The following is a 72,089-nucleotide window of genomic DNA, read 5'->3' on the forward strand; positions in this document are numbered from 1 at the left end:
CTTTTCTCCTTCCATTCACCAGCTGTGTCCTCCACCTGCTCCGCTCCGCCAGCCGCTCCACTCACACCTCCTGTTCCTTCTCCCATCTCCTCGTCACTCAAGGGGCTTCCTTCTGCCACACACTCACAGCGGGTGGGGCCTTTGTGACACATTCCACAGATCTCCGCCTTGCAGCTCTGAGCGATGTGTCCAGACTCGCCGCAATTATAACAGTACAAGTCTGGACAGCTTCTTACAAGATGGTCATGTCCAAGACAATAATAACAAACCTTCACCTGGTTATCATGCAGTATCATACACTCCTTCCATTGTCTCGAATTCCATGCTGTACAGCAATGATTTCACACCCTCTGGGAAACGCACCTTTCCATAATGGGTTCCATCTGCTACCCGTGTTCCTGGATAGTATCTCCTCTTTATTGCTGAGCAAATTTTAATGTCCCACGACTCCAACTTTTTTATTAGCACATCGTCCTCAATATAAACGGGCAGGTTTAAGAATGAGACCACCACCTCTTCCGAATATAGCAGAGATACCTCCAAGAACTTATCTCCAACTTTCAGACTGAGTAAAAGTCTTTCCACCTCCTCTCGGCCACTGACCGTCACCTCGAACCCAACATTTGGCTTTGGTCGGCAGGCAAAGCAGCTTCCTCACCACAGTCCTCATGTGCTGCTTGGATAATATCCCAAGCTCGTATCTCCTTATCCTCGCACTGAACGACCACCATGTTTTCTTTTCCAAACCTCCTGGGGTCCCGGCCCATATCTTTTGGCCTTTTATTTTCCCTACCCCCAACATTTTTTCCCCTGATTAAATTCATCCCGGGAACAATGTCCTCTCAGGGGCCCAGCACTCTGTGCCCTCAGCGGCCATCTGGCTGCTGCTTATGGACCAAAAAGGCCCTAAAACCTGAAAAAAAAAACCCACCACCAACTTTTTACAAACTCACTCCAACTTCCTGCAGCAATCAAGCACCCAGCGGCACCTGCTCACTCCTAGCCCCTCCCACCGAGAGAGTGCTGCCCACTGAGCCACGGCTGACACACATTGGCAGGATGCTGTTGCAAGCAACACTCAGGAGGAACATCATAGGGGCATTAAAAAATTGTGTTTTCTTTCTTTTTGTCTTTGAACGCTTGTTTATTAGTTATGAAAACATCAAACATGGGGAAAGAAGGCTGTTTGACTGACAATCAATCGGCTAGTGAAGAGTCTATTTGCTTTCCAATTGGCTGTGGGATGGCGGTGCGCCGCGACTATGTCAGGCGACCAATGGCGGGTGTGTGTTGGGGGGTGGGGGCGCGGGGCGCTCGGAGGCAGGAGGTCAGGTGATGACACCTCCGGGAATATGCCCAACCAGAGATGGCAGCCCTATCTTCACCATCAGTTAAAATTTTAAGCTTTAGAGAAAGTGAGCAGCAGTGTCTGCACTCTTTAAAACATCTAAATCAACTGGAAGGATAAGGTTAAGGGGTAAGCCATTTAGGACTGAGATGAGGAGGAATTTCTTCACCCAGAGAGTGGTGAACCTGTGAAATTCTCTACCACAAAAGGCAGTTGAGGCCAATTCATTAAATATATTCAAGAAGGAGTTAGATATATTTCTTAAGACTAAAGGGATCAAGGGATATGGAGGGAAGGCAGGGACAGGGTACTGAATTTGGATGATCAGCCATGATCTCATTGGATGGCGGAGCAGGCTCGAGGGGTCGAATGGCCTACTCCTGCTCCTATCTTCGATGGAAGGTCAGCTGAAGAAAAGTGTCCACAGGCTCCAAGAGATCCCTAGGCACTTTTCAAACCTGTTTTTTTCCCCATCGTACTGAATTTACATGCCGTGAATGTCAAACTGAAGCGCTGCGAGCCTATTCCCCCAATCCCATACGTTGATCCTTTAAGTCTCACGGTTCTGAGCGCCAGGTAATCAAGCTCACAGCAACAGTTTTAGTTTAATAACCTGATTAGCAGGTCCAGTCCTATCAGTTTCCCAGCAGGGCGGGTTAGGTTAAAACGACCCCCATTGTTTCCTTGTCCTACCTCGCAGTCAAAGGCAATCTGTTTAGACGTCCCTCATTTGCTCAGAGCCTCTGGTTTTGGCTGCCACTGCATTTTGTGAGCCGTCTTGTTGTGCCTCAAGCAGCTTTTGTAAAGTGAGAAAAGTCAATTTGAATCATTTGTAAAAGCTAAGAGTTTTGCCCCTAAGTATTGCCTTTAAGTGGCCTCTTCCCTTGAAATTTTATAAGCAGCTCTTTAAACTTGCCATTTGCCACCATTTCCTTTGGCAAGCTTCCAACATCAGATCCCATATGAGCGGGGAGCCATTTCAGGAGCACCAATCTGTCAGAGTCGCTGGGGGCGATTTTCCCAGCCCTGAGGAGGCGGGTTTGGAGGCGGGACTGCTGGGAAAATGGGAAATATTGGGAGCGGGACCCAATTCCGCTCCCAACCCGCCTCCGAACCATCTTTCCGGGAGGCGGGTCCCCGACTCGTGCAGGGACCCGTCTCCCAGCGGCCGGAAGGGGATTAGAGCCAATTAACTGCCTGTTAACAGGTAGTTAACAGGCAGTCAAGAGGCTTTTCCCTATTTTCCGCCTGCTGATGCGGCCTTCCCGATGGCGGGAAACCCCGCCAGGGTCAGCGAGGCGAGCTGTGGGTCTGCTGCAGTGTAAGTGTGCAAATGGCAGCTGCAGAGGTAGTGTGAAGGACGCAATGGTGCAGAGGTAAGCATGACAGGTGAGAGAATGTAGTGAGAAATACTTTTATTCTGCTAATATGCATCTGCAGGTGACAAGATTTGATGTTTCTGTGAAGCCTCATCTGATTGGCAAAATTGACAGATGGCTTCTGCAATCTCACATGCAGCTACCATCTGTTTTCTCCTAAGCAGAGAGTCATTGGTGAGCCTGGGTGCAAGGGCTCACCGTTGGACAGTGTTTGTCAATGTTTGACAGCACCTCAATGTTGTCAAACACTGACAATTCATCTGTCAAAAAATTATGAGGCCTGTCACTTTAAGAAAACCAGCAGATGAAGCGTCATGCACTGACGTCATCTGACACTGGCTTTCCCTTAATTGGCCGGCAAGCCCACAGGGTGGGCTTAACAAGGCCAATCGGGGAAAATAGCGTTGGGTCGTCAGACGTTGCTGGGGGCGGGACTTATTATTATTATCCTGTCCACGGACAGTCTATACATAGCCCAGCCAGAACTGGACACATTTTTGTACCTTGTTGTTGGATTCGGCAAGATCTGCAACAGTGCAGGGTTCCTCTAACGATGGGCATTGCAGGAGATGTTGCATAGTCTGTGCCTCAGTTCCACATTCACAAGTTGTCGGGCTGGTTGAATATCCCCATTTGCCTAGTGACACCTTTGAGCAACCTACACCAGTCCTAAGTCTGTTAAGGCACTTCCAGATTGCCCAGTTGCAATTAGCTCCTGGGGGAAGGCTTTCATCAGGTAAAATTTCCATCGCTGGGGGTTGTTCAAGACTGGCGAGCCGGTCTTTCCACAAGGCGATGCGGGCTTCAGATGAGGTTGATTGTAATGGAACAACACTGTTCATGAAGCTCTTCCTTGACTTTAGGCAGCTGGGTGTAGGTGTATGACAATGCAGAGGGTGCCTTTCATCTGATGTTTGATGGAGTCGCTCTTTCTTGCTGGCTACCGTTCTTCTTATATCAGGGGGAGCAATACCCGCCAGGATATATAGGCTGTTGGTGTTTGTTGGTTTTAAGCAACCTGTGATAAATCGGCAGCTTGCATTCAGAATGGCATCCATCTTCTTGGCATGAGTAGACCTTTCCCATGCAGGGCAGGCATATTCGGCAGTGGAATAGCAAAGAGCAAGTGCACTGGTTCGCAATGTTTTCGGGCTTGCTCCCCATCTTGTGTTAGTGAGCTTATTCAGGATGTTGTTTCGTGCGCAACAAGGTCAATCAAGGGAAAATAGCGTGGATTGGCCACAAATCGATGGAGGCGGGACTACAACCCAAAAAGTGGGAGTCCTGCCTCCATCACATCCCCATTGACAAAATCTAGCCCTGAGTGTCTCCGCTTCCACCACTTCCGTCGGCAGCGAGTTCCAGGTCCTCACCACTCGCTGCGTAAAAAAGCTGTTCCGAACCCTTCTGTGGCCATGCACCAGTAAGAGGGAGTCCGTTGGCTTATGGGAGGGTTAGAGGATGGGTGTTCTTGCTCCACAAAATAATAGGATTCACGACATCGAATGTCAAGTGTTCACAGATTTATTAATTAAACATACATTGAACAGCAGCACTTGCAACAGAAACCCTGTGACTTTAGCCAAAGAATTCAAACACGTTACAGTTCTGAGTTCGATGTACTTGCTTAATCCAACCTTAATTGAATCCCAAGGTATCTGTTCCAAAACCCACTTTTTATACCTTTTTTTCACCCTCCCTACATGACAAACCATATGTTTTTGCATTACCTAATACCACTCCATAACTTTAATGAGCTTGTCCCTTTTTCCGTAGATTGGTACAACCCCCCTAACTTTCTTACTCAGGCTGGTGCTTATCTTCAAAGGCTCACAGTCTCCCTCCTTATGAATGAACAAAGGGAGCTTTCCTGCCTGTATGTAATCCCTTCTGCAGAACTTGCTATCAACTATCAGCACTGGAATATCTTTTAATTAGGTTTATTGTCTACTATCTGGAGTGCCCGGCGGTGCCGAGGCTTTTTTGAGGGCATGTTGTTGTTGGAAGAGAGAGAGAGAGAGCGACTGGGGGGAAGAGAGAGAGCGACTGGGGGGAAGAGAGAGAGCAACTGGTGGGAAGAGAGAGAGCGACTGGGGGGAAGAGAGAGAGCGACTGGAGGGAAGAGAGAGAGAGCGACTGGGGGGAAGAGAGAGAGCGACTGGGGGAAGAGAGAGAGCGACTGGGGGGAAGAGAGAGAGCGACTGGGGGGAAGAGAGAGAGCAACTGGTGGGAAGAGAGAGAGAGCGACTGGGGGGAAGAGAGAGAGCGACTGGGGGAAGAGAGAGAGTGACTGGGGGGAAGAGGGAGAGAGACTGGGGGAGTGAGAGAGAGAGACTGGGGGGAGAGAGAGAGAGAGAGAGACTGGGGGAGAGAGAGAGAGAGAGACTGGGGGAGAGAGAGAGAGAGAGACTGGGGAGAGAGAGAGAGTCTGAGGGGAGAGAGAGACTGGGGGGAGAGAGAGACTGGGGGAGAGAGAGACGGGGGAGAGAGAGGGGGTAAGAGAGAGAGGGGGGAGAGAGAGAGAGGGGGAGGGAGGGGGCAGAGAGAGAGGGGGAGGGAGGGGGCAGAGAGAGGGGGGAGGGAGGGAGGGGGTGAGGGAGGGGGGAGCGAGGGGGGAGGGAGGGGAGGGGGGAGGAAGGGAGGGAGGGAGGGGGAGGGAGGGGGCAGAGAGAGGGGGAGAGAGAGGGGGAGAGAGGGGGGAGAGAGGGGGAGGGAGGGGGCAGAGAGAGAGGGGGAGGGAGGGGGGAGAGAGAGAGGGGGAGGGAGGGGGGAGAGAGAGATGGGGAGGGAGGGGGGAGAGAGAGAGGGGGAGGGAGGGGGGAGAGAGAGAGGGGGAGGGAGTGGGGAGAGAGAGAGGGGGAGGGAGGGGGCAGAGAGAGAGGGGGAGAGAGAGAGAGTGAGGCGGGGGGAGAGAGAGGGGGAGAGAGGATGAGGCAGGAGGGAGAGAGAGGGGGAGAGGGGAGGGGGGAGGGGGGAGAGGGGGGAGAGGGGGGAGGGAGGGGGGAGAGGGAGGGGGGAGGGGGGAGAGGGGATGGGGGAGAGGGGAGGGGGGAGGAGAGAGAGACAGAGGGAAGGAGAGAGAGAGGGTGAGTGGCCCACGGCCGCAAATGGAGCCAAGCCCCGGGAACGGGCGTGAGCCGGCTTGAGGCTGTGAGAGAGGGCCGGGCCCGGTTGCCGGGGTAACCCTTCCCCCCCTTCCCGCCCTCCCAAGCCCCGCCCCCCGCCCGAGCCGGCTTCAAGACCGCCGATTCGCTCGTGCTCCGGGCCGACGTTGATGCGCGCGCTGACTCCCGCCCCGCCCACCTTTACTAAGATGGCGGTGATGGCTACGCTCGCCTCAGTCCTGCGCCGCCAGCCTTTAGAAAGATGGCGGTGATCACGGGCCGCTTGTTGAGCGGGGTGGGAGGTGCATAGCTCGGGCGTGGCTGGGCTACAGAGGCCCAGGCTTCGAGGCCTGAAAAAACGGTGAAAGGTAGGAAAATTATAGAGGTTAGAGAAAAGATTTACAAATTAATTAACTTTTTTAAAAAACAATTTGTGTTTTAAAAGCAACTTTTTTTTTGTTGGAAATCTAGATTTGAAAAGAAACACGCAGAAAGTGGGAAAAAGAAATGAAGAGTTTGGAATCAAGATGGCGGCAATCACCTCAACTCAGGAGCATTAGGCCCGCCCACACACGCACCGATTGGTCAACCGTCAGGTCACTGAACTGTAGGATTGGTCAATCGTCACGTCACTCGACTCTAGGATGGCCCGCCTGCACACACAATGAACCCGCCCCCATGACACAGCGATTGGTCGACCGTCGGGTCGCTCGACTGTACGGTTGGTCAACCTTCACGTCACTCGATGCTAATGAGTGGATAATGATCGGAATTTTGAACGTCTTTTGGATACCGTCGGCACAATTTTTGTCCGACCAAAAAGTAAATATGCCTATGAGAGTCCCCTAATGATACGCTTTCTTTTGATATAACATATGTGTAGGTACGCTCTATAACTTTTGATTGTATAGCCGGACAGACAGACAGAGAGACAGACAGACAGACAGAGAGACAGACAGAGAGACATACCGGTTTATATATATAGATACTGACCATTGCTTTAAGGTCAGCTTTAATTCAACACCTCAGTGGTCACTCCATCTATTTTAAACATGGATGCATATGAAATCAAGCAAGTCTGTCTTATAATTATAGCATTAACAGATTTCAAGACAGCCTCATTAACCCTTTCCTTACTGCAACAACTCGCATTTATATAGCAGCTTTAACATAGTTTAACGTCCCAAGATGCTTCACAGGAGCGATTATCAAACAAAATTTGACACCGAGCCACAGAAGGAGATAGTAGGAGAGGTGACCAAAAGCTTGGTCAAAGAGGTAAGGTTTGAACGCCCACATCCCAAGAATGAATTTTTAAAAATGATTACGAATTTGGAAATTTCCGTTAATCTAAGGGAGGAGCTATTCTAAATCATACAAATCAATGACTGTAAAAAAACCAGAAAATGCTGGAAACACTCAGCAGGTCAGGCAGCATCTGTGGAGAGAGAAACAGAGTTAACGTTTCAGGTCGATGACCTTTCATCAGTGACTGTAAACTGTTGGAAGGAGATCGGTGTCTGTCAAACTGTGAAGGTCTGTACCATCCTCGACTGTTTGTATATTCCCTGAGTCACGTCTGATTTCATAACTTATGAAAAACACGAATGTAAATAGAACCAGTCACAGGACAATTATGATATTTGGCTCTTTGCTCTAAGGAAAACATTTAAGCAAACTTTTTTTCCATCCTGGGGCTGTGGGCTGACTAGACTGTTAAAAACAGAAGAGTTAGAAATTTCCTGTTGGTTTCTTTGAGCAAATTTATAGACTTTATTTTAATCCTCTTGGAAGTAGAAGGTAAAATGATTTCATTCAGCAATAATCTTGCTTAACTAGTTCCACAAACTTGTCAAAAACAAGACTAAATGGAACGCTTTGATTAATGTGTATGCTTAATTTTTTTCCCCAGAAACCTGTTTGACCAAGCACACTTTAGTGAATCTCAGAATCCTTGGTTTATGCTTATTTTAAAATGGGCACAGCAATCGCACTTTCTTTCTCTGCATATGGCTCTCATATACTCTCTCGCAGCAAGTCCCTTTTCCAGTCTCCTCTCAAGTATGTCTCTCACGCACCCTCCATACATTTGCCTCTCCTTCTCTTCCCATGGAAACCTAGTGCCAGACCTTAGGCTTTGAACCCTTCATTGTGGCCACAAAGGAGGGACTGAAATCGGGAGTGAGGATCACCGCTAAAAAAAAGAGCTGGGACAGGTTACGCAGCGAGTTGCTGTGGTCTGGAATGCGCTGCCTGAAAGGGCGATGGAAGCAGATTCAATAGTAACTTTCAAAAGGGAATTGGAGAAATACTTGAAGGGAAAAAAATTACAGGGCTATGGGGAAAGGTCAGGGGAGTGGGATTAATTGGAGAGCTCTACCAAAGAGCCGGCACAGGTGCAATGGGCCAAATGGCCTCCTTCTGCGCTGTATCATTCATTCTATGGTAACACAATGGTCCATATTTTCTGATCACTACAGGTGGGTACGCGCTGTGTACACACCCATAGGGACATCGGAAATGCCGGTTTCAGGCATGCGAAGCGCATGTGCTGAAAACCGGCATTTCCGATCTGTCAAGAATCCTCTTGACAGATTGGATGCCTGCCCTGGAGAAGGGCCTCTGCGGGGGGAGAGTTCCGCTTTCTGGAGAACCTCCGCCCGCAGAAAACCCTTAGAAATCTTACGCCTGGTAGCGTAAGGACAGCTTTTACCAGCATAAGAGTTGAAAAAAAGCAAAAAAAAAGTTTTTTCATTCATTTATCATTTAAAAATACTTTAAAATAAGGTAAGTTTATTTTTAGCCCTGTAAAAAACTTCAATTATTTTTTTCAAAAAATTAAATTTTGTTTAAAATATTTAATTTATTGTAATTTCAACTCGTTTTAAAAATGTGATTTAAAAAAAATGTATTTAATGTTTTACTGTGTTTTTGGGGTGATCTCCATTCATATATTTGACGGGTCTATCTGTCAAGTGTATGCAGGGAGATTCCCTTCTCCTATTGGCTGGCCTGGCCCACGTGATCCCAGGGATGCTTGCGACCCGCCTGCGCCTCTGGGATACGTGGGCCCTGCGCACTTGGAGTTGGAGAGGTCCAGGAACGGAAATATACACACCTCGGGAGCCCTCAGGTAAGTCGGTAGAATTTTTTCCAGATCGGAGGCCTCCACACACAGGAAGCCTCTGATCGGAAAATACGGGCCAATGTCTTCCGAAGTGGCCAAGCAGATCACCCTATGACTATGGATGGGCAATGCCTTATCAGTGTTGCCCACATCCTGAGAGCAAGTAATAGCAAAATATAGCAACGTCAACTACTATTTTCTTTTTACTTTAGTAACAGGAAGCTAGAATCATACAGCCCTGGAGGAGGCCATTCGGCCCGTCGTGCCTCTTCGAAAGAGCTATCCAATTAGTCACACTCCCCCCCCCCCCCCCGTCTTTTCCCTTAACCCTGAAAATTTTCCTTTTCAAGTATATATCCAATTCCCTTTTGAAGTTACTATTGAATATTTCCACCACCCTTTCAGGCAGTGCATAACAACTCGCTGCGTAAAACAAATTCTCCTCATCTCTCCCTTGTTCGTTTGCCAATAATCTTAAATCTGTGCCCTCTGGTTACCGACCCTCCTGCCAGTAGAAACAGCTTCTCTTTATTTACCCTATCAAAACCCTTCATGATTTTGAACGCCTCAATTAAATCTCCCCTTAACTTTCTCTGCTCTAAGGAGAACAACCACAGCTTCTCCAGTATATCCACATAACTGAGGTCCCTCATCCTGCTTGTTGGATAATAAATGAAGAAGCTTTTTAGCAGACTGGTTGGGCTGGATTTTAATACTGGAGACGTGTAGGAGGCGGGACCACAACTTTCAGGGTTGTAGTCCCGCCTCCATTGAGTTGTGGCCAACCCACGTGATTTTGACTTGATTGACCTTGTTGAGCCCGCCCAGCAGGCCAATTAAGGGCCACCCGGCAACAGGTGATGTCACAGATTGACATTTCATCTGTCAAGAGCTTTTGACAGAAAAAATATCAGCGTTTGACAGCTCTGTGAAGCTGTCAAACACTGACAATCTGTACTCCAAGTGAATTCCTTCCTCTCAGGCTGATTTAGAGATCTCTCCAGAACAGAAAGCTGAAAGCTGCAACTTTTGACAGCTCGTGGCCATTCTGCTTTCTGTGCCGGTGAGATGAGGGACTCCCGAGACCTGAAGGAAGGAAGGCTGTAAAGGTTAGTAAAACTTCTTTAAACACTTTACACACACCAAACACACTTACCTCTGCACTCATGCATCCATCACTCACCTGAACACCGGGCATCTCGAACCCTCCAAGTCCTTCAGCCCGATGGCTTGCCCCGCTAACTTGGCGTGGTTTGCAGCCGTTGGGAATCCCACACTTCAGGAGTAAAAATAGGGATGAGGCTAAAAACTGCCTGTTAACTACCTGTTAACAGGCAGTTAATTGGCACTAATCCCCTTCCCACCTCGGGGAGACGGGTCCCAGCACAGGTCGGGTACCCACCTCCTTTGAAACTGGCATGGAGGCGGGTTGGGGGCAGGATGGGTTCGTGCCCCCCCCGATTTTGGGATTTTAACCCCCCACACGCCTCCAATCCCGCCTCCACGGCCCAATGAAAATCCTGCCCGTTGTTTGAAAAACATTTGGAAACATGCAGGGTCAGGTTTTTCTTATTGCAATATTGAGCTGTTTTTGTAGACCTAATGGTTGTAAGGGGTTGGAAATTCGGTATCGCCCCGTTTGGGGCACTAGTATTGGCGGTGCGCAAAGTTTTGCGCCAGGCGCAATTTCTCGCCACCTCGAGCGATATTGGGTTGCAGCGCCCCTGAAGGTGATTGCGGCGCTAAATCAGGCGCTGCATGGTAGTCTTAAGGCGCTAACCCGGCAGCGCAAGGCAATTTCTCCGCGGGCGGGCGCAGGTGCCGTCAATTATCGATTTCACCCAGACACGCTGGCACCGGCCAGCTCTTAAAGGGACGGATCGATTATCATCTGCAGCCACACTCTGCGCCTTGTAGGCCTCAAAATCGGCGGCAACCTACCTGTGGCGGGCAAAACTTCAACCACATGGAGAGGGCCACAGAGAGAGCGCAGCGCTTCAGCGAGGGGGCATTGGATGCTCTGGTTGACGCGGTGGAGCCCCGGCGATCCGTGCTGTACCCGGAGAATGGCAGGAGGCCTCAACACACCGAATACCGCAGAGCTTGGAGGGAGGTTTCCCGAAGAGTCACCTCCAGCAGCATGGTTCCGAGGACCCCTGTGCAATGCAGGCAGAAGTTCAACGACCTCACTCGGGTCGTCAGGGTGAGTGCCTTTTTCAGAATCATCTTCATCCCTCCATCTGCACCTCACTTTATGGCCAGAGGGTGTGCAGAGCCCCAATGGCCAGCTGTCATCCAGCACCCATGGCCCTTTCTGGAAACACACACGCACATTCAGCACAGTGCATAATGTCAGGGCTATTCGACCATGGGAGGCATGTGATGCCAGGTCAGGGCAGCATAATGTAAGGGCTATTCGACCATGGGAGGCTTGTGATGCCAGGTCAGGGCAGCATAATGTAAGGGCTATTCTACCATGGGAGGCATGTGATACCAGATCAGGGCAGCATGTTTCATCACACCCCATCCTTTTTCTTGCAGGCCAAGCTGGCGAGTAACCGCAGGCAACAGCTTCGGACCGGAGGAGGCCGGCCTCACCTGCAGACCCTTACAGACCTGGAGGAGCGAGTCCACCAGATCATCGCAAGCCGGATGACTGGCCCCGTCACCTCTGGAGATGCCGACCCCATTGTGGACAGCGATGGTAAGGTCATCACCTTTTTGACCTCTCTCCTTCCAGTTGTTCCCCACACCAGCATGCTTTTTCACTCTCAACCCAATTCAGAGCATTGCAGCACTCATGCATCCCTTGCTGCCACCCTGTCCTTTCGCTAAAGCCACTCTTGAACCTCCCTGCTTTCAGATGCTGCATCACCAGCTCGGGAGGCGGGCCCTCAAGCTGTCACTGTGACTGACTCCGGAGGCAACGAGGAGGAGGAAGCCGGACCATCTGTTCAACCCTCAGGCGAGCCAGCCCATCTCCAGACTGGGGAGACTCCTTCCCTGGAGGGGAGCGGGGGAAATGCTCTGAGGAGGATCCAGCTCCAGGACCCAGCGGCCTGCAGCAACGCGATTGGGGGTAGGGAAGCTCGGGGGCCGTCTCCCCGGAGGGCGAGTCGGGCCGCGAGTGCTGCTGCACAGAACGCAGAAGAGGTGCGTGCCCTCGCTGAAATGAGTGCCCAGGCTGGGCTGAGACACACTGAGCTCATGGCTGCAGTGGGAAGGATGCCCGAATCCATTGAGACACTGGCAAGGAGTGTCCAAGACTTCAGTGCAGCACAGACAAGGAGTGTGCAGGACTTCGGCACAGCACTGGCAAGGATTGTCCAGGGCTTCAGCGAAGCAATGGCACCTGCCACGTAAGTGCTAAGTGCTGCCACACAGTCACTCACTGGTCTCATGCAGACGCAGATTGAGGCCACGCGAGCACTGACTGCTGCCACCCTCGCTGGATCGGGCAGGATTCCCCGGGGTCCTTGCAGCACCACAGCAGGCCAGCAATCTGTGCATCAGCCGATTGCTGCGCATGCTGCGGTGCTGGCCAGTCAGGGTGCCAGTGTGTCGGCCGACCAGGGAGCTGCTGTCCGCTCTCAGGATGACAGCATTCCTGATGCCACCACTGGCACTTCTCCACTGCAGCTGCCACCACCTGTAGGACAGACTGCTTCCGCCCATGCAGAGTTGGAGCAGTCAGCAGCCGGGCCCTCCATGCCCAGAGCTCGTCCAGGCCATCCCTCAGGGGCATCTGCGGTTTCGGACAGTCAGCAGGCTTCCACCAGCCTTGCTGCAGCCACTGGGGTCCCATTACGGAGGAGCTGCAGGGCGGGAAGGGGCCAATGCCGAAAGGGAAGCAGATCACCATCAAGGGGGAAAAAGCAGAAGGTGCTGCTGATTCCTGTTATTTGTTTCATTCAAGGCCGAGGATGCTGGTCTGAATGTTAGTTATGTTTTGGACAGTCTCCCGGGTGTGAGAGCCACTTATGTGGCAGTCTGTTTGTTTTGCTTTTTGTTGCCATTGCTTTGTCATGTGGGAAGGAAGCACATTGTGTTAAATAAACAACTTTCTTTATTCACAATGGCCATGTCTGTTCTTTGCACAAATTTTACCCTTGACCGGCTTAGGGGTAGCAGAACGGTTCCATTCATGTTCTTGGAATGGCAGCAAGCATTCCCTGAGAGGGGATTAGAAGCAACTTGCTATAAGCCTCTGACGGACGGCCCTTGCAGTTTGTGCCTCCCTCCCGTCTTGGTGCTGCTGCTCCTCCTCCTCCTCCTCCTCCTCCTCTGCTGGTGCTTCAATGTCTTGTGGCATTGGCTGGGTCCTGAGGATTGCCAGGTTATGCAGCATGCAACACACAACCATGAAGTGGGAGACTCGCTCAGGTGAGTACTGAAGGGCTCCTCCGGAATGGTCCAGACAGCGGAACCGTTGCTTCAGCACGCCGATTGTGTGCTCAATGATGTTCCTGGTCGCTTGATGGCTCTCATTGTAACATTCTTCAGCAGGGGTGCTGGGCGAACGGAGCGGGGTCATCAGCCAGGGGCACAGAGGATAGCCCTTGTCCCCGAGAAGCCAGCCTCCTGGGTGAGCTGGGGCCTCGAAAAGGTCTGCCACAGAAGTCTGGCGCAGGATGAAGGCGTCGTGGCTGCTGCCTGGGAACTGCGCATTCACAGCCAGTATCAGCTGTCGGTGGTCACAGACCAGCTGCACATTCAAAGAATGGAACCCCTTTCGGTTGCGGCAATCCTCCTCATTCTCCAGAGGCGCCCGCAAAGCCACATGTGTGCAGTCAATGGCACCCTGCACCATGGGGAAGCCCGCTATCATTGCGAAGCCCTCTGCGCGCTCTCACTGCTTGTCCGGGGTCATCGGGAACGAAATGTACTGCCGTCTCCTTCTAAAGAGGGCATTAGTCACTTGACGGATGCAGCAATGCACCGCAAACTGTGAGATGTTGGCAATGTCCCCAGTAGCGGCCTGAAAGGAGCCGCTTGCATAGAAGTTTAGAGCCACAGTGATCCTCACAGCCACCGACAGAGAAGTTCCTGCACCTTAGTTGAGGCTGCAGATCTGGCTGAAGCAGGTGGCAGAGCTCAGTGACCACCTCCTTACTGAAGCGCAGCCTTCGGAAACACTGCTCCTCCGACATGTTGATATATGAAAACTGCTGGTGGAAAACCCTGGCAGCGTAAGGTCTCATGGGGCGACGTCTGTAGGCCCTCCTCCATCTGGCCATGCCTGCCACTCTACCCCTGCGTCTCTGTGCCCTGTCAATATGATTGAGAAGCACGAGGTTCGCATCCAATGCAGCCCCCATAGTAAGTGCGCACTGAAAGTTATGCCGTTTGAGAAGCTCACCAACTGCAAAGTGATGTTCAGAAGGCTAAAGTTCCTCTGCCAGCGCTGGCTCACTGCAGAAATGGCTCTCCGTGTGTAGCTGAGCAACTCTCTCTCTCTCTCAAAGAAGTTGTGGTCCAAAAGTGGCTGCCAATAATAATCCAGAACAGTCCCCTTTAAAGAGCGCCCCCTGAGCCCGACAGCGACTGGGAAACGTTCCAGGTAACCTCTCCTTGTTAGCGCCAGGCGGAACGGAGTGGGCCACCACTGAATTTCCGGTCCGGGGCGCCCCAAAGGCGTTGCACACTGAAATGACTTCATGATCTGCGTGCGCCGGTGAGCGGGCGCTAAGGTTTAGTGCCGGCGCTAAATGTCCGCTCAATATGGGAAGAGGCACAGGGTTCGCTGCGCCCGGGCGCTAGTTGGTTAGCGCCCCACTTCTCGGCCTCTTTAGGCGCTAATGGGTGGCGCAACAACCGAATTTTTCCCCCTAAATATTTTGTGTATGCTCAATATATTAATTTCTGTTAACAGAAAGCCAAAGTCTCATCTTCTCAAGGAACTTAATTTGCCTTTTTTTCTATTATCCATTCACGGATGTGGGCGTCACTGGCAAGGCCAGCATTTATTGCCCAGCCCTATTTGCCCTTGAGAAGGTGGAGGTGAGCCGCCTTCTTGAACAGCTGCAGACCGTGTGGGTCTGACAGTGCAGGATTTTGACCCAGCGACGATGAAGGATTGGCCGATATATTTCCAAGTCTGGATGGTGTGTGACTTGGAGGGGATCTTGGAGGTAGTGGTGTTCCCATGCACCTGCTGCCCTTGTCCTTCTAGGTGGTTGAGATCGCCAGTTTTGGAGGTGCTGTCGAAGAAGCCTTGGCGAGTTGCTGCAGTTCATCTTGTAGATGGTACACACTGCAGCCACGGTGCGCCGGTGGTGGAGGGAGTGTGCCTAATTAGTAATTTGTGGTATGTCTGTGTGCAGGTACTTTTGTCCTATTAGTACTTTCCATTCCCTATTGCCAAGTCAGTTTTAAATCCAATTTGCTAATTTGCCATTAATTGTAAGAGCATTAATCTTATGTAAAAGATTATGGGACCTTAGAAAATGCCTTCTGATAATTTAATGTGGATTGCCCTCATCCATTAATTTAGCTATCTGTGCAAAGGATTCCAGAAGATTGGTGATACATAAAAGTGGAAGGTGGTAACATATTTTAGGCACATGAAAAGCTATTTTTTTTTTGCAAGTTCTTCCTTGTTAAAGAACAAATCAGCACAATATTGGGATTTTACCTTTTGGGTAACTAATGCAACAGTTACTGAATGAAGAGGGTTGGAGTATAAAAACAGGGAAGTCCTGCTACAACTGTACAGGGTATTGGTGAGACATAGAAACATAGAAGATAGGAGCAGGAGTAGGCCATTCGGCCCTTCGAGCCTGCTCCGCCATTCAATGCGATCATGGCTAATCATCCAAACTCAGTACCCTGTCCCTGCTTTCTCCCCATATCCCTTGATCCCTTTAGCCTTAAGAAATATATCTAACTCCTTCTTGAATATATTTAATGAATTGGCCTCAACTGCCTTCTGTGGTAGAGAATTCCACAGGTTCACCACTCTCTGGGTGAAGACATTCCTCCTCATCTCTGTCCTAAATGGCTTACCCCTTATCCTTAGACTGTGACCCCTGGTTCTGGACTCCCCGACCATCGGGAATATCCTTCCTGCATCTAGTCTGTCTAGTCCTGTCAGAATTTTATAAGTTTCAATGAGATCCCCTCTCATTCCTCTATACTCCAGCGAGTACAAGCCCAATTGACCCAATCTCTCCTCATACGTCATTCCTGCCACCCCAGGTATCAGCCTGGTGAATCTTCGCTGTACTCCTTCCATGGCAAGAACATCCTTCCTCAGATAAGGCAAACAAAACTGCACACAATACTCAAGATGTGGTCTCACCAAGGCCCTGTACAACTGCAGCAAGACATCCTTGTTCCTGCACTCAAACCCTCTCGCTACGAAGGCCAACATACCATTTGCCTTCTTAACCGCCTGCTGCACCTGCATACTTACCTTCAGCGACTGGTGCACAAGGACACCCAGGTCTCGTTGCACTTCCCCTTCTCCCAATCTATTGCCATTCAGATAATAATCTGCCTTCTTGTTTTTAACACCAAAGTGGATAACCTCACATTTATCCACGTTATATTGCATCTGCCATGCTTCTGCCCAATCACCCAACCTGTCCAAATCATCCTGGAGTTTCTCGGCATCCTCCTCACAGCACACACGCCCACCCAGCTTTGTGAGACCACACCTGGAGTACTGCGTACAGTTTTTGTCTCCTTATTTAAGGAAGGATATACTTGCATTGGAGGCAGTTCAGAGACGATTCCCTTGGTTGATTCCTGAGATGAGGGGGTTGACTTATGAAGAAAGGTTGAGCAGGCTGGGCCTATACTCATTGTAATTTAGAAGAATGAGAGGTGATCTTATTGAAACAGATAAGATACTGAGGGGGCTCGACAAGGTAGATGCAGAGAGGATGTTTCCCCTCATGGGGAAATCTAGAACTCGGGGGTACAGTTTCAGAATAAAGGGTCGCCCTTTTAGAACTGAGATGAGGAGGAATTTCTTCTCTCAGAGGGTCGTAAATCTGTGGAATTCTCTGCCCCAGAGAGCCGTGGAGGCTGGGTCATTAAATACATTTAAGGTGGAGATAGACAGATTTTTGTAAGATACGGGCGTGAAGGGTTATGGGGATCGGGCGGGGAAGTGGCTTTGAGCCCAAGGTCAGCCGTGATCTTATTGAATGGTGGAGCAGGCTCAAGGGGCCAAGTGGCCTATTCCTGCTCCTATTTCTTATGTCCTATTTCTTATGTTCCTATGTACCCAATGTTCCATCAGGAAAAGCTCAAAGATGTAACTGTTGCTTACAAATGTCTATCATGGTGGCTACTCATTTAATTTCAAACCCTTAACAGACATTTTAATCAAGAGTGCTTCACCCAATCTGTCAAGGTGAATCTGAAATCAGTTTCTCGAGGTGAGTAGACAGGGTTGTAACTAACATTGAAAGTGGGCCTGAGCCTATCAGAATGCTTAGGGACAGTTGAATACTAAAAAAAAATAATGTTCAAAATCGCAAATGTTTGTCACTTGTTATATACCACAAAGCGCTATAAAAGTAACCAGGCAGTAAAGTGCTCCATTGGCTGCACTCCTTATGGTGATCTCACCCTCTTTCCATAACTCGTCCCACCTGGTGAATCAAACCTTGGTAAAAGATACGACTGCCTGCTGGTACCATATGGAACAATATGCTTTGCAGTTTTACTGCTTTCTTCATTCTAAGTGTGAATTTTCCAGTACCACCATTCTGGATATTAGAAACTTTGTGGACATGATTCGTTTTAAGAGTTGACCAGGGTGACATAAGAAAACTACTAGGCACTTGGTCTGAGTATTAAACAAGGCTTTAATCAACTGTTTTTCAACATGGAGATCTAGTTGTGTCCTTCACTAGTTCCTGTTAAAGAATGTCCTGAGCAAGCTGGGCCCATGCCTGAGTATTTATACTATCCCTGGACAGCGCCACCAGCAGGCCGCCCAGTATTATTACATGTCATTTTCACATGAATGACAAGATTCATGTCACAGGGTACCAGCGCCCTTAAGACCATCAGGCCATAAGAAAACGCAGAATGGGAAAAGGCCATTGGATCCATCGTCCACTCTTTCCATGCACAACCCGGCCTATTATGGACTCTCCTTTGGAGACTGACTTCTAACTTGCCACCTTGGTGTAAAACTGGCATTGCAGTTCGGCTGCCCTTTCTAGAAGCCTTTCCATAATGGATGGTGTAGCAGGGTGATTCGGGGTCAGTACGTCAGCCACGGGCTGATGAGGGCTCTGGTCCTCCGAGAAAGGATCTGACCCCCTTTAAGAACCTTCCCTTTAAAGGTAATTGCACCTGGAGTGGGAGGAGACTGTCCCCCATCCAGGTGAGCATAAAATGGGAGGTTTCAGGGGGCAGTAAGTGGAGAGAGGCTGGGAGTTGAGGAGTTAGAAAACAGTTTGTGTGATCTTGTGGTGTGTTATGTGCATTGAAAGGTGTTTAGAACTTGTCCCAGCCCACGCCAAGGTGCTGCAGTCCCCAGCCCAGCCCTCTAGGCCCAGAGTTGCTGGAGATTGTCCACCAAGGCCATCTGAAGTGTCCTCAATGGAAGCTCAGCAGCCTTCTACCTCCCAAGCTGTAGTGTAAGAATAAGCCATTTGCTGTAAGAATTTGCTATAACTTGACCAAATTTAAAAAGTTGACCAAATTTAATATACCAGCATGCTTCGGGAGGTTGAGAGCTTGGTTCCTGTGGGAACTTAGTACGAAAGCTGTTAATCAGATAAGGAAGCGACAGACCCTGAGCAGGATCAAACGGTCGGGCGTTCCAAAGACAGGAGCATCTTCAGGCAAAAGGTGTGAACGGCTTTGGGGCCCACTGATAAGAGGAAAACAAGTGCCAACCATTTGTCACACAGTTTGGGACACATTCGCATTGAGGAGCATGCCCAGGTTTTTAGGGTATAAGAGATACTGTTTTAAGGCACTCAGGGCTGCTGCAGTCGGGGGCGGTGACCTGGTCAGTTGCCAGTTAGAGTCGTGTGCCTAGTCACTGCCGAACTGACCACTCGCTGGTGTCAGTACGTATGTGGTGTTGGTTTATTATCGCTTGATCTTAAAGTAAGGGGATAAACCTGTGTATGCTTAGATATAATCAGGAGTATTATATGCAACAATTCTTGTGTGAGCTTACTTGTAACCTCTTGCTGAATTTAAGTAAAAAGAAAATTATTCTCGAATCCTTGTGTTTTGTGTTGTCTGTTCCACGGGTCTGAACTTTGGAAACTGTTGGACGGGTTAAAGGTCAAGGGTGAATTTAAACATCTTACAGTAGCCACTAGGGAAACACGTTGTAGGAACACTAGGATAGGCAATGGGGCACGCAAGGCAGGCATTAAGGGCTTGCACAAGGGCAGTTCTTAATTATCTCTATTAATTGTTAGGTAGAGATGGAATTGAGCTGCTGGATGAATTTGCTTTTTGTTCTGGATTTGGTGTTTGTGTTTATATTTATGGTGAAATCAGGGAAAGGCCTAATAAGCTGGACTGAAGCAAGGCAATTGGATGGTGGTGATGATTGTGGGACTGTTGTTGTATTGGCGATGATTTAGGGGAATTGGTTTTTGATGCGCTGCTCTCAGAGCTCTGGTGGCTGAAGCCATTGGTGGTTGATACCTCTCCTGCTCATCATCCAATTCATGCAGCTCCTCCTTCTTCCACACACAAACAACGACGGACAGGTAAAGAGCCTCTGGTCCATCCAGCCTGTCTCACATAATGGCGATACCTCGTGTATCACGATATATACACTCACCACCCCACCCAAAACCATGGGATCTCCTGGGAGAGGCAAAAAAACTGATAAAAAAACCCAGGCCAATTTGGGGAAAAAAATCTGGGAAATTCCTCTCTGACCCATCTAGGCGATGGAAACTAGTCCAGGAGATCACTCTGTCCCTGAATCCCCTGCAGTGCCCACCTTCTGTAAGAGGTGATTTCCACCCCAGCCAGAAACAGGTCCAGCTCTCGCTTGAAGCAATTCAGCGAATCAGCGTCCACCGCACGAGGCGGCCGCCTGTTCCAGAGGTCCACTATTCTCTGAGCAAAGAACCACCTCCTGACATCTAACCTAGATCTGGCCTTATACAACTTAATTTTCTGACCCCTAGTCCTCCCTAAACTATTTAATTGGAACAAACTGTCAACTGGGACACAATCTATTCCCTTCATCATCTTATAAACCTCAATCAGATCACCCCCTAAGTCTACGCTTCTCTAAAGTGTAGAGTCCCAACTATTTTAGCCTATCTTGATAACTAAGATTAGTTAGTCCTGCTCCTCCTCCTCCTCCTCTTTCTGTGCCTCCTCCTGCACTTGTCCTTGCCCAGGTGGTGGTAAAGGCTGGTTCCCCCATGGTGGCAAAATAATAGAGCACGCAGCAGACGACCACAAATCTGGATACCTGCTCAGGGTATTAGCAATTTATTAGCAAAATGCTCTGAGCTGATACATTTTCTGCACTGTTGAAAATGTTTAAGAGAAGCTGCATGGTGTTAGTCAGTTGAGGTATAGGCCAGCAGCTCAGCAGCTCAGTGTTTATGGTATTGCTTTTGTAAGCCAGAACTTGTGGGTTCAAATCCCACCATAGTGTGTTGTGATATTGAACTCAATAAATAGACTGACATGAATCTTGTCATTCATGTGGAAATGACTTATGAAATGATACTGGGCGGCCTGCTGGTGGCGCTGTCCAGGGAGAGTATAAATACTCGGGCATGGGCCCAGCTTGCTCAGGACATTCTTTAACAGGAACTAGTGAAGGACACAACTAGATCTCCATGTTGAAAAACAGTTGATTAAAGCCTTGTTTAATACTCAGACCACGTGCCTCGTAGTTTTCTTACATCATAGGCTAGGCTTGAATTCCCTTGAATATAGTCGATTAGGGGGGTGATCCAATTGAGGAGGTTAAAATGATTAAAGGATTTGTAAGTAGAGAGAAACTATTTCCTCTGGCAGGGGAGTCCAGAACAAGGGGTTATAACTTTAAAATTAGAGCCAGGCCTTTCAGGGGTGATGTCAGGAAGCACTTCTTCACACAAAGGGTGGTGGAAATCTGGAACTCTCTCCCCCAAAAAAGCTGTTGAGGTTGGGGGGGTCAACTGAAAATTTCAAAACTGAGATTGATAGATTTTTGTTAGGCCAGGGTATTAAGGGTTACGGAACCAAGTTAGGTAAATGGAGTTAAGATGCAGATCAGCCGCGATCTAATTGAATGGGCGGAATAGGCTCGAGGGGCTGAATGGCCTCTTCCTGTTCCTATGATAATTTATGGGCTGGCACTAGAAAAATTGGCCAAGAAAGCTGTTGGGTTGCAAAAAAACGCATCTGGTTCAATGATGTCCTTCAGGAACATGTGGTCTAGTTCATGCTATGCGGTGGGCTCTTGATGCACCCTGAAGTAACCTAACAAGCCACTTGTGTTTCAAGAAGAAGGCTGCCTGATGATGGACAGCAATTGCAGCCTTACCAGGGTTGCCCACATCCCAAGCATGGACAGAAAATATACTTGAATGAACCAGCGCATTATTGTGTTGTGAAGTGCTGATTGTGTACCAAAAATTCTTTATTCGATTGAAGCATTTCTCGAAATATATCAACAAATAAAGTGACCCCAAATTTAGTTGAACAAAAAGGAACACAATTGAAAATAGGTGTAGATATATTTTAATGGCTAATATGTATGAACAGAGAAAAGTTTGTATAGAAAGTTAAAAATACAAGTCAGTTTATTACGTCTGTAAGTGATACATTTTTCAGGTCATTTTCTTTGGAACCAGCCTTTTGCAGAGTTATAAAATAGATCTTTCCTCCAGTCACACCATGTTCAATAATTTCAGGTTCATTTCCACCCCCACCCAATCCAGCCCGGAGACTTCGGGCAGTCCACTTCAGCAGGGGAGCATGAAGAACTAGACTGGGCTGGACCACGGGCTTTTCCATGTTGGTCAGGGGTTACCATCGTGCGATCAGCTGAAGAGGGTGCCCTGTTTGTGATGGTGCAAGATACGCAACGTCACGTAACTTCCTCATTCCCCCATCCCCGCGCCCCCCAACCCACCCCGCCGCCCCCCATCCCACCCCCACCCCCCCGACCCCCACCCCGCCCCCACACCCCAAAGGTGGAATGCTCAGGGCAGGATTTTCATTAGGCCGTGGAGTCGGGATTGGAGGCGTGTGGGGGGTTAAAATCCCGAAATCAGGGGTCCCGACCCCATCCCGCATCCAACCCGACTCCGTGCCAGTTTCAAATGAGGCGGGTACCCGCCCCACACTGGGACTCACCTACCCGAGGCGGGAAGGGATTAGTGACAATTAACTGCCTGTTAACAGGTAGTTAACAGGCAGTTTTTAGCCTAATCCCTATTTTTAAGGTTGAAGTGTGGGATTCCCGATGGCTCCAAGCCACGCCAAGTTAGAGGAGGTGGGCCGTCGGGTTGACGGCCTTGGAGCGTTCGAGATGTCGGTGTTCAGGTGAGTGATGTGTGCATGAGTGCAAAGGTAAGTGTGTTTGGTGTGTCTAAAGTGATTAAAGAAGTTTAAATGACCTTTTCAGCCTTCCTTCCTTTAGGTCCCGGGAGTCCCTCATCTCACCGGCACAGAAACCAGAACGGCTGCGAACTGTCAAAAGTGACAGCCTTCAGCTTTCTGTGCAGGAGAGATTTCTAACTGAGTCTGTGGGGAAGGACTCGGGTTAGAAGTAAGACTGTCAGTGTTTGACAGCTTCAAACAGCTGTGAAACGCTGATATTTCATCTGTCAAAAGCTCTTGACAGATGAAATTTCAGTCTGTGACGTCATCTGTTGCTGGGTGGCCCTTAATTGGCCTGCTGAGCCCGCTGGGTGGGCTCAACAAGGTCAATCAAGTTAAAATCGCGTGGATTGGCCGCATCTCGATGGAGGCGGGACTACAACCCCAAAAGTTGTAGTCCCACCTCCAACCCAACTCCTGAATGAAAATCCTGCCCTCAGTGTCTAAAAGACGCTCCACCTGGTTGAGAACTGGGCAGATTTCATTGCAAGTAAATAGCACTTGGGCTTGAGAGCCTCAAGAAACTCAACCCCAGTACTATATCTGACTGTGAAACCAGTGGTGGTCACATTCTAACGACATTCTTGCAGATTCAAGACTGTGAACTAAACAGAAGACACAACAGATAAATTAAAGATAGCCATAAGCACTGCAACTTAATTAACCATGCTTTATTTCCTGTATGATAAACCAATGTTGCATACAAGTTGTTAAAGGAAGATGCATATATGTCATGCATGATTTATAACATATGATGCTAAAATATTTAACTGTACCTATGGAAAATTAATCGAACAGTTTCAGAAACTGCCAACTTTTTAATCCAAAGAAATATAAGCAAGATTACAAATTATTGAAAGAAAGCCACTCAGTTGGTTATTAAAATAATATTACTGTTTACCTTTACTCCATTAATACTTCTGTACAAGAATTAAATTGCTAAACCTGGTCAAACTGGTCTTCCCTCAAATCCTATAGATCCTGTGGTTTTTTTTCCCAATCCTGTTCCATACGATCCATAATACAGTAACTATGGATCGAGCAGATACTATTTGATTCAGTATAAGTTACTTCGATGTCCCATGATAATCCCATAGGATTTTTGGGGAAAAAAATATTTTGCTTAGGGTTTATTAGAAAATCTTCTGAAATCTATAGTTTGAAAGAAAGGTTTGCGCACAACAATGCTTTTTATAAAAATGGTAAATCTTTAAAAATCAAAGAAGAGTTCCAATTTATCATGTCTAATATATGTATCCCAGTACAATAAACAGAGCAGAAGAGAACTCTACGTGAGAGAGATAATCGATATGCACACAGAACGGTAAAGTGATTTGGTTTCATTTTAGCGTTGCAGTCGTGTGCACTGGTTGAATTTTCCTCTTTCAAAAGTTCTAACCACAATCTTTATTCAACTGTTACTCAATATGTGTGCAGCAGGTAGTCAATTCGAATGTATTACTAAAAAAAAAATGCTGAAATGTTTTCCACTTTGAAAGGATAATACCTTCTTGCCTCATTGCACAGCTTTAATCTTTACTTAACCTACAGTTACTGTAATGATACTTTGTTTTCAGTTACTCTGTCGGTTTTATTTAACTGGTTGAACATTTAGTAGAAAAGTTATGATTATGCAAAGTTATAAGACTTAAAGGCGTTAGGTTGCACTATATGATGTGTTAGTAAGTGAACAAATCTAACTTGGACACCTAGAGTCTTCCCAATCAGGTGAGTGTAAATCAAAAATCCAGTGCTAGTTCCCGAGCCATGCGAAGGCATTGTATCATGTCATAGGGCATGTCAGCTTGAGTGAGCTTATTAGCATCCAGACGGAGGTGTATGATCCTGGAGTAATCCACAGGGCCGGTAACACGGCAGAAGCTACTAAGGGTGAAATCTGCAAAATGAAGGTTCAGAAGATGAGTGACACTCAAGTGTGTTGTAATGGCCCGAGAAATACAGATTCCGCGAGTAATCAAAATCTACATCGCAGCGTTTTAAAGGTACACAGGACATCGCAGATTTAGAATTTTACACGTTTGAGCCTTATTAAATTTGGGAAATAACGCATGCTGCTCAGCCTTAAATAGACCTCCACTTCCTACGACACTGGAGATTAGTTTTAAACACTGAATTTATCAGCTTAAGATGAATAATCCGCAAAGGCAGACAGTTAAGAATATCATGAGATTCAGATGGCAGTAATACTAAATCTTGAGAATTTGAGTCCAAATAACTTCCTACAACAACAACTTGCATTTATATAGCGTCTTTAACATAGCGAAACACCCCAGGGCGCTTCACGGGAGCAATTATCAGACAAAATTTGACACCGCGCCACATAAGGAGATATTGGGACAGATGACCAAAAGCTTGGTCAAAGCTTTTTTGGTTTTTTAGGAGCGTCTTAAAGGAGGAGCGAGAGGCCGAGAGGTTTAGGGAGGGAATTCCAGAGCTTGGGGCCCAGGCAGCGGAAAGCACGACCGCCAATGGTGGAGCAATTAAAATCAGGGATGCTCAAGAGGCCAGAAATAGAGGGGCACAGAGATTATGGAGGGCGAGGAGGTTACAGAGATAGGGGTATCACTAGAGCACTTCTTCTAGATCCTGTCAAGATCTTATTGCTTGTAGTAGCAGGGCCTTAAACTAGAACAATTGTTATGATGCCCAATGTACTACATATTAATCATAAGCAGTTACCATTAACTAAGGAGACTGATTATGGGACTACTTTTTCCTGGTTAACTGTCAACTACAAGCAGCCACATCAGCTAAAAATCAAGGCAAAACAATTCAACCAATTGGTCTTGATGTGCTCATGGGTTTAGTCAGTGGACTGAGGTATGCGTTCACCCTGGGACAATACAGGAGTGGCCTCCCTGCTACTCTTCAGTCAATCCATGGGAAGGTATTGGTTATGTCTAGTTATTTGAGTTGAACAGTGACTGGAGATGAATTAGCAAAATAATAATTGGTTTGGAGTAAACGTCTCAGGTTAATCATGTGCTTCTCCATTCAGTGACTTGTCTAATTGAACATGTTTTGGTTCATTGTTTCCACTGGACAACCTGTAAGTCTAGAAAAGTTGCCTTGCGCTATTTTAACATGATTATTGTAACCAAACACAGATGGTAGAAATGACCAGTTTTGCTAATGAACCATTCATCTGCTATGAAACCACCAATCACATCATCATAGAAAATGTAAATTATCTTCACCTATTTAGAAATTAAACCTTTTTCATAAGTAGCCACATGATTGAAGTATTGTAGGAATCAAATTTGGCCAGAATTCAGGAGACATTTGATTACAACAACAACAACCTGTATTTATATAGCTCCTTTAACGTAATGAAACATCCCAAGGCGCTTCACAGGAGTATGTTAAGACAAAAAATTTGACACTGAGCCACATAAGGAGAAATTAGGGCAGGTGACCAAAAGCTTGGTCAAAGAGGTAGGTTTTAAGGAGCGTCTTAAAGGAGGAGCGAGAGGTGGCGAGGCGGAGAGGTTTAGGCAGGGAATTCCAGAGCTTGGGGCCCAGGCAACAGTGATAGCATGGTAAATGTTAGCAAATTGATCTGTGTTTTAAGAATATAAGAATTTTTGGGAAGAGAAGAAAGCATCTGTCGTTTTCATAGATTAATCGCTCCTACCCACCTCCTTGCCATATCTCTCAATCTGTTCTCCCTCCAGAAATGCACCCAATTCCCTTTGAACTCACTTCTACTCTCCATACCAGTTGCATTCTGCTGTAACAAATTTTTCAAGTCTTTTTTCTATGTGGGGTGAATATGCTTCCCCCCTGACTTTCCAGCTTACTCCTAAATTCCTCATTTTTAACTTGTGACTTTTGATATCTGAACTCTTTAACATAGTGAGCACTTTACCTGCAACAACTTCAGTTAGGGCCACCTTGAAGTCTCCCAAAGAAGAGGTTGCAAAATCCAATAACCTAATGCTCTGTTTTCCTATTAGGGGCAATCCTGCCATTGGCACTTCCTTTGGGGAATGGCGCTCACAGTGAATGCAATTTGGAAAGCTGCACCATTCCCTCTGCCGGAAGCTTCCAATTGCAGATTTATCCCGAATGCTTATTCATTTTCATTTAAGAAGCTTTGGAGTTGTGGGCAGGATTTTCATTGGGCCGTGGAGGCAGGATTGGAGGCGTGTGGGGGGTTAAAATCCCGAAATCAGGGGGGCACGAACCCATCCCGCCCCCAACCTGCCTCCATGCCAGTTTCAAAGGAGGCAGATACCCGACCTGTGCTGGGAGCCGCCTCCCCGAGGTAGGAAGGGGATTAGTGCCAATTAACTGCCTGTTAATAGTTAGTTAACAGGCAGTTTTTAGCCTAATCCCTATTTTCATTCTTGAAGTGTGGGATTCCCGACGGCTCCAAACCACGCCAAGTTAGCGAGGTGGGCCGTCGGGCTGAAGGGCTTGGAGGGTTCGAGATGTCCAGTGTTCAGGTGAGTGATGGGTACATGAGTGCAGAGGTAAGTGTGTTTGGTGTGTGTAAAGTGTTTAAAGAAGTTTTACTAACCTTTGCAGCCTTCCTTCCTTCAGGTCTCGGGTGTCCCTCATCTCACCGGCACAGAAAGCAGAATGGCCGCGAGCTGTCAAAAGTTGCAGCATTCAGCTTTCTGTTCTGGAGAGATCTCTAAACCAGCCTGAGAGGAAGGAATTAACTTGGAGTACAGATTGTCAGTGTTTGACAGCTTCAAAGAGCTGTCAAATGCTGATATTTCATCTGTCAAAAGCTCTTGACAGATGAAATGTCAATCTGTGACGTTACCTGTTGCCAGGTGGCCCTTAATTGGCCTGCTGAGCCCGCTGGGCGGACTCAACAAGGTCAATCAAGTGAAAATCGAGTGGGTTGGCCACAACTCGATGGAGGCGGGACTACAACCCCAAAAGTTGTAGTCCCGCCTCCAGTATCAAAATCCAGCTGTCCAACTTACTTTCGATTTGATTCGCCTGAAGGTACAGATTTTCTAGGTTTTCGTTAACAAGTGGGATACTCTTCAATTTGTTAAACGCAAGATCCAACTCAAGTAGTGAGGTGATGTTGAAGACTTTATCAGAGACACCTTCATCTGTTAGTTTATTGTTTGACATACGTAGGTACTGCAGAATGCTATTTTTGCTAAAGTAGCCCTTGGGAATGTTGCTGATGCTATTGTGATCAATGTAGAAAATCACGAGGGCAGACGGAAGATCATCAGGAAGTTTTGTTAATTTATTGTTGCTCAAATCAAGGTAGGAGAGAGACTTCAAAGGGCTCAAAGCCCCAGCAACGTCATTCAAGTTGTTGTCATGCAGCAGAAGTGTGGTCAAGTTTTCAAGTCCTTTTAAGCTGTTCCCAATCTTTGAGATCTTGTTTGCCGAAAGTTTCAGTTCCACCAGTGACTTTGGAAGGGAACGAACAACATCCGTCAGATTGTTGGCGTTTATGTACAACCTCTGCAGGGTTTTTAGCTTTGAGAACGCATTCTTGCCTACATTGTCGTTAGTAATTTGATTGTTATCGAGGACTATCCATTGGAGATCAGTGGCATTGTCAAATACACCATTTGGAATGCTGGTGAGCTGGTTGTTATGGAGGTAAAGGTACTTGATCTGTGCTGGTACCACTGGGACTGCTTTCAGTTTGCGGTGGTTGCAGTACATGGCACTGGGGAGGTGCATGGGACATTCACATTCCACAGAACAAACTGGGTATGTTGAGGCCTCCAAACTTGCTGGATCATAATAACCAAAGTATGGATCGTATTCACTTTGACAGAGTATGCTGCTGACTAGCAGAGCAAATATAGGAAGGTGAACAAGCTTCATCTCACGAATGGATGGTAGCGCTGTGTGTAGAGAACATAGAATAAAGCAGGCATGGAATTATTACTCAAAGTGACAGTAATATCTCTTATTGGTGAAACATGCATTCTCAGTATTTCAGATTTTAAATGCAATACCACAACCAGGATCAAGACAAGCTCGAGGAACAGCAGCTCATCTTTCGATTAGGCACTTTACAGCCTTCTGGACTCAACATCGAGTTCAACAATTTCAGATCATAACCTCGGCCCCTATTTTTTTTGCTATATTGTTTTCTCTCTCACACGGCAGCTGTCGATCATTCTGCCAGAGCCATTCACACTTCATCTAGAGCCATCCTTTGTTTCTTAACCTGTCCCATTACCATCTCCTTTTGCCTTGCGCCATCTCTTAATGTCTCTTAATCTCTCCCGCCTTCCACCCTATCACAAGCCTTCCCTTTTGTTCTTTCCTCCCCTCCCCCTCCCTCCCTGTCCCTACACTTGCTTAAAAATCTGTTCCATCTCCAGCTTTTTCCAGTTCTGACGAAGGGTCAGCGACCTGAAACGTTAACTCTGTTTCTCTTTCCGCAGATGCTGCCTGGCCTGCTGAGTATTTGCAGCATTTTCTGTTTTTATTTCAGCATCAAGACTAACCTGCTTGGTAACAAGGCGACGGGTTTTCCGAACCAATGGTCAAGTGCTACCTCCAGATGCCCAGTTCCGGAAAGTATTGAGTGATTGAATCAATGATACTGATTACAAAATTCGTGTGGTAACTGGGAATATAGGACAGGATTCTGTAGTTTATTGACTGAAAAGTAGCCACAGAACTAATGAAAGGGAAGCCAACTATGCTGAGGTGGTTACTATTCTGTTACTGACAAAGCCCCAATAAAATAGAAAGAACGAGCTTGCATTTATACAGTGCCTTTCACAACTACAGGACGTCGCAAAGCGCTTTACGTTCCTGAAAAACATCACATTTGTTCCACACTGTTATGCATTTACTACATGGTGGGTTGTCTTTAGCACCATTGGCACGGAACCTGGTGAACCAGGAATGGATATGAGGCATTTGGCTGTGGAAAGGAAACTGGTTTATGGAAACACAAAGATTATAAATCATTAGTGGGGAATTAACTGATTCATATCAGTAAGAGTGGTTGCGAGGCACCAGGTTTTTATTTTAGCTTAAAAAGGCTGATACTCGGCCCAGTCCGGCTTCTTAACATTGATGAGGATCAGTTCTCAATGTGCTCGAGCAGGACAACTTCAACTAGAATCGGCACGAAGCTAGGATTTGCACTGCCATATTAATAATGCATTGGAAAGGCATGAGGGACAGGCACCTGAATTTCCAACCTGCACTCCTGCCGGGCAAAGCTCTGAGCCAAGAGTGCAGAAGATGGAAAGTTAGCAATTTTGATATTTTGCAAATGAATGTTTGGATTTTTTTTGTTCTGTTGGGTTATTTTTGTGCACTTTGGCAGAACGCTGGCTTGATTAAAAAGAAAGACAGACTTTCATTTCTATAGCACCTTTCATGACTACCGGACGTCCCAAAGCACTTTACAGTCAATGAAGCACTTTTTGGCGTGTAGCCGCTGTTGTAATGTGGGAAATGCAGCAGCTAATTTGTACACAGCAAGCTCCCACAAACAGCAATGTGATAATGACCAGATAATCTGTTTTCATTATGTTGGTTGAGGGATAAATATTGGCCCAGGGCACCAGAGATAACTCTCCTACTCTTCTTCGAAATAGTGCCATGGGATCTTTTACATCCACCTGAGAGGGCAGACGGGGCCTCAGTTTAATATCTCATCTGAAGGACGGCACCTCCGACAGTGCAGCTCTCCCTCAGCACTGCACTGGAGTGTCAGCCTGGATTTTATGCTCAAATGTCTGGAGTGGGACTTGAACCCACGACCTTCTGACTCTGAAGAGAGTGGTGCTACCAACTGAGCCACAGCTGACACTAATCGCAACGAAACATAAAAATTAGGAGCAGGAGTCGGCCATTCGGCCCCTCGAGCCTGCTCTGCCATTCAATAAGATCATGGCTGATCTTCGACCTCAACTCCATTTTCTCGCCCAATCTCCATATCCCTTGATTCCCCTAGAGTCCAAAAATCTATCGATCTCAGCCTTGAATATACTCAACAGCTGAGCCTCCACAGCCCTTTGGGGCAGAGAATTCCAAAGATTCACAACCCTCTGAGTGAAGAAATTCCTCCTCATCTCGGTCCTAAATGGCCGACCCCTTATCCTGAGACTATGCCCCCTGGTTCTAGACTCTCCAGCCAGGGGAAACAAACTCTCAGCATCTACCCTGTCAATCCCCCTCAGAATCTTATATGTTTCAATGAGATCACCTCTCATTATTCTAAACTCCAGAGAGTATAGGGCCAATCAACTCAGCAAAGCAGGCCATGAAGGTCCCAGGTTGCATACAGGTCCGTTCTCCAATGTCAAGAGGACATTAGGGATACTACAACTGACCTCAGTCAGCCAGTGGTCAGGCCCCTGAACATTATCCTCCTCTGACTGCCACTGGAAGTGTGTGTGCATGCAATGACGTGCATGACTGCTGGATAGGTCTAGGGTTGGGTTGGACTGCAAAAGGCTCATGTGAATTATTATCTAAACAGTGAGTAACATGAACATGTATATGTTGAAATGATGATATATCTGAAGGGCAATATTCTGCACGGTTTCATACAACAAGTAGCAAATTCATTTCATGTTTAGTCACGATGAAATATTTCTGTCAGTTAGTGTCAACTGTGGCTCAGTGGGTAGCACTCTCATTTCTGATGTCAGATAGGTTGTGGGTTCAAGTCCCACTCCATGAGACTTGAAGCACAAAAAAGCTAGGCTGACAACCCAGTCCAGTGCAGTGTTGAGGGAGTGCTGCATTGAGGGAGTGCTGCACTGTTGGAGGTGCCGTCTTTCAGATGAGATGTTAAACCGAGGCTCCGTTTGCTCTCTCGTGGTGGATGTAAAAGATCCCATGGCACTACTTCGAAGAAGAGCAGGGGAGTTCTCCCCGGTGTCCTGGCCAATATTTATCCCTCAATCAACATCACTAAAAACAGCTTATCCGGTCATTATCACATTTACTGTTTGTGGGAGCTTGCTGTGCGCAAATTGGCTGTCACGTTTCCTACATTATAACAGTGACTACTTTCCAAAAGCACTTCATTGGCTGTAAAGCGCTATGAGACGTCCCGTGGTCGTGAAAGGCGCTATAGAAATGCAAGTCTTTCTTTATTCTTTTGTGTGCGTGGCTCATAACTATAGTGTCACCCAGAATTTTTGCCCATCATCCCTCTCCATCTTATGCTGGATAGAAGTCCTGTTGGGATGTTCTTAGTCCTGCTTGTATTGCTTCCTCCCGATGTCTGGGTTGAGGTCAGAAAATCATCCCGTGCCAAACTGAACGTAGCAAGTCTGGTTCCTAGCAACCTGTGGTACATCACATTGGATTACAATGACAGTTAATGTATGTAGGATCACAATAATCACGTTTATGAAATTCCCTGAGGGGGGCAAAAAGGAGAACTTGTCATTCCAACCGGGGCTACAATAGTTGGCCACTCAAATTTTATAATAAATAAAACTGATGAGCGTCTTTGTTTGACAAGGCGGACATTTTTGATGAGTGCTACTGCTCCTTTAGTTCTGTCAGAAGCGCATTATTTATCTGTGCTGCACACATAAAGCGTTCTATGAACACCACAGTGTGCCAACAGTTCTGGAGACTTTCCACTACAAAACACGAACATTGCATAACTCATCAGTTTTTATTTTTAACTTGCCAGAAAGCCAGCTGGGGGGGGGAAAAAGGAACATTTTAGACTTTATCAACGGCGTACGTACATTATTTCAGCAAACCAAGACAAAATGAATGTTTCGTTCAGAAGGAGAATGATCTAATTGTTGGTTTGGTGCCTTCCATTTTCTTTTATTTTCCCCACAACACACCTGGCCTGGCTGTTTTTGTGTTTCCCAGCATGCGCTCCTGCCTCTGGCCTGCCCCTGTGATGAAAACATCTCCTTACGGTCAATGACAGTCTTAGAAAAGTGAAAGGCAAGGTGAGAAGAAATGTTCTACCCCCCCCACCCCCCCATCACCACCCCCCCCCCCCACCGCTGGGGGATTGGGCAGACTGTTGGCATGATGGGGGTAGGCGGGGGACTAGGAGAGGGCGAATAATGAGGCCGGACCCAATAACGGCTGGTCTCTGCCCAGAAGGGACGCCTTAGTTTCCTACTGGGGGCGGGCGGGCAGTGGTTGCGCCTGCCTCCTTGTGGCCTGGTTTAGTAAAAAGGAGGAAATCAGTCTCTGCTGGATTGGGGGAGAGGGTGGAGAGCAGATAAATGTGGCGCCCGTGGCATCACCCGCCAGAATTTCCACTAGTCCTGCCTGCTGTGCCCCCAGAGCACTGCACGCCTATGAGAGTCAGGCATACTGTACCTTCCTTTGGACGGACCCTGGACCCAAAAAGGCCAATCCCAGGCCTGGAACGTGCAGAAGACATTTAATCTCTGGACTTCCTGAAGAGAGACCGATACGTCATTTTATTTTATTCTTCTACCAGACCTCCCCCTTTCCCCCCATCTAGGGGTATGTGGAGACTGGGAGAGGTGGAAAATGGGGCGGGCACTCATTAGATCGATTTTTGTTCGGCAAGGGTATCGAGGGATATGGATCAAAGGCGGGCAAATGGAGTTGAGGTACGGATCAGCCAAGATCTAATTGAATGGCGGAGCTGGGAGGGGCCAAATGGCCTCCTTCTGTTCCTATGTGCCCAAGATGCACCGTTATGCAAATTCCCTGACCCTGGGAGCTCCGACAGGTCAAGAACAGGGAGCAAGTCCCACTCCGCCATGGTTACGGCGGCAAAGTGGGATGGCGATGTATTTACACAGAGGATGTGAAGCTCTCTCTCACAAATGGTTGTTGAAGCAAATTCCACCAATTATTTTTGAACTTCTTAAAGAAAAAGTGTGGGGGGGGGGGAAGTATTAAAAGGGTGTGGGGAGTAAACAGGAGAGTGGGATCAGACTAGGAGGCCCATGAGTAGCACAACACTGGGACTGACATAAGGACATAATAGGAGCAGGAGTAGGCCATTCGGCCCCTCGAGCCTGTTCCGCCATTCAATAAGATCATGGCTGATCTGATCTTGGCCCCAACTTCACTTTCCTGCCTTTTTCCCATAACCCTTGACTCCCCTGTAGCTCAAATATCTGTCAATCTCCGCCTTGAATATATTCAATGACCCAGCCTCCACAGCTCTCTGGGGTAGAGAATTCCAAAGATTCACGACCCTCTGAGAGAAGAAATTCCTCCTCGTCTCCGTCTTAAATGGGCGACCCCTTATTCTGAAACTATGCCCCCTAGTTCTAGATTCCCCCACGTGGGGAAACATCCTCTCTGCATCTAGCCTGTCAAGCCCCATGATGAGCGGAATGGCCTGTTTATGTGCAGAACACTGGTACTGACCTAAGAACATAAGAAATAGGAGCAGGAGTAGGCCACTCGGCCCCTCGAGCCTGCTCCGCCATTCAATAAGATCATGGCTGATCATCCAGCTCAACTCCACCTTCCCACACCATCCCCATATCCCTTAATTCCCTGAGTTCCCAAACATTGGATGGCATGATATGGCCTGTGGTCACGTTCTGTTATTCTGTTTCCACGGTGGACATATCTGGATCCCGCCATGAACCAACTGGTGGCAACACGGTTACAGAAGGCGACAAAAATATCATGCACACCTGCTCGGCATTTGCAAACAGCTCTGATACAATCTGGCTTAAAGAAAAGAAAAAGGAGCATAAACGTTTAGTGTTCCAGCCTCGGCTTCGGTACCCCTCCCCACACATACCAGAGTGAAGACTTTAAAAAAAAACATGTCTTTGAAAAAAGATTCACCGTCTCAGTAAGTAGTGCCTTATTTACTTGGTGTGGGGTCATTCTCTCTAAGTCAATGATGATAAATTCAGCATGAGAACATCAACTTACAGCAACTTAAAGCGCAACAAGATAATTAGTGGTATTGTAAGCACTCTTCAGTTTTACTCATTGGGAGCGGACAGCGGTTGTAGTTATTGGAAACATGCTTTGGAAGACGAAAGTGCAAACAGACTGGTATTCCAGGACGGGTCACAGTGAGAAGCTTCATTTTAAGCTCTCGGTGTCCTTTTGCTTTATTTCCGTTCAGTAATCCTGAAGTAAATTGTTGACGTATATATTTCTGTTCGACCATTTATATTGCAAACAAACTGGTGTCTGGATAGTGAATGAAACCCCCGCTCACTCCCACAGACCACACACACACACAGTTGCAAAAAAATAAAAGTAACATTAAATCACTGCTGCACTTTCTAAGGTCGAAGCTCTTAAAATTCAGTGCTATTAATTTGACCAGCACGCAATGGTCAGAGAATGAAATCCTCAGAAGGGCAATTCTGATAAAGCGTAATTGGAGTTCTGCACCTCAACTTTTAACATAATTAGCAACAGAGGACTTCAGTTTTAGTCTCCAACCAAGTAACATTATGCACCGGGCTGACTTGTATTCAATGAATAGAGATCCCAATAAACCCAAACCGTGAGCTAGTGAGACAACTAACATTCCACCTAACATGGCCACCTGCATCATTACCTCTTCTGTTTCCTATCAGACACAGAACGTTGAGCAGAATCTTTGACTGGTTTTCGTCTTTGAACATGAATCTGGCTTACTTTGAATGAACAGAGCAGATTATCTAAGGCAGATATCCCCTGGAATGTACAGACGACGACTCTGTTTTATATTTTTTTTCTCCATTAGTTTGGCTACTAAAATTATACTGTTATTCTACGCTGTCGGGAGATTATTTCTGCATTAAACCTAATGCATCTTCTGACAATGACAGTTACTTCTCTAGCCGTACAACTTACTTGCCCAGGTCAGCGCGGAGTGGTAACCAGTTAAAGGAGCACTTGCTATATGAGTTGATGGGCTTTGGTCTGGTGATAGCCGAATCTCTGTGTATGTTTGATCATAAAAACACACAACGGTCTTTACGCATTTTGTTAGCTGCGTTTTCCACCCTACAATATCAGAACCAAACCACCCCCCGACTGTAGATTTACCATGTTCAACATTGCCCACCAGACTGCAAAAAAATTGACAGAAGCACACAGTACATGCTCAAACTTGCGAATACACTTACCGATTGTGATCCTACACAGATTAGCAGCAATGTCTATATTACTATCTTGTCTTTCCAAAGGGTTAAAAAGCAATGTTCCAAGCAATTTTCTACACAAGAACATTTTCTGACCGTAGCTTTTGGGAGAAAAAACCCCCCAACAAATATATTATCCACTCTCACTTTTACAAGTCACTGAAGCCGCAAACGTTAGTTAAGCTAAAAGCTGAAGCCCACTCGCCTACCTTTGCTTGAAGCCTTTTGTTTCTTAATTCCACAGAATGAGCAACAGAGGAAAAAGAGGGCAAGAATCAAATATTAAGTGCTGTGTGCTAGTCTCTGGAGAAAGAGGAGGCTGCCAGACTTCTGTGGCACAGCGCTGACAACAACAGTGGGAGAGGTAGACACCCCTCAACTATAAAGCTTATTATGTCATCACTCTGGGTTTGTGTTGTGACACGCTGAATAATACCAAACATAGAGCTCACTAACTAAATGCAGGTGGAAGTCTGTAGCTATGATGCAGATCAGACACTGGGATAAGAAGTTTCTTTTACAATAATTTGCATATTGTCATATCAATCTCCGCAAGCTCCCCATTTTGATTCAATTAACTTTTTTTTGGTAACAGTACAGCTGAAATGAGCGGTGTACGCCAATAGCTTCAGAATGACTTCAAAGTACCTAAGGGTCTTTGGAGAACATTGCTTAACACTCGACTAAGGAAGCAATACTTTCCATGTGTTCTTATTTCCCCCGGAGAAAAAAAACTGTTGGAAAAAGAGCAGCATTGTAAATAGCATTAACCGTAGCCGAGCCCCGAGTTAAAATGTTGCACAAGGGTTTGTGTTTAAGTTGCACTACCCCTGAACTCAGAACAAAACGTGGCCAAGAGCCAAATCCCGCATGGCTGCCGAGAAAGCAGCAGAAGGATTCTGTTAAAAACTCAAAGCTTGAAGAAAGGAGAGGAGAGGTCGAAGTATTTGCAACAGAAATAGATATTGATCAATCATAGTTCACGTTACAGTTTCTGGGGCGGCATTAAAAGAACAAAATGAGCCCTCTCTTATAAAATCCATAGGTTCTGTTTCAGATTATTTTGATTACACGTCAGCTGTTAAATAGTCTGGAATAAATCAAGCCTGGGTGAGGTCTGTTTCTCATTTTGTGGATAGAACTAAAGTATGCATACTCATTCTGCAGCAACAGACCTCACAAGGCTTAAGAGAGCAAGGACAAAACATACTTGTAATCAATGCTAATTACAGAATGAAGCTTAGCGGTGACGTTACCATCCAGGCAAACCAGACCTGTTCGCAGCCCCACAGCGGTTGTGTGGACCCTAAAGCCTGGGTCAAGCAGAAGGGAATGGTACGACAAAAGAAGTCGTGCAGTCACTTACAGTATAGAGGGGAAGCATGTTGGGGCCGAAGGAGTAGGGTTAATGTTTCCATGTGACCATCCCCCTCTCAAACAGATATACCAATTTGGATATTGTTGGGGGAGATGGCTTATCGGGGGAAGGCAGCAGCAGCCAACTTCCTGGCACCATGGGTGGTTCTGCTGCATAAGAGGGGAGGAAAAAGAGTGGGAGAGCTATAGTGATAGGGGATTCTATTATAAGGGGAATAAATAGGCATTTCTGCGGCCGCAAACGAGACTCCAGGATGGTATGTTGCCTCTCTGGTGCAAGAGTCAAGGATGTCTCGGGGCGGCTGCAGGGCATTCTGGAGGGGGAGGGTGAACAGCAAGTTGTCCTGGTGCATATAGGTACCAACAATATAGGTAAAAAATGGGATGAAGTCCTAAAAGCTGAATATAGGGAGTTAGGAGGTAAATTAAAAAATAGGACCTCAAAGGTAGTAATCTCAGGATTGCTACCAGTGCCACGTGCTAGTCACAGTAAAAATAGAAGTCTATTTCAGATGAATACGTGGCTAGAGGAATGGTGCAAGGGGGAGGGATTCAAATTCCTGGGACATTGGAACCGGTTCTGGGGGAGGTGGGACCAGTACAAACTGGACGGTTTGCACCTGGGCAGGACTGGGACTGATGTCGTAGGGGGAGTGTTTGCTAGTGCTGTTGGGGAGGGTTTAACTAAAATGGCAGGCGGTTGGGAACCTGTGCAGGGAGACAGAGGAAAGGGAAGCAAGGATAGAAGCAAAAGACAGGAAGGAGAAAAGCAAAAGTGGCAGTCAGAGAAATCAAGAGTTTAAATCAAACATGGCCACAGTAAATAATAATACTAAAAGGTTTAAGAGTGTTAAAAAAACAAGCCTGAAGGCTTTGTGTCTTAATGCAAGGAGCATTCATAATAAGGTGGAAGAATTAGCTGTGCAAATAAATGTAAATGGATATGATATAATTGGGATTATGGAGACATGGCTCCAGGGTGACCAAGGCTGGGAACGCAACATCCAGGGGTATTCAATATTCAGGAAAGACAGGCAATAAGGAAAAGGAGGTGGGGTAGCATTGCTGGTTAAAGAGGAGATTAACACAATAGTAAGGAAGGATATTAGCTCTGATGATGTGGAATCTGTATGGGTAGAGCTAAGAAATACCAAGGGGCAGAAAACATTAGTGGGAGTTGTATACAGACCCCCAACCAGTGATACTGAGTTTGGGGATGGCATTAAATGGGAAATTAGAGACGCGTACAATAAGGGCACTGTAGTTATCATGGGTGACTTTAATCTACATATAGATTGGGCTAACCAAATTAGTAAAAATACTGTGGAGGAGGAATTCCTGGAGTGTATACGGGATGGTTTCCTGGACCAATATGTCGAGGAACCAACTAGAGATCAGGTCATCTTAGACTGGGTATTATGTAATGAGAAAGGATTAATTAGCAATTTGTTGTGCGAGGCCCCTTGGGGCGGAGCGATCATAATATGATAGAATTCTTCATTAAGATGGAGAGTGAAGTAGTTGCCTCAGAGACTAGGGTCCTGAATTTAAATAAAGGAAACTACGATGGTATGAGGCACGAGTTGGCTAGGATGGATTGGGGAACATTACTTACAGGGTTGACGGTGGATAGGCAATGGCAAACACTTAAAGATCGCATGAATGAACTACAGAATTTGTTCATCCCTGTTTGGCATAAAAGCAAAACAAAAAAGGTGACTCAACCGTGGCTAACAAGGAAAATTAGGGATAGCATAAGATCCAAGGAGAGGACATATAAATTGGCCAGAAAAAGCAGCAAACCTGAGGATTGGAAACAGTTTAGGATTCAGCAAGGCAACATTTGACCGAGTGCGGCATCAAGGAGCCCTAGTAAAACTGAAGCCAATGGGAATTGGGGGGAAAACTCTCCACTGGCTGGAGTCATACCTAGCACAAAGGAAGATGGTTGTGATGGTTGAAGGTCAATCATCACAGCCACAGGACATCGCTGCAGGAGTTCCTCAGGGCAGTGTCCTAGCCCAACCATCTTCAGCTGCTTCATCAATGATCTTCCCTCCAACATAAGGTCAGAAATGGGGATGTTTGCTGATGACTGCACAGTGTTCAGTGCCATTCACAACTCCTCAGATAATGAAACAGTCCATGCCTACATGCAACAAGACCTGGACGATGTTCAGGCTTGGGATGATAAGTGGCAGGTAACATTCGCACCACACAAGTGCCAGGCAATGACTATCACCAACAAGCGAGAGTCTAACCACCGCCTCTTGACATTCAACAGCATTACTATCACCGAATCCCCCACCATCAACATCCTGGGGGTCACCATTGACCAGAAACTTAACTGGACCAGCCACATAAATACTATGGCAACGGAAATCCAGGGCAATGTAAAAAGAGCAGGGGCCCGATGAAACAGCTCTCTGCCCATTTTTCCTAATCTTTCCACCTGGGGAAATGAGAATTTTCTGAGGGCCAGGATCAGGGAAATCAGCCCCTCATAGAGGTACAGTACTAGTTTGGAACAGGAATAAATGTATTCTTTTTGACTTGTCGAAAGAATAATCAGCAATGATGGGTTCTAGCCTGGAGATTGGCGAAACCATCCTGGTTCTTCCAACCCAAACTCCTCTAGGGATTCAGAGCCGATTCCTCCATATGGCTTAAGGTTTTAATAGCTGATGGTCCTCAACCAGTTCTGTGCCGTTCCTTTCTCTGGTGGACTGTTGTTTCCTGCAAGCAGATAGAAAATGATGAGCTGTTGGTAGTCTGAAGTTGGTAGACTTAGAGATAGAAACATAGAAACATAGAAGATAGGAGCAGGAGTAGGCCATTCGGCCCCTCGAGCCTGCTCCACCATTTAATGAGATCATGGCTGATCATCCAAATTCAGTACCCTGTCCCTGCTTTCTCCCCATATCCCTTGATCCCTTTAGCCTTAAGAAATATAACTAACTCCTTCTTGAATATATTTAATGAATTGGCCTCAACTGCCTTCTCTGGTAGAGAATTCCACAGGTTCATCACTCTCTGGGTGAAGAAATTCCTCCTCATCTCTGTCCTAAATGGCTTACCCCTTATCTTTAGACTGTGACCCCTGGTTCTGGACTCCCCCGCCATCGGGAACATCCTTCCTGCATCTAGTCTGTCTAGTCCTGTTAGAATTTTATAAGTTTCAATGAGATCCCCTCTCATTCTTCTAAACTCCAGCGAGTATAAGCCCAATCGACCCAATCTCTCCTCATACATCATTCCTGCCATCCCTGGTGAATCTTCGCTGCACTCCCTCCATGGCAAGAACATCCTTCCTCAGATAAGGCAACCAAAACTGCACACAATACTCAAGGTGTGGTCTCACCAAGGCCCTGTACAATTGCAGCAAGACATCCTTGCTCCTGTACTCGAATCCTCTCGCTATGAAGGCCAACATACCATTTGCCTTCTTAACCGCCTGCTGCACCTGCATGCTTACCTTCAGCGATTGGTGCACAAGGACACCCAGGTCTTGTTGCACTTCCCCTTCTCCCAATCTATTGCCGTTCAGATAATAATCTGCCTTCCTGTTTTTGCCAACCAAAGCGGATAACCTCGCATTTATCCATATTATACTGCATCTGCCATGCATCTGCCCAATCACCCAACCTGTCTAAATCATACTGGAGTTTCTCGGCATCCTCCTCACAGCACACACGTCCACCCAGCTTTGTGTCGTCTACAAACTTGGAGATATTACACCTAGTTCCCTCGTCCAGATCATTAATATATATTGTGAATAGCTGGGGTCCAAGGACCGATCCCTGCGGTACCTCACTAGTCACTGCCTGCCACTCGGAAAAAGAGCCGTTTATTCCAACTCTTTGCTTTCTGTCTGTCAACCAGTTCTCTATCCAAGTCAATACCTTGCCCCCAATCCCATGTGCCTTAATTTTACACGCTAATCTCTTATGCGGGACCTTATCGAAAGCCTTTTGAAAATCCAAATACACCACATCCACTGGTTCTCCCTTATCTATTCTACCAGTTACATCCTCAAAACATTCCAGTAGATTAGTCAAGCACGATTTACCTTTTGTAAATCCATGTTGACTTTGTCTGATCCTGTCACTTTTTTCCAAGTGCTCTGCTATTACATCCTTTATAATGGACTCTAGCATTTTCCCCACCACCGATGTCAGGCTTTTCTCTCTAAAACATTTTTTGAATAGTGGGGTAACATTAGCTACCCTCCAATCCATGGGAACAGTTCCAGAGTCTATAGAATTTTGGAAGATGTCCAGCAATGCATCTACTATTTCTAGGGCCACTTCCTTAAGTTCCCTAGGATGTAGATTATCAGGCCCTGGGGATTTATCGGCTTTCAATCCCGTCAATTTCCCTAATGCCATTTCCCTACAAATACTGATTTCATTCAGTTCCTCCCTCTCATGAGACCCTGTTCCCCAACATCTCTGGAAGTTTATTTGTGTCCTCCTTTGTGAAGACAGAATCAAAGTATGTATTCAATTGGTCAGCCATTTCTTTGTTCCCCATTATAAATTCCCCTGATTCTGACTGCAAGGGACCTACGCTTGACTTCACCAATCTTTTTCTCTTCACATATCTATAGAAGCTTTTACAGTCAGTTTTTATGTTCCTTGTGAGCTTACTCTCATACTCTATTTCCCCCCTCTTAATTAATCCCTTTGTCCTCCTTTGCTAAATCCTAAACTGTTTTCAATCCTCCGGTTTGCTGCTTTTTCTGGCCAATTTATATGTCCTCTCCTTGGATCTTATGCTATCCCTAATTTACCTTGTTAGCCACGGATGAGCCACCTTTTTTGTTTTATTTTTGTGCCAAACAGGGATGAACAAATTCTGTAGTTCATCCATGCGATCTTTAAATGTTTGCCATTGCCTATCCACCATCAACCCTTTAAGTAACATTCCCCAATCCATCCTAGCCAACTCGTGCCTCATACCATCGTAGTTTCCTTTATTTAATTTCAGGACCCTAGTCTCTGAGTCAAATACTTCACTCTCCATCTTAATGAAGAATTCTATCATATTATGATCGCTCTGCCCCAAGGGGCCTCGCCCAACAAGATTGCTAATTAATCCTTTCTCATTACATAATACCCAGTCTAAGATGGCCTGATCTCTGATTGGTTCCTCGACATGTTGGTCCAGGAAACCATCCCGTAAACACTCCAGGAATTCCTCCTCCACACTATTTTTACTAATTTGGTTAGCCCAATCTATATGTAGATTAACGTCACCCATGATAACTACGGTGCCCTGATTGCACGCATCTCTAATTTCCTGTTTAATGCCATCCCCAACCTCCGCATTACTGTTTGGAGGTCTGTATACATCTCCAACTAATGTTTTCTGCCCCTTGGTATTTCTCAGTTACTATCAATTCAACTATTGCATGCATAATTATTTCTCTACCTTTAGGTGTTCCAAAAACCATCATAAAAACAACGACAGCTATGGTTTTTGTTTGATGTCATTCTTACAAAATGCTTTCCATTCAATTCTTAATATTGGCTTAGCTGCTTTTTAGCAGACATTTTGACTCCGTTCTGCTTCAAGTTTAATACAAACACAATGCAATTGCTTGGTGTCATCTATTTGATGTCATATCTTGAAAGTCTTGTTGGTATGGTTTTTACTATATCTAAATTAAAGACACTTCAACTGAATGTTTCATGCATTTCTAGCTATCTCAATTGGTTGCATATTTAATCTTATGGTTCCTGTTTTCCAAGTTTAATATAAAACTATTTGACCAGCAGATGTTTCTTTTACTTGATGTCATGTTTTCAAAGGCACATGCCTCTTTTAATGTTTGTGTTTCTGTTTTACGTGTTAGCTCTTTACACTTAAACTGGGCATTCTCATTGCGTTCGTTGCAAACCATAGGCTTTTCGGAAGTGCCAATGGTTTGCTTCAATCTTTCATTGTTTTAGCATATTTAGCTACTGTAATTCCCATTTCAAAGCTTGTTTACAACTTTGTTATCAACTGATCTTCTCTCAGAAGCCTGTTCTCTGTTTACAGCCTGTGTCTGCTGAGACTTGTGTCTTTTAAACCCAGTCTGTCTTTTATTAATAATATCAGTATTCTGTTCATGGTATCGTGTATTGCTCTGAATCATGGCTATTCCTTCACACCAGGGTTCGGCCCTTTTCTGGGACAGCTGCTCCCTCTCACCCGGAGCTCCTGCCGAGGATGGTGTCGGGCCTCGAAGGAAGCTTCCCCGGAGTTAAGATATAGTCAGGGTCCGAATGGTGCAATCAGAGCCCGACTTCTGGATTTCACTGCGTCGATCAACCCGACTTGTTGCTTTAACCTGCACAAAGTTGGTTTAGTGTGTGACGTTTTCTGTTATCGCACGGACCGAAGTTCTAGCGGGAATCAACGTTCACGCTAAGGTGCGCGGGCGGCTGCACCGTAATCTGAAAGGTCCCGCTCAGGCCGCTCGCTGGCTTTTCCATTGGAAACACCGCACAGGTGCAGAAATTTAAAGGGACCGCACACTGAAAGAAATGAGCCGTGCAGAACAAAGCGCAGCTTAGCGGGAACATTGGTGTGAATCCTATGTAAAATCCGCTATGCATCTACTGGGGTACAGCAGTGTAGTGATGGTTATTCCAATGGACTAGTTACCCAGAGGCCTGGCCTACCAATAATCCATGGAACGCAAGTTCAAATCACAGAATTTGAGTTTTGTTTTTAAAAAAAAGCTGGAAGTAAAAAGCGGGTCTCAGTAAAAAGTGACCGTGAAGCTGTGACATTGTGGTAGAAACCCAATTGGTTTGCTAATGTCCTTTAGGGAAGGAAACCTGCCATCCTTACCCGGTCTGGCCTACATGTGACTATGAATTCTTGAGTCGTCATCGTACGTCTTCACACTGTTCCCTTTGGGGAACTGTATGAAGTGGTGGAAGGATTTCTGGCTGCATTAACGCTCCTTCCATGACCGTAACCATCTACATACCAGCCATTAGGGTGGTTAGTCCTATGGCGGGAGGGTTTTACAGGCTCCCACAACCCATACGAGGGGGGGGATCACTCACACCCACGGACACAAGTATCCCGCTGGATGTCAACCCAGAATTTAGAGCCAGGAGCTCTGACTCCACTTGCCGGGACTATCTGGAGCGGGGTTCGAAACCCTACACCTTCTGGCCCAGCGGCGGGGATGCTACCGCTACGCCAAAGGCCCACTCCAATTCTTGAGTGATATGGTAACACGCTTGACCTGTCTTTGCATGGCCCTCCCTCACTATCAAACCCCTTCATAATTTTAAAGATCTCTGGTCACCTGTCGGTTTCTTTTCTCGAGAAAGGAGCCCCAGCCTATTCAGTCTTTCCTGCTAGTTGTGCCCTTTCAGTTCTGGTATCATCCTTGTTAATCTTTTAAGCACCATCTCTCGGTACTTCTATATCCTTTTTATAATATGGAGACCAGAATTGTGCGCAGTACTCCATGTGTGGTCTAACCAAGGTTCTATATCAATTTAACATAACTTCTATGGTTTTGAATTAAGGAATTCAGGAGAAACTTCTTCCCTCAGAGAATGGTGAGAATGTGGAACTCAATACCACAGGGAGTTGTTGAGGCGATTAGCAAAGATGCATTTAAGAGGAAGCTAGATAAACACTTGAGGAATCGAAGGATATGTTGGGAGGGTTAGATGAAGTATTGCAAAGTATTTATTTACAGCACAGGATCAGGCCATTCGGCCCAACTGGTCCGTGCCGGTGTTTATGCCCCACACGAGCCTCCTCCCACCCTTCCTCATCCAACTCCATCAGCAGATCCCTCTATTCCTTTCTCCCTCCAATTAAATGCATCGATGCCATTCGCCTCAACCACTCCCTGTGGGAGCGAGTTCCACATTCCAACCGCTCTCTGGGTAAAGAAGTTTCTCCTGAATTCCCTATTGGATTTATTAGTGACTGTATTACATTTAAGGCCCTTTGTTCTGGTCTCACCCGCAAGTGGAAACATCTTCTCTACGTTTAGCCTTCCAAATCCTTTCATCCTCTTAAAGACATCTATTAGGTCACCCCTCAGTCTTCTCTTTACTAAAGTAGGGGTGGGAGGAGGCTGGTGTGGAGCATAAACACCGGCACGGACCAGTTGGGCCGAATGGCCTGTTTCTGTGCTGCAAAAGTGTGATGCAATAAATAGTGAAAATCTGCTTGTGTTTCTCCGTTTCAGTATGTGTAGAGTCTCGTTGGTCAATTGGCGTTCTGCCATTTTTCACCAAAAGTGGGCACTCCACAGCTGGATTAAGAAACCTTTCAAGATCGGAATTGGTTAGGTGGCTCATTAACCACCTCAGAAATGTTAAAGGGTCCTTATTGCAGAGGACACAGATTGAAGGCGTTTGGCAAAAGAACCAGAGGCGACGTGAGGAAACACTTTTATTACACAGCGAGTTGTTGTGATCTGGAACGTGCTGCCTGAAAGGTCGGTGGAAGCAGATTCAACAGTAACTTTCAAAAGGGAATTGGATAAAGATTTGAAGGGAAAAACTTTAGAGGGTTATGGGCAATGTTCCCTTTAAGCTCTGGAGCTCCCGCGCAGCCGGCTCACCGGCTTTTAAATGGGAAAAAAAAATTAAAATTAAAATTTTAATTAATTAAAGGGGCTGCGCATGCCCCCCCAAAAAGCTAATGGGGGAACATTGGCTATGGGGAAAGGTCAGGGGAGTGGGATTAATTGGATAGCTCTACCAAAGAGCCGGCACAGGCATGATGGGCCGAATGGCCTCTTTCTGTGCTGTGTTGTCGACAGGCTATTAGTTTCTCCTTACTATTAACAAAAGCACATTCTTCAGAAACAAAACTGTTTCAAAGCTGAGGATTCCCACAGCCATCCGTTAATGACAATGGTAAGTGTCCACTTCTCCCATTTTTCAATCAAAGAGGAATCTTGCCCTGCGTGCTTTCGTCAATCCAGCATTGAAGTTTCTGTGTGTTAAACTCTAGGTGCACGCAAACAGGCCTGTAAAAATAATTTGTGTTCCTTTGTTTTTTTTTTCATGATTCCTGTTGAGACCAAACTTTTGATTAAAATCTTTTGATATTCCCGTGTGATCCCACAATTCGTAGTAGGATATTGTGCTCAAAGGGAGTGCAGATCAGAGATAGAGGTACTGCACTGCCGATTCTCCGACTCGCGCTCCCTTCAAACGCAGCTCTCCACTAACTGGCTCAGAGGAAACAAAGGATAATTTTCAAAGGGCGTTTTTGTGACTGGAAGGCTGTTTCCAGTGGGGTTCCGCAGGGCTCAGTACTGGGTATTTTGAATTTTGTGGTATATATCAAGGCTTTGGACTTGAATGTAGGAAGAATGATTAAGAAGTTTGCAGATGATACAAAAATTGGCCGTGTGGTTGATAATGAAGAAGAAAGCTGCAGACTGCAGGAAGATATCAATGGACTGGTCAGGTGGGCAGAACAGTGGCAAATGGAATTCAATCCGGAGAAGTGTGAGGTAATGCATTTTGGGGAGGGCTAACAAGGCAAGGAATACACAGTAAATGGTAGGACACTGAGAAGTGCAAAGGATCAGAGGGACCTTGGAGTGCATGTCCACAGATCCCTGAAGGTAGCAGGACAGGTAGATAAGGTGGTTAAGAAGGCATTGGGGATACTTTCTTTTATTAGCTGAGGCACAGAATATAAGAGCAGGGAGGTTATGCTTGAACTGTTTAAAACACTATTAGGCCGCAGCTAGAATACTGTGTACAGTTCTGGTCACCACATTACAGGAAGGATGTGATTGCACTAGAGAGGGTGCAGAGGAGATTTACGAGGATGTTGCCTGGGCTGGGGAATTTTAGCTACGAGGAAAGACTGGATAGGCTAGGGTTGTTTTCTTTGGAACAGAGGAGGATGAGGGGAGACCTAACTGAGGTGCATAAAGTTATGAGGGGCCTAGATAGAGTGGATAGAAAGGACTCATTTCCCTTAGCAGAAGGGTCAATAACCAGGGGGCATAGATTTAAAGTAATTGGTGTAATGATATCAGCAAATAGTGATGTTATTTGCCTGTTTGATTATCATGTCTTACCAGCATAGTTGCCTGATTGATTGCTTGTGCCTGACCAGCAGAGGTCATGTGACCGAGACAAGCAAGGCAGTTTAGTTTTAGTTTCAGTTTCGTTCTAGATGCATCACTAGCATAATGGTGTCTCCTGAATGCTGTATAAAGAGTTGAACAGACTTTAGATTAAAACTCATTCTCTTTCATAAATGTCTCATCATTGAACCCACAAAGAAATCAATACATGGTGTCAGAAGTGGGATTGAAAGGGATGAAGAGAAAAAAAGTAAAAAAATCTGAAGTTAAATCAGCTCTCCACAAATTAGCAAGCCAAAAGAGAACATCGTTGCTTACCATTAGAGAATAGCTAACGAAGTGAAAAAATGGAAGGTTTACACCCACCGGCGACGCTTCAATTGACAGGTAATGTGGCTGAAAATTGGAGGAGATTCAAACAACGTGTGGGGTTGTATTTATCAGCAATCGGAGCTGACGAGAAAAGTAATAAACAGAAATCGTCACTGTTCTTACATGTCGTGGGTGATGAAGCGCTGGAGGTGTATAATAACTTCACATTCGCTGCTAATGGAGACAAAATGAAGCTAGATAAAATAATGGAACAGTTTGAGGCCTACTGCATACCTAAACGTAACGTGACGTTTGAGAGGCACAGATTTTTCACATGTGTACAGAAAACGGGTGAGACTATTGATCAGTATGTGACTGAACTGAGAAACAGAAGCAAATCGTGTGAATTTGGGGGACTGACAGACTCGCTGATAAAAGACAGACTGGTGTGTGGTATTCCAGATAATGGTCTAAGGGAAAGACTGCTAAGAGAGCAAGATCTAGACCTGGGAAAAGCCATAGCACTGTGTAGGGCTACAGAAACTGTGAAGTTGCAGGCAAAGGAGCTGTTCAGTGACAATAGCTGCAACGTGGATGCAGTGAGAATGAACGGACACAAACCGGTTAACAAAAAGAGCGCCAATGTGAAAAAAGAGGCGTGGCCAGCGAACGAAAATGAAAGGGACAATCGAAAGTCTTGTAGTCGATGCGGTACACAGCATCCACCAAAAAAGTGTCCAGCATATGGTAAAACATGCAATAGTTGCAACAAGAACAACCATTATGCCCGTTGCTGTAAGAACCAAATGCAACAAAGCAAGGTCCATGCAGTAGATGAAAGCGACATAGAGGAGTTCTATGTAGATGTTGTGTCTGAAAACAAAAAAGAAGAAAGAGACTGGATGTTGACACTAAAAGTGAATGACATACACATTCCATTTAAATTGGATACTGGAGCACAAGTTAATGTGATATCAGAGACTGATTTTAAGAAAATTAGACCCAGACCAAAGATACATGGAATAAAAGTGAAAGTGACAGGATACTCAGGTACTGATATACCAGTGAAAGGAAGATGCATTGTCAAAGTAACACACAAGGACAGAGAGCACACGCTAGCATTAATCGTGGTGCCAAAGGATGTGCAAGCCATACTAGGTTTAAAAGCCTGTGAGAGACTGAACCTGGTAAAGAGAGTCCTCGTTGTGGAAAGCGAAGGAGAGACAGTCTATGATGAACTGAATGTTGCGTACACACCGGGTAAGCTGATGTATACAGCAGACACGTTGTCCAGAGCTGTTGACCCAGGAGAGCCCGCAAACACAGTGAAAAGACTGAAGTACAAGGCAAAAGACAGTGGAACTGACTTCTACCAAAGCATGCTTGTATACCGCACAACACCGCTCGAGTGTGGTATGTCACCAGCCCAACTCCTGATGGGACGTCGGCTAAGGTCAAACCTACCCATCCCGGAGAACCTCCTGAAAACAAAAGAGGGGGAGAAAGTGAGGAAGTTCAAAGAGCAACAGAAAGAAAAGCAAAAGTACTACTATGACAGAGGAACACAAAACCTACCTGAACTCCACACTGGTGACCAAGTAAGGTTCAAAGACAAAACAAACACATGGACTCAGAAGGGAACTGTCCTGAGTGAAGTTCAACCAAGATCATACACCATTCAGACAGATGAGGGTGCTGTTCTGAGAAGAAATCGTCGAGATCTTCTCATGGGACCAGCCACAGCAGGTCAAGAGACTGATACTGTTGAACAACCTGATCACACAGCTGAGAACCAATCATCTGAGGCTACAACTCAGATTCAAGGACAATCAATCAGAAAATCCTCAAGACACGTGAAGCCTCCTGAGAGACTCATTGAGCAAATTTAAGGACTATTGTTATAGAAGGAAGTAATGTTATCTTATTCTTTCTTCAAGTTCTAGTGTATTGACATATTTCATGTGAACACACAAAGCAAGGTTAAAAAACCTTGATCATGATAATGATAATGTAAGTTCATTAAGTGTTACAGTTAAAATGCAGATTAATACAAAGAAAACATGTTGTTAGTTAAAAGTAAAATACTTTTGTTTTAAGAAAAGGAGATGTAATGATATCAGCAAATAGTGATGTTATTTGCCTGTTTGATTATCATGTCTTACCAGCATAGTTGCCTGATTGATTGCTTGTGCCTGACCAGCAGAGGTCATGTGACCGAGACAAGCAAGGCAGTTTAGTTTTAGTTTCAGTTTCGTTCTAGATGCATCACTAGCATAATGGTGTCTCCTGAATGCTGTATAAAGAGTTGAACAGACTTTAGATTAAAACTCATTCTCTTTCATAAATGTCTCATCATTGAACCCACAAAGAAATCAATACAGTTGGTAGAAGGATTAGAGGGGAGTTGAGGAGAACTTTTTTCACCCAGAGGGTGGTGAGGGGTCTGGAACTCACTGCCTGAAAGGGTGGTAAAGGCAGAAACCCTCACCACATTTAAAAAGTTCTTGGATATGCACTTGAAGTGCCGTAACCTACAGGGCTACGGACCAAGAGCTGGAAAGTGGAATTAGGGTGGATAGCTCTTTGTTGGCCAGCATGGACAAGATGGGCCGAATGGCCTCCTTCTGTGCTGTAAATTTCTATGATTCTATGATTCTATGAGTGGGGAATATGACCGTACCAAGAGCTTGCGGAAATAACAGGCAGGAAAAGACAAGCTGGCCCAACAAGCCTGCCCCACGCTCCTGATGGCTGGAGACTCATGACCAATCAGTTCCTTCTCCCCCCGCGCCCCCCCCTCCCCCCACCACCCCCACTACCCCCCAGACAATCTCCAGGGAGAGGCACAAAACCAGAGAAGAACCCAGGGCCAATTTGAAAAATTCCTCTACGTCCACCTCAGGCGATCAAAACCAATCCAGGAGATCGCGGCATTGAATTTGCCCTCATTATTTATGCTACTTAATGCTCTTCCATGCTTATCATTGCATTTGTTAGTGCAATTTCCAAATCATTTAAAATTCATACTTTGTCATTGGTTCACGAAAGGATATGCATCTTCTAAAAGGAACCCAGTTTTTGAAGGAGCTAGTCAACAATCCATTCATTAAGTTTAAAATGGAGACGGCAATTGCTAAGTCTGCTGAGCCAGCGTCAGCTGTGAATGGTTATATAATGAAAAGCTACTTATAGTCAAAGGATGCAAGGAGCATGATCAGTTATAATAATGAATCGAGCTGTCTGTAACTTTACTGCTCAATTACTCCCAAGGATGGCAACTTTTTAAAAAACATTTTTTCATTCGTTTATGGGATGTGGATGTCGCTGGCAAGGCCAGCATTTATTGCCCATCCCTAGTTGCCCTTGAGAAGGTGGTGGTGAACTGCCTTCTTGAATCACTGCAGTCCGTGTGGTGAAAGTTCTCCCACAGTGCTGTTAGGGAGGGAGTTCCAGGATTTTGACTCAGCGACGATGAAGGATCAGCTGATATACTTCTAAGTCAGGATGGTGTGTGACTTGGAGGGGAACTTGGAGGCGGTGGTGTTCCCTTGCATCTGCTGCCCTCGTCCTTCTAGGTGGAAGAGGTGGCGGGTTTGGGAGGTGCTGTTGAAGAAGCCTTGGCGAGTTGCTGCAGTGCACCTTGTAGATGGTACACACTGCAGCCATGGTACGCCGGTGGTGGAGGGAGTGAATGTTTAAGGAGTTCGATGGGGTGCCAATCAAATGGGCTGCTTTGTCCTGGATGGTGTCGAGCTTCTTGAGTGTTGTTGGAGCTGCACTCATCCATCACTGAGTATATTTGGCCAGGCAGAGGAGAGAGAAACAGGTTTCAGGTCTGGAAGATGTTAGAGATGGACAGCTTTTAAGCAAGTGTAGAGCCAAGGAAAAGTGGTGCAGGAAATGAACAAAAGGGAGAGATCTGTGATCGGGTGGCGGGCGGGAGTGATTAGTTGGCAAAAGGGATGATGGTGCGAGGCAAAGGGTGGTGATGGTGAGAAATTATAACAAGGTGGAAATCTGGAACTCTCTCCCCCAAAACAACGTTGAGGCTGGCGGGGGGTGGGGTTGTGGGGGGGTGTCAATTGAAAATGTCAAAACTGAGATTGATAGGTTTTTGTTAGGCAAGGGTATTAAAGGATACGGAACCAAGGCGGGTAAATGGAGTTAAGATACAGATCAGCCATGATTTAATTGAATGGAGGAACAGGCTCGAGGGGCTGGATGGCCTCCTCCTGTTCCTATCATAAATAAAACAACAAAAGATGGGCCCAGGGGAGGTGTAAATGGTCACAGCAGAATAGCAGAGGAGGAGGGAAGCACAGAAACTCTGGCAAAGAGAATGAAGGCTCCCATGGCCAGGGAATGTGGGGGAAGAAAGGCCCTCTCACACCCTGCTGTTCTGCTGTAACCAGTTACACCTCCTCTGGACCCAGCTTTTATTTCTATACTTGTATCATCACCTCCCTTTGCCTCGCACCCTTTTGTCGTTTAATCACTCCTGCCCTCCACCCTATCACAGACCGCTCCCTTTTCTTCTTCCCTTGCCCCCTCCCCCCGCACTTCTCACAGCCTCTGCACTCGCTTAAAAGCTTTTCATCTCGAACACCTTCCAGTTCTGATGCAGGGTCATCGATCTGAAACGTTAACTCTGTTTCTCTCTCCACAGATGCTGCCTGACCTGTTGAGTGTTCCCGGCATTTTCTGTTTTTATTCCAGATTTCCAGCATCTGCAGTATTTTATTTTTGTGGTAGTTTATTTGTTACGTAGAATTTTAAAGCACAGAAACAGGCCATTCGGCCCAACTGGCCCGTGCCGGTGTTTATGCTCCACACGAGCCTCCTCCCAGCCTACTTTATCTAACTCTATCCACATAACCTTCTATTCCTTTCTCCCTCATGTGCTTATCCAGCTTCACCTTAAATGTATCCATACTATTCACCTCAACCACTCCATGTGGTAGCGAGTTCCACATTCTCACCGCCCTCTGGGCAAAGAAGTTCCTCCTGAAATCTCTGTTGGATTCATTGATGACTGTCTCATATTTATGGCCCATAGCTTTGGTCTCTCCCACAAGTGGATACATCTTCTCTGTGTCTACCCTATCAAACCCTTTCATCATATTAAAGACCACTATCAGGTCACCCCTCTAGGTCTTTCCTGGAGAAAAGAGACCCAGCCTGTTCAATCTTTCCTGATCGGTAGAACCTCTCAGTTAGAGTCATAGATTCATAGAGTTATACAGCACAGAAAGAGGCCCTTCAGCCATTCGTGTCCGCGCCAGCCATCAAGCCCTGTCTATTCTAATCCCATTTTCCAGCACTTGGTCCGTAGCCTTGTATGCTATGGCGTTTCAAGTGCTCCTCTAAATGCTCCTCTAAATGTAAATCATGCTTGACTAATCTACTGGAATTTTTTGAGGATGTAACTGGTAGAATAGATAAGGGAGAACCAGTGGATGTGGTGTATTTGGACTTTCAGAAGGCTTTCGATAAGGTCCCACATAAGAGATTAGCGTGCAAAGTTAAGGCACATGGGATTGGGGGCAAGGTATTGACTTGGATAGAGAACTGGTTGGCGGACAGAAAGCAAAGAGTTGGAATAAACGGGTCGTTTTCCAAGTGGCAGGCAGTGACTAGTGGGGTACCGCAAGGATCGGTTCTAGGACCCCAGCTGTTCACAATATATATTAATGATCTGGACGAGGGAACTAGATGTAATATCTCCAAATTTGCAGACGACACAAAGCTGGGTGGGAGGGTATGCTGTGAGGAGGATGTCGTGAAACTCCAGTACGATTTGGACAGATTGGGTGATTGGGCAGAAACATGGCAAATGCACTATAATGTGGATAAATGTGAGGTTATCCACTTTGGTGGCAAAAACAGGAAGGCAGATTATTATTTGAATGGCAATAGATTGGGAGAAGGGGAAGTGCAAAGAGACCTGGGTGTTCTTGTGCACCAGTCACTGAAGGTAAGCATGCAGGTGCAGCAGGCGGTTAAGAAGGCAAATGGTATGTTGGCCTTCGTAGCAAGAGGGTTCGAGTACAGGAACAAGGATGTCTTGCTACAGTTGTACAGGGCCTTGCTGAGACGCACCTTGAGTATTGTGTGCAGTTTTGGTCGCCTTATCTGAGGAAGGACGTTCTTGCCATGGAAGGAGTGCAGCAAAGATTCACCAGGCTGATACCTGGGATGGCAGGAATGACGTATGAGGAGAGATTGTGTCGATTGGGCTTATACTCACTGGAGTTCAGAAGATTGAGAGGGGATCTCATCGAAACTTATAAAATTCTGTCAGGCCTGGACAGACTAGATGCAGGAAGGATGTTTATGATGGCCGGGGAGTCCAGAACCAGGGGTCATAGTCTAAGGATAAGGGGTAAGCCATTTAGGACTGAAATGAGGAGGAATTTCTTCACCCAGAGAGTGGTGAACCTGTGGAATTCTCTACCACAGAGGGCGGTGGAGGCCAGTTCATTAAATATATTCAAAAAAGAGTTGGATATATTTCTTAAGGCTAAAGGGATCAAGAGACAGGGGGGAGAAGGCAGGGACAGGGTACTGAATTTGGATGATCAGCCATGACCTCATTGAATGACGGAGCGGGCTCGAAGGGCCGAATGGCCTACTCCTGCTCCTATCTTCTATGTTTCTATGTTTCTATGTTTATGTTTCTTGAATGTTGTGAGGGTTCCTGCCTCTACCACCCTTTCAGGCAGTGAGTTCCAAATTCCAGCCACCTTCTGGGTGAAAAAGTTCTTCCTCAAATCCCCTCTAAACCTCCTGCCCCTTACCTTGAAACTATGCCCCCTAGTTATTGACCCCTCTACTAAAGGGAAAAGTTCCTTTCTATCTATCCTATCTATGCCCCTCATAATTTTGTACACCTCAATCAGGTCCCCCCTCAGCCTTCTCTGCTCTAAGGAAAACAACCCCCGCCTGTCCAGTCTCTCTTCATAGCTGAAGCGCTCCAGCCCAGGTAACATCCTGGTAAATCTCCTCTGCACCCTCTCCAATGCAATCACATCCTTCCTATAGTGTGGCGACCAGAACTGCACACAGTATTCCAGCTGTGGCCTAACTAGCGTTTTGTACAGCTCCATCATAACCTCCCTGCTCTTATATTCTATGCCTCGGCTAATGAAGGCAAGAATCCCATATGTCTTTTTAACCACCTTATCTACCTGTCCTGCTGCCTTCAGGGATCTATGTACATGCACACCAAGGTCCCTTTGATCCTCTGTCCTTCCTAGGGTCCTACCATTCATTGTGTATTCCCTTGCCTTGTTAGTCCTCCCAAAATGCATCACCTCACACTTTTCAGGGTTAAATTCCATTTGCCACTGTTCTGCCCATCTAACCAACCCGTCTATATCGTCCTGCAGCCTGAGGCTTCCCTCCTCGCTATTTACCACTCCACCAATTTTCGTGTCATCTGCGAACTTACTGATCATACCTCCTACATTCATATTTAAATCACTAATGTACACTACAAACAGCAAAAGACCCAGCACCGATCCCTGCAGTACACCACTGGACACAGGCTTCCAGTCACAAAAACAACCTTCGGCCATCACCCTCTGCCTCCTGCCACTAAGCCAATTTTGGATCCAATGTTCCAAATTGCCCTGGATCCCATGGGCTCTTACCTTCTTGACCAGTCTCCCATGTGGGACTTTGTCAAAAGCCTTACTGAAGTCCATATAGACTACATCAACTGCACTACCCTCATCCACACTAGAAATTCAGTTGCTTGCGCCAGCCGCTAGTGCCTTAGGAGGAGGAGAAGTGGGGCGCTAAGTGGCTAGCGCCCGGGCACGGCGCGATCTGCGCCTCTCGCGAAATTCAGTTAAGATTTAGCGGCGGCGCAGAACCTTTGCACGCGCTCAGCTGCGCGCGCAGATCCTGACGTCATTTCATGGTGCAACGCCCTTTGCGCGCCCCGAACCGGAAATTCAGTGGCGCCGCCCTTCTTTGCGCCTGGCGCCCCCAGCGACTGGTAGAGGGGAACGGTTCCCAGTCGCTGCGGGGCGCGGGGGGCGCTATTTAAAGGGGACTCCTGCATTATAAGTGGCAGCCATTTTGTGTCAATCCTTCTGTGTGAGAGACGGATATTTGGAGAGAGACAAAGGCAGAGAGCTTTCTGCTTTGACTCAGCACTCGCACAGGTACTTCTGGCTTCAGGCCAGAGCTTTGCACTTGGATTTCACTTTCAGTGCCATAGCCTTGAGTCGCCACGTATAATGGGGGCTGCAATGGGTGGAAACGTTGGCTTTCTGCATTGCATTCAATGGGATCAGAGACGCTGTAAGAGAGTGCCAGTCATGGCCAGTCGGAGAAGGGCCAACAGACATCGGGACAGGAGGCCTTACCCACCCAGGGTATACTGCCAGCAGTTTTCATATCTGAACATGTCTGAGGAGCAGTGTGTTCGGAGGCTGCGATTCAGAAGGGAGGTGGTCACTGAGATCTGCCACCTGCTTCGCAGAGATCTGCAGCCACAGCTGAGGAGCAGGACGTCTCCGTTGGTGGCAGTGAAGATGACGGTGGCTCTCAACTTCTATGCCACCGGCTCCCTCCAATCCGCTACTGGGGACATTGCCAACATTTCCCAGTTCGCGGTACATTGCTGCATCCGCCAGGTGACCAATGCCCTTTTCAGAAGGAGACGTCAGTTCATCTCCTTCCCCATGACCCTGGACAAGCAGCAAGAGCGTGCAATGGGATTTGGAAGAATAGCGGGCTTCCCCATGGTTCAGGGCGTAGAACTGATGAACCAGCAATGGTCAGGCCTTGCTTCAGGGCTGCAGTGTGCAGGGCATGGCAGCCAAACAAGTCGACTCTTCCCCTTTAAGAGCTGACCGGCGCCAGCGTGTCTGCCTTCATTGAGCAACTCACCGCACCTGCGCTGCGCCTGCCCTCAGTGTTAGCGCCCCGGATCGCCGGCTTAGCACCTAATGATAGTCGTGCATCATCTGCTTTAGCGCAGCAGCAACCTCTTGGGGCTATGCAACTGAATAGTCCGTGTCCATATCCAGCAAGACCTGGACAACATTCAGACTTGGGCTGACAAGTGGCAAGTAACATTTGCACCACACAAGTGCCAAGCAATGACCATCTCCAACAAGCGAGACTCTAACCATCTCCCCTTGACATTCAATGGCATTACCATCACTGAATCCCCCACTATCAACATCCTGGGGGTTACCATTGATCAGAAACTGAACTGGACCAGCCATATAAATACTATGGCTACAAGAGCAGGCCAGAGGCTGGGAATTCTGCGGCGAGTGTCTCACCTCCTGACTCCCCAAAGCCTTTCCACCATCTACAAGGCACAAGTCAGGAGTGTGATGGAATACTCTCCACTTGCCTGGATGAGTGCAGCTCCAACAACACTCAAGAAGCTCGACACCATTCAGGATAAAGCAGCCCGCTTGATTGGCACTCCATCCACCACCTTCAACATTCACTCCCTCCACCACCGGCGCACTGTGGCTGCAGTGTGTACCATCTACAAGATGCACTGCAGCAACTCGCCAAAGTTCCTTCAACAGCACCTTCCAAACCCGCGACCTCTACCACTTAGAAGGACAAGGGCAGCAGACGCATGGGAACATCACCACCTACAAGTTCCCCTCCAAGCCACACACCATCCTGACTTGGACCTGAATCGCCGTTGCTTCACTGTCGCTGGGCCAAAATCCTGGAACTCCCTTCCTAACAGCATTGTGGGTGTACCTACACCATATGGACTGCAGCGGTTCAAGAAGGCGGCTCACCACCATCTTCTCAAGGGCAATTAGGGATGGGCACTAAATGCAGGCCTAGCCAGCGACGCCCACATCCCATCAATGAATAAAAATAAATTTAAAAAAATATCGGCGAAGGTGGCGCTAAGTTGCGCCGGGCGCAAAATTTAGCGAAGGCCCGGCTGTAGCGCCCCAAATGTGGCTGTACTGAATTTCTAGGCCCTAGTCACCCCCTTGAAAAAATCAATCAAATTGGTTAGACATGATCTCCCCTGACAAAGCCATATTGACTTTCCTTGATTAATCCTTGCCTCTCCAAGTGGAGACTAATTCTGTCCCTCAGAATTTTTTCCAATAATTTCCCTACCACTGATGTTAGGCTCACTGGCCTGTAATTTCCTGGTTTATCCCTACTACCCTTCTTGAATAATGGTACTACGTTAGCTGTCCTCCAGTCCTCTAGCACCTCCCCTGTGGCCAGAGCGTTTCTGAAAATTTGTGTCAGTGCCCCTGCAATCTTCTCCCTTGCCTCACACTGCAGCCTGGGATACATCTTGTCTGGGCCTGGGGATTTATCCACTTTTAAGCCTGCTAAAACCGCTAGTACCTCCTCCCTCTCAATACTAATTTGTTCAAGTATATCACAATCACCCTGCCTGATTTCTATGCCTACATCGTCCTTCTCCATAGTGAACACAGATGAAAAATATTCATTTAAAACCTCACCTGCATCTTCCAGCTCTACACAGATTGCCACTTTGGTCCCTAATGGGCCTTACTCTTTCCCTTGGGATTTTCCTTTATTTTGCCCGTCAGTGTTTTTTCATGCCCCCTCTTCACTCACCTAATTTCTTTTTTAAGTACCCCCCCCTGCACTTTCTATACTCCTCTAGGGCTTCCACTGTTTTTAGTCCTTTGTCACAGAAATCACAGAAACCCCACAGTGCAGATAGAGGCCATTTCGGCCCATCGAGCCTGCACCGACACATATCCCACCCGATCCCCGTAACCCCTACACCAACACATATCCCACCCTATCCCCGTAACCCCACGTATTTAATCCCCCTAACACTAAGGGCCAATTTATCATAGCCAATCAACCTAACCCGCACATCTTTGGACTGTGGGAGGAAACCGGAGCACCCGGAGAAAACCCACGCAAACACGGGGAGAATGTGCAAACTCCACACAGACAGTCGCCCGAGGCCGGATTCGAACCCGGGTCCCTGGTGCTGTGAGGCAACAGTGCTAACCACTATGCCACCGTGTATCTGCTAAAAGCCTCCCTTTTTTCAGGTTGACTTTGTAAATTGAATGAATTTGAAGATTTGCAAAGTTAAGTACTTGGGATCATTTTATTGTTGTTATCCTAATGATGGAGATTTAAAAAATGAGTAATTTTGACTGAAGAATTTTATATATGGAAATATATAATGGTATATAAAACCAATTATTTCAATTCAGTAGTGAAATTATGCTAAATTACAGAGGGTGAACTGAGTTAACAGCAACCTGCCTATTACTGTCAGAGAAATCCGTGTTCGGCATGGTTGTAGCTTACAGATAATTATGAGACACACTCAGATTTAATGCTGGCCTACATCTTTTTCCGACTGTACTAAGCAAGAAGGTTGCAATTATTATACGATGAGTCTAGTCTATGGGCAAGTGGGTTAACATCAGTCACATAACATTCTGGCAGGGAGTTTCTTTTCAATGGATTCAATCTGGGAAGACCCAGGACCCAAAAGTTTTACTTTGACAGAAAGTGGTCATCCAGCTCCAACCCGAACCCCATAACAGCGCTCCTGCTGTGCCAGTCTGACGTAACCACTTCAGCTCTCCTTGTGATAATTTCGAGTATTATTGGCAATCAGCATCAATTGAAGATCAAGCTCACATTTATGAAGCAGTTTTTATGTCTTAAGGATGTCCCACAGCCAATTCATTTCTTTTTGAAGGGCAGTCGGTGTTGTTATGTTGGCAAACGCCGCAGCCAATATACACACAGCAAGATCCCGCAAACAGCAATGAGTTGGATGACCGGTTAATATACTTCTGGTGGTGCGGCTTGAGGGTTGAACATTGACCAGGACACCGGGAAAAACACCCTGTCCTTCAAAAATGAATCTTGGCACCTGTTATTTCCACATAAGCAGGCAGATAATCCAAAGAAATAGCAGCTCCAACTGTGCAGTCCTCCCTCAGTGCTGCATTGAATCATCCTGGATTCACCCGCTCCAGAATGTTCTGACTCAGAGGTCAGAGTGCGTGTTGGAACTGAGGAAACACTGTTCAAACCCATTTCACCCAAGACAGGAGAAAGAGAGGCTTTTGTTCCATTGATTCATTTAATTGAATTCCAGCACAGGTTCGAGATGTTGAAAGGCTAGGGTATGGATCCCCTGTGTAACTTAGGGGGCGATTTTGCCAGCCCTGAGGAGGCGGGTTTGGAGGCGGAACTGCTGGGAAAATGATAGAATCTGGGGGCGGGTACCCATCCCACCCCCAACCCGCCTCCATGCCATCTTCCCAGGAGGTGGGTACCTGACCCGCACCGGGTCCTGTCTCCCCGAGGCGGGAAGGGGATTAGTGCCACTTATCTGCCTGTTAACAGGCAGTTAACAGGCAGATAAGAGGATTAACCCCATTTTACCCACACAAGTGTGGGCTTCCCAAAGGCTCCGCACCCCACCAGGGTGACCGAGGCAAGCATTGGGTCTGCGGGGGTCGTAGGGGTGCAAAAGTGCGCTGTGAAGGTAAGTGATGGGTGCAAGTGTGGAGAGGTGAGTATGTGAGATAAGTGGAAAGTGTTAGAAAAAGTTTACTTACCTTTGTTTCTGTTGAGTCTGTGTGTCCCAGTTATGCTTATTATAAATCACTGGACACAGACAACAAGAATAACTTTAACAGGTCTTTACTATTCGGAGGTCAGGGCTGAACTGCCCAGCAAATCCTTGCACAACACTTATATACCGGTGTGGTCACCACCGGTATTACAGTATACAGCAGCCAAGAGAAAGTAGTACATCTCTTAAGGTAGTTCTCTTAAGGTGGAACAGGTTACATACACCACAATCCTCCCTTTTTAGCTTAACAGTGTATATCCCCATTTAACATAACATAATAACATATATACAACTTCATGCAAAACAGTTCAAAGATTCAGTCTCTGAGGAGGCCTCCTGATCCGAGTTGGATAACGCCTTTCAGGGGTCTCTGATTCTCGTTGCTGGGGTGACTCATCTAGTTGATCTCTTATGGATTGGACATCATCATCAGGTACATTCACTTCTGAGGTAGATGCTTCAGGTTCACTAACTTCTTCCACGGTTGTCTCTGCCGTAACCATGGGTTCGACCCTTGTTCTCGATTCTACCAGTTGGTCAGCATGACGTCGTATTACATTTTCACCAATATCTACCGTGTACATCAAGGGTCCTTGTCTGGCCCGAATTGTTCCAGATTGCCATTTCTCATTTTTATAGTCCCGGGCTAACACTGGTTGTCCTATTGCGAAACTCCGAGTGGTCTTGTTATTTATATGCTGGAACTGTTTGTTTTCGACTTCCCTCCGCACATTTGGTTTTAACAAGTCCAACCTGGACCGCAACCTCCTGTTATAGAACATCATGGCAGGACTTTGGTTTGTCACTGCATGAGTGGTGTTTCGATATGCCAGTAGGAAATTGTCCACCTTGTGTTGTAGTGGAATCTGATCTTCGCTCATGGCCTTTATTGTTTTTTTGAACGTTTGTACAAATCTCTCGGCCAACCCGTTTGTAGCCGGATGATATGGGGCAGAGGTATAATGTTTCACCCCATTCTTCTTCATGAATTTCTGGAATTCTTCTGACACGAACTGCGGTCCGTTGTCTGAACATATTTGTTCTGGCAATCCATTTCTTGGAAATATCGTTCTTAGCACCGCGATCGTCTTTTCCGAGGTAGTGGTAGTCATCTTAATCACTTCTGGCCATTTAGAATGTGCGTCCACCGCAATTAAAAACATGGAGTCCATGAATGGACCAGCAAAGTCAATATGTACACGTTGCCATGGGGTTGAAGGCCATTCCCATGGATGCAGCGGTGCAATCGGAGGTGCATTTTGAACTTTTTGGCACCCTGAGCAGCTTTTCGTCAGATCCTCTATCTGTTGGTCGATACCCGGCCACCACACATAAGCCCTAGCAAGGCTTTTCATCTTGACTCCCCCCAGATGACCTTCATGCAGTTCCTTTAGAACTCTCTCTCTTAACTTAGGAGGAATAATCACCCTTGTTCCATACATCAATGTTCCTTGACAGACGGACAGCTGTTCTCGTCTTGCTGAGAATGCCGGTAACAGTGGATCACCATGTGCTGGCCATCCCTTCACTGTCAATTTGTAGACCCGGGACAGTGTCGGGTCGTTCCTGGTTTCTCTTTCAATACTTGCATTGGTGACTGGTAAACATTCGATGATGGTCGAGTGAAATAACTCAACAGGGTCAACCGTCGGTGCCTCCTCCGCTGTAGGTAGTGGCAGGCGCGACAGCCCATCAGCATTACCATGCTGCTTTGTACCTTTGAATTCAATCTGATATTGATGTGCCCCTAGGAAAAGGGACCATCTCTGGAGTCTCTGTGCTGTCATCACCGAAACACCCTTCTTAGGGTTAAAAATGGATACCAACGGCTGGTGGTCTGTCAGTAGCGTAAACTTTTGGCCCTGCAGGTAATGATTAAACTTCTTTACTCCCCACACAAGGCTGAGAGCCTCCCTATCTATCTGAGCATAGTTGCGCTCAGCGGAGGTCAATGATCTGGATGCGAACGCGACTGGCCTCTCCAAGCCATTTGGCAACTTGTGTGAGAGTACTGCCCCAATACCATATGGAGAAGCATCACAAGCCAAACGAATAGGCAGTGTTGGGTTGAAGTGAGCCAACACTTCCTCTGAGGTGATCAATGCCTTGCTTTTGCGAAAGGCCCTCTTACAGTCCTCGCTCCACTTCCATGGTACTCCCTTCTGCAAAAGAGCGTTCAGCGGGTGCAGCACCGTGGATAAATTTGGCAGAAACTTATGGTAATAGTTAATCAACCCTAGGAACGACCTCAACTGGGATACATTATCCGGAGCGGGAGCCTTCACAACAGCTTCGATCTTGTCAGGAGACTTATGAAGCTCCTCCTGGTCAATGACATGACCACAGTACGAGATCCGCTTCTGAAAGAACTCACATTTCTGGCGATTAACTCGAAGTCCATATTCTTTCAATCTGGTGAGCACCAGTTCCAAATTTGCAAGGTGTTCCTCATCATCATCTCCTGTAATCAGAATATCGTCCAGGTAACATTGTGTGCCTGGAATTCCCTGTAATACCTGCTCCATGGCCCTCTGCCAAATTGCTGGAGCCGATGCCACTCCAAAAACCAGTCTATTATACTGATACAAGCCTCTATGCGTGTTGATCATGAGATACTGGCGTGACTCTTCCTCAACTTCCATCTGTAAGTACGCCTGCGCCAGGTCTATCTTGGTGAAGTGTTTCCCACCAGACAACGAAGCGAAGATATCCTCAATCCGCGGAAGCGGATATTGCACCGTGTGAAGCACCGGATTAACAGTGATCTTGAAATCTCCACAGATGCGAACCTTCCCCGGTTCCCCCGGCTTGTTGCTCGATGAACGCTTCATGACGGGAACAATGGGCGTGGCCCACTCACTCCAGTCCACCTTAGACAGTACTCCTGAACGTTCTAGCCCTTCCAGCTCAGCTTCCACAGCAGGTCGTATCGCATAAGGTACCGGTCTGGCTTTGAAAAATTTCGGGTTTGCATGTTCTTCAACCTTGATGTTTGCCGTAATTCCTCTCAGTGTTCCCAGTCCCTGTTGGAACACCTCTTTAGCATCGTCCAATATTCTGGACAATCGTTTAGGTTTGACATCTTTTTTACCGGAATCTACCGTTAGTGCTTTTAAGGAATGCCAGTCCATATTTATTCTCCTGATCCACTCCCGTCCCAGTAGTGGTGGACCTCCCTCAGGTAGCACATATAAGTCCATTCCTCGGCTTTCTTTGCCCTTGTGGACCACCTTTACCTTTATCTTTCCGATGGGGTATACTCTTTGCCCCGTGTATGTTTTCAATACAATCTCCGTATCCCGTAGGGGAATATGTGGGAATAACCTTTTGTAATCTTGCTTATTCATGACCGTCAATGCCGATCCAGTGTCCAATTCCATCTTCACTTGGACTCCTGCTATCTGAAGTGTGACCCAGATAGTTTGGAGGTCTGCTTCATTACCCACATTGTGTACTCTTAGACAACCCAGTTCCTTACTGCTGGAGTCTGAATCTGACTTCTGTTCATCCGAACTGTTCTCTGTCACCTTGTGTACCTTTCTGCACTTTTCCTGCGGTGACTTTTTGTTGCTGGTCTTCTTTCCTGACCGGCATACTTTAGCTATGTGACCAAGCCTGCCACATTTTCTGCATTCCTGATTTTTGAACCAGCACTGGCTCTGATTGTGCGTTGTCTTTCCACAACGATAACACTTTACTGCAGCCAAGGCCATTTGATTGGTGCTGAGTTCCGATGACCTTAGCTGCATTTCCGCAGTGCCTCTCGCTGCGGCTTCGTGTGATGCTGCAATAGTGACAGCTTTATCAAGCGTAAGATCATTCTCCTCTAGCAGTCGCTTTTGTGTTCCTTCTTTTAACAATCCACACACAAATTTATCTCTCAGCGCATCTGCTAGTCCTGTTCCAAACTGACAGTACTTTGATAGCTTACGCAGTTCAATTAAGATTTCAGCGTTGCTTTCTTCTTTCAGCTGTGTTCTTCTGTAAAATTTAAATCGTTCCGCTATCAGCAGCGGCGTGGGGTTTAAATGATTTTTCAGGACAGTAACAATATTCGCGAAAGTCTGATCCGCCGGTTTATCTGCTGATACCAGGTGCTTCAATAGCCCGTACGTCTTCGCACCCATTGAGTTTAATAAGGTTAGCGCTTTCTTATCATCTGGTACCTCATTTGCTTTACAATAAACTTCCATGCGTTCTACATACGTGGCCCAATCTTCGACATCACTATCAAAAGCATTGATGTTACCATGTTTAGGCATCCTTGCAAGTTTCTTTAAATTTTCTTTTTCCCAAAATGGCGGCTTCCCGCGCTTGTCTTCTTCCCCCGCCTACTAAAATGGCAGCTTCCCGCGCTTGACGGTTTTTCCCGCTCTCGTCTTCTTCCCCCGCCGACTACAATGGCGGCTTCCCGCGTTTGCCTTCTTCCCCCGCTGGCTGCAATGGTGATTGCCGTGCTGCTGCCGTTCTCGCCTCCCCAGCGGTTCTCAATTCCCCGACGCTGCTTTTTTTGCTCCCCCGCGGTTCCCGTGGGCATTCACGCTTCCCCTGCTGTTGTGCCTCTCAGCCCCGCTTGCAGGCTGGTCCTTTACACCGGCTGCGGTTGAGTTCTCCGCGGTTCTCGTGGCCTTAATGCTGCCCCAGTCGCTGCGCCTCTTGGCCCCGATTGCAGCCCGGCCCTTTTCACCAGCCGCGGTCGAGTTCTCCGTCCTTTTTCCTCCGTTTTCCCTCCCCTACTCCACAGCCAACGCGGCCGACTTTCTGCTCGTGTCGCTGATCGGCTTACCCACCACCGTGGTAGAAGGGATGATCACTGCCTGTCGCTGATGGAGGGCTTCGTGGTCAGAATTTTTCTTTTTAACCCGGGTTCTCGATGCCTCCCGTGCGATGTGGTGCTCAGCAGGATGATGAGGGCGGATGCCTCTTCTCGACGCCCGTTCTGAGGACGAAGCTGCCTTGGATGTAAAACTGCCACAGGGTAAGATCGGACTCGTCGCCACTGTTGAGTCTGTGTGTCCCAGTTATGCTTATTATAAATCACTGGACACAGACAACAAGAATAACTTTAACAGGTCTTTACTATTCGGAGGTCAGGGCTGAACTGCCCAGCAAATCACTACACAACGTTTATATACCGGTGTGGTCACCACCGGTATTACAGTATACAGCAGCCAAGAGAAAGTAGTACATCTCTTAAGGTAGTTCTCTTAAGGTGGAACAGGTTACATACACCACAGTTTCATCCTGCAGACTTCAAGAGTTGGGGATGTGGAGAGTCTCGCACCTCCGCGGTAGAGATGACAGATGGCCGTTGCATTCTCCAATGCAACAACCATCTAATTTCAGCAAAAGAAAGAGGTTTGATGAGTCTTGAATTCAGGAACTCATCAAACTACAGGGAATGACGTTCTCTGTAACCGGCTTTCCCTTAATTGGCCTGCTAAGGCCGCTGGGCGGGCTTAACAAGGTCAATCAAGGGACAATAGCGTGGGTTGGCCAGAAGTTGATGGAGGCGGGACTGAAACCCGACAAGTGGGAGTCCCGCCTCCAAAAGTTCCCCATTGGCAAAATCCAGCCCTTAATCTCCATTCCTGCCATCGACTGTGGGGGCTTCTAGTTGCTTTCCTAAAACAACCCTGGTCATCTATTGGAGACCTGTTCAAAATGAAAGGTGCCACTTAGCTTCTTAGGCTACCTGAGCCATTTTTTCTTTCCACCTCACGTCCTCCAATCTTAAGGGGGGAGACACTGGCAAGGCTTGACTGCAGCATTTTCTGGGTGCCCTTGTGTTTGGGTGTCTGCCTGGAACACCTGCAGGAAAATGAGGCAGAACATAAGCACAGGAGGCGGCCATTCAAACCCCCTCGAGTCTGTTCCACCATTCAACTAGGCCATGGCTGATCTGCACCTCAACTACAGAAGGCCAGGTAAGGCCTTCGCACCTCAGTAGTGTAGCTGCCACATGCCACGCTCCTGGGCATTGCGAAGGGGGCAGAAGCCTAACGTCAGGGGTCGACACACCTCTTTCCTCTGAGCATTCGCCGGCCACAGAGTGAGTGAAATGGGCCCCAATGGTAAGAGATTTGGTACGTGACTCCATGCTTCTCAAGAAGAAAGGCAGTGCAGTTAGGTTGGGTGTTGCATATGGATTTGATTGCCTTGGGGCCTGTCGGAGAGGCACACGCAGTTTGGAGTGGATCTCAACTTGCAGCATTGGTGAGATGTCAACACTTTGTTTGGTTGCGTCGGAGCTGTGAAGCAATGAAGTGTGCTTCCCTGTCCTCTTGGCTGCCTGTCCTCCCCTGTTCATCAACACACTCCTGGTTTGTCACAGACACTGCATTAAACCAAGGCTCTGTGCAATTACCATAGCTCGGATGGGATATGGAGCGCTGTGGCATTAATATGATTTATTTGGTCTGAGTCCAGAAGAGGATTGAGTTGTAGATGTCAGTCCAGAGAAATAGCTTACTGTTTGGGGCCATTCCAATTTACCCTGCCAAACCTAGCACATAATATCCCTTCCAAGGTACAGAGGAGAGACAGCCTACAAGCACATAAGTATTGTTTTAATGTACCCTCTGACGTACGAAAACTACTAGGCACTTGGTCTAAGCGTTAAACAAAGCTTTAATCAACTGTTTTACAACATGGAGGTCTAGTTGTGTCCTTCACTAGTTCCTGTTAAGAATGTCCTGCGCAAGCTGGGCCCGTGCCTGAGTATTTATACTCTCCCTGGACAGCGCCACCTGTAGGCCGCTCAGTATTATTTCATAAGTCTTTCTTTCATGAATGACTGATTCATGTCACCCTCCATGGCCTCACCCCTCCTTATCTTTGTAACCTCTTCCAGCCCTACAACCTCGGCGCTCCCCCAATTCTGGCCTCCTGCGCATCCCCGATTTTCATCGCTCCACCAGTGCTGGCCGTGCTTTCAGCTACCTGGGCCCTAAGCTCCGGAATTCCTTCCCTAAACCTCTCCACCTCTCTCTCCTCCTTTTAAGACCCTCCTTAAAAGCTACCTCTTTGACCAAGCTTTTGGTCACCTGTCCTTGTGTGGCTCTGCGTCAAATTTTGTTTGGTAATGCTCCTGTGAAGCATCTAGTTTTACTAGGTTAAAGGCGCTGTGTAAATGCAAGTTGTTGTACCAACTAGTACTGTAACGAGTGCTTTCAGGGAGAATTTCTTAATGTGAGATCGAAATAGGCAAAATCCCCTTACCCCTGAAGGCTGGGTATGGCCATTAACAACTATGGAGGACACATCATAGGAACGGGGCTGTATTTCCATGAAGCACGTTCCTAATTTTGGCCCCTGATCTGTGCAATGGCAGTGATAGTTGGAACTAATCTCTGTGGTTAAATTTAGTTTTGGGCTGTGGGTAAGGCAATGTTTATTACCCATAGTGTGGTGCTGGAGTCACGTATAGGTCAAGACCAGCTGAGGGTTGGTAATAAGGAAGGGAAGGATATGTTGATGGGGTGAGTTGAAGCGGGTGGGAGGAGGCTCGTGTGGAGCATAAACACCGGCACGGACCAGTTGGGCCGAATGGCCTGTTTCTGTTCTGTAAATCCTATGTAATTCTATGTTCTTGAATGACATTAGTGTACCCGTAGTTTTTACAGTCATTCAATTTCAAAACTTGCTTTGCAGGGAGAGGGGAACTTTGAGTTTATAAACACAGGATTGCTAGTCCTGCACTGTAACATGAGGCTACTTTAAACTCTAAGGGAAGAAGGTTGGCTCAGACACTGCGAACACCCCTTGCACTTATTCAGTTAGTGCCAATGGGATTTTTAAAGCCCTCAGGACTCACTGGAACGGACAATAATGAGGCCTCAGTTTCACGTCTCAAAGGAAAGGCTGCTCCTCCGACAGTGGTGCACTCCCTCAGTACTGCCCCTCTGACAGTGCAGCACTCCCTCAGTACTGCTCCTCCGACAGTGCAACACTCCCTCAGTACTGCTCCTCCGACAGTGCAGCACTCCCTCAGTACTGCTCCTCCGACAGTGCAGCACTCCCTCAGTACTGCACCTGCAACAGTGCAACACTCCCTCAGTACTGCCCCTCCGACAGTGCAGCACTCCCTCAGTACTGCACCTGCGACAGTGCAGCACTACCTCAGCACTGTCCCTCCGACAGTGCAGCGCTCCCTCAGTACTGCCCCTCCGACAGTGCAGCACTCCCTCAGTACTGCTCCTCCGACAGTGCAGCACTCCCTCAGTACGGCCCCTCTGACAGTGCAGCACTCCCTCAGTACTGCACCTGCGACAGTGCAGCACTACCTCAGTACTGTCCCTCCGACAGTGCAGCGCTCCCTCAGTACTGCCCCTCCGACAGTGCAGCACTCCCTCAGTACTGCTCCTCCGACAGTGCAGCGCTCCCTCAGTACTGCTCCTCCGACAATGCAGCACTACCTCAGTACTGCTCCTCCGACAGTGCAGCGCTCCCTCAGTACTGCCCCTCCGACAGTGCAGCACTCCCTCAGTACTGCCCATCCGACAGTGCAGCACACCCTCAGTACTGCCCCTCCGACAGTGCAGCACTCCCTCAGTACTGCCCCTCTGACAGTGCAGCACTCCCTCAGTACTGCTCCTCCGACAATGCAGCACTCCCTCAGTACTGCCCCTCTGACAGTGCAGCACTCCCTCAGTACTCCCCCGCCAACAGCGCGGCGTTCCCTCAGTACTGCCCCTCCGACAGTGCAGAACTCCCTCAGTACTGCCCCTCTGACAGTGGTGCACTCCCTCAGTACTGCCCCTCCAACAGTTCAGCACTCCCTCAGTGCTGCCCCTCCAACAGTGCAGCACTCCCTCAGTACTGCTCCTCCGATAGCGCAGTGCTCCCTCAGTGCTGCCCCTCCAACAGTGCAGCACTCCCTCAGTACTGCTCCTCCGACAGCGCAGTGCTCCCTCAGTACTGCCCCTCCGACAGTGCAGCACTCCCTCAGTACTGCGCTGGGAGTGTCAGCCCAGATTATGTGCTCAAGTCTCCGGAGTGGGGTTGCACCCAAAGCTCCTGACTTGGAGGTGAGCGTACTCTCAGCTGGCCCGTGTTGAAACCGGAGCAGGAACATAAGAACACGACAGAATGCAAGTTGATTTATTGCAGAACGCAGCTTTTAATATGGCCAATTGAAAAGATGAAGTTAAAACAGATCAGTGGGTAAAATGCACCGTGTGCAGCACAGGGACCAGATGGGTCGCAGATTCAGTTTCTCATCTTTATTGAGTGAGTTTCTGTCAGCTGCTGGCGGTGGTTGGGTTTTAAAATTAGCTACAATGTCGCGCTGGGGGAGGAAATATAAATCGGCCAGGATTCCTGGACTCGATAGCTAATCAAACCCCTGCATGCGTATACGCTTTGTAAGGAAAAGATCAGGCTTGGATCTGATGTCTGGTGCTACAGTCAGCTCGCCTGCTGCCGCTCACTGCCCGCGCATGAAGAACGGCAAGTTTAGAAAGAAGGACATGCAGTGATATAGCGCCTTTCACAACCTCAGGATGCCCCAAAGCGCTTTACAGCCAATGAAGTACTTTTTGAAGTGTAGCCACTGTAGTAATGTAGGAAACGCGGCAGCCAAATTTGTGCTCAGCAAGCTCCGACAAACAGCAACGAGATAATGACCAGATCATTTGTCGCCCCCTCCCCATCTCTGTAACCTCCTCCAACCCGACAACCCTCCGAGATCTCTATGCTCCTCCTATCCTAGTCTGGCCTCTTGTGGGTCATCTACTTCCTTCGCCCCACCATCGGCAGCCGTGCCTTCAGCCGTCCAGACCCTGAGCTCTGGAATTCCCTCCCTAAACCTCTCCGCCTCGCTCTCCTCCTTTAAGACGCTCCTTAAAACCTACCTCTCTGACCAAGCTGTTGGTCACCTGCCCTAATAGCCCCTTATGTGGCTCGGTGTCAATTTTTTAATCTGATTTCACTCCTGTGAAGCATTGTGGGTGTTTTTATTACATTAAAGGCGCTATATAAATGCAAGTTGTTGTTGAGGTACGTTTAGGGTTGCCAACTCTGATTGGACATATTCCTGGATGTTTCATCACATGACCTCCTGCCTCACCCAGTCAAACAGCCTTCTCCGTCCCCATCTACAATATTTCTAAAACTAAGAAACAAAAATTTTCAATGAAAATAAAGGAAATGTGTTCAACGCTCCTATGGTTTTTCTCAAGGGTTGCTCACTGCAGTGTCCTGGAGATAAATCTGTCATTCCTGGAGACTCCAGGCCAATCCTGGAGGGTTGGTGACCCTAAGCAGGCTGGGGAGTCGGCATATCTCACGTGGAAAATCCAGGCCTGTATTTTTAAGGATAAATGATGAAGGCTGCCATATTCCGTCCATTGGAACAATCCACTTTAAGATGACCACTGAAACCAGCAGTTACAAAGTACTTACAGCACAGAAACAGGCCATTTGGTCCAACTGGTCCATGCTGGTGTTTATGCTCCACACGAGCCTCCTCCCACCCTCCTTCATCTCACCCTATCAGCATATCCCTCTATTCCTGCCTCCCTCATGTGTTTATCTAGCTTCCAATGAAATGCATCTAAGCTATTCGCCTCAACCACTCCCTGCGGTAGCTGTAATGTATTATCACATCCTTCTCCTTCTTAGGCAGTCCCTCGGAACCGAGGATGACTTGCTTCCACACTAAAAATGAGTTCTCAGGTGACTGATGAGTCCAATGCGGGAAAGGACCTACAGTCTCTGTCACAGGTGGGGTTGTCCATGAGGGTCCTGACGTTCCAGGTCCCGAACTTCATTTTAAAGAGTGGAAGATGCCTGTGCGTGAATTCTTTTAACGCGGGGCGGCCGTTGCACACCAGCTACCACACGGGCTTGACAGAGCAAGGTCTTGGTCCAATGGCAAGGGGATCCAAGATGATTGGAGACCAGGCTCTGCTACATCGGCCTAGCACACACACACAAACATACTCCTTGTGATGAAATATGTCATTCATCAGACTCTGTATTTAACTACATATATTGTATTGCCTGCTCCTGTGTTTGTATTACCTGCTCCTGTGTTTTTACCTTGTATTGTATATAGTGCACCGCCCCCTTTATCCCCATTGGGTGTGTCGGCTCCGCCCATACCTGGCCCTACTTAAGACAAGCCCAGGCTTGTCTTGCAGCAGAACAGCAGAATGCTAGGTGAAGACACAGGCATCTTTCTTTGCTAATAAAAGCCTTGTTTTATCCAGTTAACTTTGGGCCTTGAAGTTATCGAGGCGCATCACTCCTAATGTCCTCCTCCCTCCTTCCCGCAGGTCCTCTGTGCCTGGGTTTCGTAGGATGCAGTGTGGTCCTCCCGACCCTGCTGCTGACAGGCACGTTAGAAAGAAGAGTTTTAGATTTATCTATGTCTACACATATTGTAGTTTTTTCTTAAACAGGAGATTAAATGGTATAACAAATGCTGGAAAATGATATAGCATGGTTTGGTGTGGGCATGCTCAGTTCACTCTGGCCTAATAAAGTGAGCAACTCACCGTGTCTCTGTCCTTCATTTGTTCTACCCTCATATATTACCAGGTAGCAGGTTCCACATTCTCTGGGTAAAGAAGTTTCTCCTGAATTCCTTATTGGATTTATCAGGGACTATCTTATATTTATGACCCCCCCAGCCCTGGTCTCACCCGCAAGTGGAAACAGCTTCTCACTCGCACACAGAAAAGCAGGCTGAGTTTTCGGTGATTACATAGATTACATGTTCTCCTTTACTTGTTTATGCAGCTGGAATCACTGGGGCCGCTCTACAAGCAGCTGGGGCAGTTGACTCATAAATCACTGGCAACCGCTCGCCTCAAGCGCCAAGTGTTTCATGGGCAGGGTTTTGTTAGGGCTCAAACTCTTGATTACAAAAATGGAGCAATTTCCAAGCACACATGGCAACGAGGGGAATTGCCTAATCAGATCGGCAGCTGAAAGCGTTTGGACACTTATCAGAGCAAATATTTATCTTGGATCTTTCAGACGATTTTCTGTTCATGTTTCAAATTGTAAAAAAAAGAAGTTATATAAACTGGGTTTCACAGGTTTAAACTGCACAAACAGACTCTCTTTCGGACCTTACAACTGATAAGTCACAAAGCAAAATAAATATGTCATGTAATCTCAGTATTTTAATTTAATT

At 47.0% G+C, this 72,089-nt stretch overlaps 1 protein-coding gene across 1 annotated transcript; it reads right to left on the reverse strand.

The window, feature by feature from the left end:
• Positions 1 to 23,165: 23,165 nt before the first annotated feature.
• On the reverse strand, positions 23,166 to 36,007 carry lum (lumican). The gene is made up of 3 exons (XM_086009490.1): positions 35,777 to 36,007; positions 27,471 to 28,364; positions 23,166 to 24,406 (listed from the first exon to the last, which is right to left on the reverse strand). Exons 2-3 carry the CDS (start codon positions 28,342 to 28,344, stop codon positions 24,249 to 24,251), a joined length of 1,032 nt encoding a protein of 343 aa, XP_085865616.1. The 5' UTR covers positions 28,345 to 28,364; positions 35,777 to 36,007; the 3' UTR covers positions 23,166 to 24,248.
• Between the last annotated feature and the right edge of the window lie 36,082 nt (positions 36,008 to 72,089).

This window comes from Somniosus microcephalus, chromosome 16, assembly GCF_052327205.1.
Source record: "Somniosus microcephalus isolate GS21.2 chromosome 16, FLI_Smic_1.0, whole genome shotgun sequence".
In the NCBI taxonomy this organism is placed as follows: Eukaryota; Metazoa; Chordata; class Chondrichthyes; order Squaliformes; family Somniosidae; genus Somniosus; species Somniosus microcephalus.

Bases quoted from the DNA above. Each gene is read 5' to 3' on its own strand.
- lum (XM_086009490.1), bottom strand. From the start codon at position 28,344: ATGAAGCTTGTTCACCTTCCTATATTTGCTCTGCTAGTCAGCAGCATA. The intron at 24,407-27,470 runs GTAAGTTGGACA...TTCATTTTGCAG, and splicing joins TCAGGCGAATCAAATCGAAA to ATTTCACCCTTAGTAGCTTC.